Source organism: Euleptes europaea, chromosome 3, assembly GCF_029931775.1.
Source record: "Euleptes europaea isolate rEulEur1 chromosome 3, rEulEur1.hap1, whole genome shotgun sequence".
In the NCBI taxonomy this organism is placed as follows: domain Eukaryota; kingdom Metazoa; phylum Chordata; class Lepidosauria; order Squamata; family Sphaerodactylidae; genus Euleptes; species Euleptes europaea.
The window spans coordinates 1,609,212-1,679,912 of record NC_079314.1 but is presented as its reverse complement, the minus strand read 5'-3'; the positions used below and the strand labels follow the sequence as shown (position 1 = coordinate 1,679,912).

Below are 70,701 nucleotides of genomic sequence, written 5' to 3'. Positions count from 1 at the left end.
CCTCTTGCAGTGTGTGGCACAAGGCTGCTGACGCTTGTGCATTTGCACAAATAATGGTGCGGACAACCAAAATGCCGTTCTGTGTGTATCTGCAGAGCTGGATCCCCAGTGGGTGCTCACAACTGCCTTGTCACAGTCGAAAGTCCCTGACAACAACGTGGGCCGACTGGTCACATGGTTATGGAAGGGTTGTGTAAGGTGACCCTGGGCTGTTTCACTTGACCCCCTCAGCCACACAGTTTTTTCCTTCCCCTTGTCCTCTTTGGTGGACACTAAGATCTAACAAATAAAAACAAAAACAAAGGAAGGAAAAAAGATGGGAAATGAAGGCAGATATAGTTAGGGAATAACTGGGTAGGGAGTGTCTAGAGTTGAAACCACTTTAAAGCCTTCTGGGTCTCTGTGCCCTCGCACACCCTGCTCCCACCCTGGTGGAGTCATGGGCAGGCAAAATAGGTGTGAGGGCAGTCTGGAAGAGACTAGAAGAAGAGTTGGTTCATCTTCGTGGCTTCTGTGCAGTCCCAATGTGTGCCTGCACAGAATACCATTTGATGAACAACAGTTACACATAAGTGCAACTCTGTTTTTTTATTTGCCAATTTTCTCTACCTTTTTTAAGGAGAATCAATCCGGCTTCCAATCTCCTTCCCTTCCCCTCCCCACAACAGACACCCTGTGAGGTAGGTGGGGCTGAGAGAGTTCGGAGAGAGCTGTGACAAGCCCAAGGTCACCCAGCTGGCTTCATGTGTAGGAGTGGGGAATCGAACCTGGTTCTCCAGATTAGAGTCCGCCACTCTCAACCATGACGCCACACTGACTACTTGGTGGGCGTAGAGTTGAATTCCATGGTTGAAAAAGGGTTTTAAGAAGCAGAGTGTATAATAAAGAATATTGGACTGTGAATAGTCTCCTGCAAATATGGGATAGTTATAAGAAAAAACAATCATCGGATATTTCACCTTTTGGCATCGGTAGCAAGAGACCTAGGTTGTTTGCAAAAATTTAATTTTAATGCCTTGAATATACCCAGTCCCTCTCCCAGACTTCAGAACTTACAAAAATTCCTTGCTTTCATGGGATCTTGCCTCCACACCCCCCCCCCACTGCTTTCCTCAGCCGAACCGCTGGAAGAGGAATTTTGGGGAGTCAGCGGGGCAGGAGGAACACAGCAGGACGCGGGAGTGTTCTGGCCATTCCCATTGGGATGAGGAGGACTTGGAGTGGGGAGGGGGGAAGCGATTCGGGACTGGCCATGCAAAAGTATGAGGTTCTTCCTACAGTAGAGGGGTGTGGGGTGGTAATACCTGAAGTCAGGGTTTGTGACAGAAGGCAATGGCATGGGAACCTGGAGGATCTGCACCCAATCTGTAATTGGGGTTCGGAGCACCTGGTTCAAAGTTGTGATGACGGCTTGCGTCGGAGATGGCGGAAACAAAATTCAGAGCAGGGTGTCTGAAGGAGGATGGGCCTGTTTCAGAGCCCCAGCAGCACAATAGAAACCCCATATTGAGAAGCAGTCTGAATACCAGAGGCTGGGGGTGCACCACAGGGGAGAGCTTCTTCCTTTAGGCTTCTCTTGGGTGGCGGTCCCAGAGATATATGGTTGGACGCAATTGGGAACAAGATTCTGCAACCGAGTAAACTCGAGGCCTGATCCTCTGGAGCTCCTCATATGTCCAGAATTCCCTAAAACCCAAGGCCACAAGCTAGCGCATCTCACTTTGCTCTGTGACTGGTGCGCGCTCATGTCTGTTTTTGGCTACGGCCGTGCTGTGCATCACTTCCCACTGCAGGAAGTTGATACTCTCTGTAAATATTCACCGGTGCTCCTTTGTTTTAGAAGCCGGCTAAGTGGCGATGCCCCCTCTGGCCAGATGGGAAGGGTCGACCCCAGGGGAACGCAGGTGTCCTGGCGGGTGGGGGGGCTCTTCCCCAGCCCCCTGGTGGTTCAGGAGGAAGCCGAGGAAGACAGAGGGGAGGGCGGGCTGTGGCACCACTTCCTGTCTGGACTCTCGGCAGGTAGGGACGGGACGAGGAAGTTGTGCAGCTTGCTTGTCTTGGAACCTTCCTCTGAAGCTGGGAAGAGAGATGTTGTATGTTAATGAATGCACTGCTGTCGCCTTCCTGCCACGGGCCCGTCTTCCCCCTGCAGCCGTCATCTTGTTGCGAAACTGCCCTGCGTTTGTTTTTCCTGCCAGGTCTCCCCCAGCCTTGCTGGCTGTGCAGCCGACTCAGCCGGGCCTCTGTATCCGAGTCACTTAGCGGTCGCTTCTGCCATCCCTTGCGTGTCTCTTGCATGAAACGACTCTGTAAGACAGGTTAGGCCCACATGTACCCATTGGTTTTCATGGCTGAGGGGGAGATGTGGGTTTCCCACAGCTGCACCTGAGAAAACATCACTGCTGATACTTTTGAGAGCCAGCGTGGCATAGTGGTTAAGAGTGGCGGACTCTAATCTGGAGAATCGGGTTCGATACCCCACTCCCCCACATGAAGTCTGCTGGGTGACCTTGGGCCAGTCACAGTTCTCTCTGAACTCTCTCAGCCTCACCTACCTCACAAGGTGTCTGTTGTGGGGAGGGAAAGGGAAGGTGATGGTAAGCCACTTTGAGACTTCTTTCGATAGAGAAAATCTGGGTATAAAAACCAACTATTCCTCCTCCTCACACCTCCCCCATTGCAGCCTGCATAGTTCCATTTGTGCCACCGATGTGGCTGCAGTGAGCCATTTTTTCATTGGCCTCTCAAAAGTATACCTAATATGAACTTGGATACATAATTATGGTGCATTCTCCTACGAGCATGCACAGATAATTTCTTTTTAACACCTACGTGTTAAACACCTCACAAGCTCTGCACCTGTTGAATTTTTGTCTGTTTTGCAGCTGTGGCAAGGGAACAGGAGGAATATGCTCCTTGGGTAGAAGCTCCGTTCGCTAAATTAGCTGGATTAAATGTTGTGCCTTATTATTATTTATTACTTACTTGATTTATAGTCTGCCTTTTTCTTTGGGGCTCGACATAGTACAGGATATAAACAGGGCAATCAGAAAGCATAACGCAACCTATGAACAATGTAGTATGGCTAGAATGTCAGAATTAGGGAACAGTGGGTACGACAAATGATCTAAGGCAAGGTATACTATAAACAATACAGAAAGCGTATTATAAGGTGAAAACAATGGAGTAAAAGCAGGTGATGCCTTCAATAATCATTGTTATGGTCTGCTCCATTATTAATCAGCCTTGCAAATCTGACCATTCAAGTGACTAGTCCTCATCAGCATTTCCCAGGGTGCTTGTCCATAAATATTTCTGTTGGCCACTTGTGACCGAAAAATATGTGGTCGCCTGGAATCAGCTCCTACTCATCACAGGTGGCCAAGACTGGTTTAAACATGCCCTGAAAGGACCTTTTAATTGGATGTCAGGTGTATTGTTGTTGTTCCCCCACTAGAGGGCACATAGGTGCAAAAACAGGCCGCTGAAGAACAGGTTACCTTGTTTCCCAGTAGTGGGCTCCAAAGTGCTAATTACCCAATTTACTAGTAGTTTTCTGTGCATGGATTTCTGGGATTAGATTCCAGTACTCAGGTTTGATTAATGTGACTTAATTTAGGGGGGAGGGGCAGGTAAGACTGCTCAGTTTGTCCCTGAGAGGCGTTGCAGCTTTTTCTCTTTGGATCCGTATCCCCCCCCCAAAAAAAACACACACTGATCTCCACCCTGCCTGCCCTTATGCCAGGCCGTTGGCACAGTGCCCTCTATGAGTCAGGCCGTCTGCGGGGAGTGCCGTTTCCCTGCTGCTCACACCGTTCTGTGAAGCCTCTTTGTAGGTGACAGAAGCAGCATTCATGCCCCTCTGTACCTCCACCTAGTTTAGGAATTTCTGAGTAATTGGGGGGTGGGGGTGGGGAGAACCTTGGTAGCTTGAATACCTCTCTATGTGCAAATCCCCCACTAACCCTTCCCCCCCATCTCCGGAGTACAGAGACAGGGTTGCTTCGGAAAAGCTGACTTGGCATCTCACAAACTTGTGTTATATCTGAGTAACCTTTGAGTTCCATTAGAGTGGTATCAACCAATAGCCCCCCCCCGCCCCCCAGGCTTGCCCTTACTTTCTCCACTGGAGGCTAAATTTTAGTAAAAAAAAAAAAAACCCATGGCCTTGACTTTGTGCTCACTGAGGTAGTAAAATCTGAGTCTGGACTGGACCATGGCCAGTGGGGAGGGGGGGTTTGCCCTTGTGGCTGACTGTTCTGCCACACAAAATGTTCCCTTTATGTAGAAAAGCAGAGGTCAGAGGGGAGAGTTCCTCCCTCATTTTCTTTCTTTTTTAAAGGGGGCGGTCATTTCCTCGCACCCTGAGCTGGACGGCCCAGGCTGGGCTGCTCTCGGCAGCTGAGCAGGGTTGGCCTTGGTTAATACTTGGATGGGAGACCACCAAGGAAGTCCAGGGCTGCTACACAGAGGCAGGCAAAGGCACACCACCTCTGAAAGCATCTTGCCTCGAAAACCCTCTGGGGTTGCCATAAGTCTTGATGGCCCTTTCCACCTCCACTGTTTGATTGCATGAGCCCCATTTGGCAATCTGGAGTGGGGCAGCCCACATATAGCTTTGCTGCCTGATTAAGACGGAGTCTTCCGTTTGCAATAAATTTTTCTGCAGGGCCACTCTGAGAAGGGTGAGGGAGGGTAGGAGGCCCAGCCGGGCCACCCGCTCTGCCTCAGCCTGCGGGTCCCCTGACCCCCACCATCACCCCCTCTGCCCCCTCGCACACACAGGACTTTGACTCTACAGATGGGGACCCCAGAAGGTCTTCTGAACACCTACCTTACCTACCTTGCAGGGCTGTTGTGAGGATAAAATGGAGGAGAGAAGAATGATGTAAACCTGTTTGGGTCCCCACTGGGAGAAAGTGGGGGTTATAAATAAAGTAAACTCTCGTCAGAGATTCCTATGAAAAGATTAATTTTAAGGGAAAGACTGCTCTGAGAAGTTGTGGGGAGGGGGTCGGTAGTGGAGACTGCGGAGGATAATCAGTCGGTGAACTTTGGGTGTCGTCCGTAGGTATAAGTGAAGCCTGATCTCGTGAACCCCTGATCACTGGGACCCTCCCCAGGGGGCAGAATGGAGCTGGAGGAAGCCTACAGCGGAGTGAGTAATGGGGGGGGGGGCGGGGGGAGTGGGAAGGTTCAGGTTTTGAAAGAGGGTTGAAGGGAACATTTCCCAAATCAGAGCCCAGAAACTCATTTCTGTATCGCATGGGGAGCAATGCGTGTTATAAATAGGAGTCAGTGTTGGGCAAAGGGCAGGGAATCCATGGCTTCTATCTGAAAGTCCGTGCTTAGGTTAGTTCTTGGGGACGGCGGAGGCAAAAAGGAATCTGAACCCATCAGTAATTCAGCACTCAAAAGATGCGCAGAGAGATCTGGGGTTTGCAAAGCCAGGAATGTATCGTCACCTCTGAGGGGCCCCTTGTCTGTGCGTCACTGTTGTTCCATCCTTGCTAGAACCCAGCGCTGGGTGCCCAAAGCGGGTCAGTGATAGCGATCATCGGTGCTGAAGATGAGGACTTTGAGAACGACATTGAGCCGGTAAGGAGAAGATGGACAAAGGCAGCACCGGGCGGGGTGGGCAGTGTGGCGGAGGCGGGTGAAGATCGGTGGTTCTGGGGGAGAGATTGGCATGAGAGGAGAGGGCACGCCTATGGATGGTGGGTGGATGAAGGTGCTCATTTTCTGCTTTGACGTCTCTCCCCTGCTGCAGAATCCAGACGCGCAAAGCAGCTTGTTTCAGAGCCTGGAGATCCTGAAGAAGCATCCTGCCTATTTGATGGTGTTCCTGCAGCATGTGGTCCTCCAATTCGACTCCAGCCCTGCGGTGAGGCATGCGCAAGATGCGCATTTTGATTTTGGCCAGTACGGGTGTGCAGGTTGCCTCCCTGGCTGGCGCACTTGGCTGTGATACACGGGACTCATTGCGTTGATGTGTGAGGCAGGAGGCTGGACTGGGCAAGCCGCCGTTCTAATCCAGCAGGGCTTTTCTTATGAGTTGCAAGTGGAATAGGCACATTTGTGCATGCGCATCTGCTTGCACAACTTGGCATGCCGCTAGTTAACTTTGGTGGAAGAGCCTCTTGAAGCACTCCTATACCGTTTGCACTGAGAGCTGAAATGGCACAGGCAGGAGAATAGCGTGGTACGGCCCTTGCTGGGCTGTGGACAGGGGAATGGCATAATGTGCATATGCAAAACCAGCAGGTCAGGTTGAAAATTCTAGCCTTGGGGTTGGTGCAGATCCGCAACTTTGAGCCTCACCGCTTCAGAGCTGGCCATCCCATTGGGTGGCACACACGGTAAGAACATAAGAAGTGCCCTGCTGGATCCGACCAGTAGTCTGTCTAGTCCAACATCCTGTCTTACCCCGTGGCCAACCAGTTCCTCTGGAGGGCCAACAACAGGGCATAGAGGCTGAAGCCTTCCCTGACGTTGCCTCCTGGCACTGGGATTCAGAGGTTGACTGCCTCAGAACGTGGAGGTTCCCTTTAGTCACCATTGCTAGTAGCCATCGATAGACCTCTCCTCCGTGAATCTGTCTAATCCTCTTTTAAAACTGTCTGTGCCTGTGGCCATGACTACATCCTCTGGCAGCAAATTCCATCTTTTAATCACTCTGTATGTAAGGAAGTATTTCCTTTTCTCAGTCCTGACTCTACCACCCATCAGCTGCACTGGACGCCCTCGACTTCTAGTATTTTGGGATAAAGAGAAAAAGTTATCTTTGTCAATTCTGTCTGCCCTGTGCATAATTTTACAGACCTCTATCCTGTCCCCCCCTCTTAGCCATCTCTTTTCTAAACTGAAAAGGCCCAGACTCTTCAGCCTTTCCTCATAGGAAAGGTGCTCCAACCCCCTAATCATCTTGGTTGCCCTCTTCTGCACTTTTCCCAGATCCACATGCACAGACACATGTCAGGTGTACCTCGTCGTCTTCCATTTCTGGCCAAGTCGAAATGACCCAGAGAGGTTCTGCAGGGAACATGATGTCAGAGGCTTCTGCCCTTCCCATTAGCTGTCAAACGTTCACAGGTCCCAATTCTCATCTTTTTCTGTAGCTCTGTTACCTACACGTGGACTTCATCCGCCAACTGACACCCAAGGAAGGGAAGAAGCAGTTTGTGGAGTTCTGCCACACCTTCCTGGATAAAGCAGGGGTGAGTAATCTCTGAAGGATCCCCTCGGGAACCTTCTGCCATCTCTCCCCTGCTGTCCTGTTTTCTGCCAGGCGCCTTCCTGCCCTTTTCTCTTGGAAACCTCACCCAACCGGGCTGGCTGTTACCACCCTCAGGCTTTGTTCTGTTCAAGGCATCTTTGGACACTCGGTTTCAACATGCTTAAACTCCTTTGCATGGGTAGCAGTCTGGTTTAAATGAGCCCCGTGGGTGAAATCATTTGTTGCGGCCAACGTCAGGTATGACTTGAGCCAGAGAGGGCAGCGTTTGCATGTTACAATAAACATGTGGCGTTTGTGCATCTTTCCTGCTCAGCAAATCTGCTCAAGCAGGCTGGTCCTGATGTCTGACGTGTCCCGTGGACAGCTCAAGGCCGCCAGTCCATGTGTAACTTCCCTCCTCCCCTCTCTGTCCCATGGTGTCTTCTTCTGTTTGTTGAGGGGAATAAAAATCTTGTTTATTGATGGGGATAAAAATCTTGTCAGGTACACTGAGCTGAAAGGTCGGTCCAGTCAAGGATTCTCTGTTCAGCAGCAACCAGCAAAGTCTTTCTGACAGTTTGCAAGCAAGACTCTTGCCTCTGGTACTTGGGGGGTAGACTGCTTCTGAATAGGGAAGTTTCTTTGAGCTAGCATAACAGAACTTAGAGCTGGAAGAAACCTCAAGGGTCATCTAGGCCATCCCCCTGCACAGCGCAGGAAATTTACAACTACCTCCCCTCCCAGTGACCCCTGCTCTATGCCCAGAAGTTGGGGGAGGGGACCCTCCAGGATCTCTGGCCAATGTGGCCTGGAGGAAAGTTGCTTCCTGACCCCAACGTGGTGATCGGCACTACCCTAGGCATGTAAGAGAGGGCCACAAGAGCCGAGCGCTGGCTCATCCCTTCCTGCCTTCCCTCTCATGGTCTGCCTAAGTTCACAGCCTCAGCATTGCTGTCAGGTGGCCGTCTAGCCTCTGCTTAAAAACCTCCCAAGGAGGAGATGGCTATCTCTTTGTCCTGTGAGAGCTTCCTCAGTGCAGAACTTACACACTTGCTGTGAACAATCGTCTTTTGATTTTCTTTTTTCTTTTGCAGTTGCTGCGCGTCCCTGTCCCAACCCCTGTGCAGTATGAGCTGGGTAAGAGCTATAATAAATAATGCAATAATTGGAAGTGGGGGGCAAGGAGAACAGGAAGGTGGGACCATGAACAACCTTTGTGTTCTCTGCTCTAATGAATTTTGCAACTGGGAGAAGTTGTGCAAATTAATTATCGTTCGCATATCTTGCCTAATTTAGTTCCTGGGCTTTTCAGAGACACGCACACACTTTCTGAGAAAGCCCCTGGGAGACTGAAGTAACCGCAGGGCCATCTGGCGATCTGCAGTTCCGAACAAATGTGGGATCTGTTGCAGGTCTCATCCTGAGAAGCTCCACGTTCATTTTATTTTTTTCAAGGAAGTGTCTAAGCCAGGGGTGTCAAACATAAAGCCCACAGTCTGGATCCGGCCCCTTGAGAGCTCTTATCCGGCCCGTGAGCCAGCTGAGGCAGCCACCCCTACCCGCCCCCCCAGTCCCAAGCTGGGCTGGCGAGGCCTGGCCCAGCCCAACCAAGTGACAATTATGTCATATCCAGGACTCGTAACTAATGGTCGTAACACTTGGTCTAAGCCTTACGGCTGCACGTTGCTTGGTGACTACTCAGAGCCAACCAGGTGGTGGAGATTGTGTATTTAGAGGAGGTTGCTACATCATTGCTCGGGGGGGGGGCTGATTGGTCCTTCTCATCTCACGCAGAACTCATTCTGCAAACCAGGGAGTCGTAGGCAAATGTGGACGGTGTCCCGACCTTGCTAAGGGTTGCAGAATCCCGTTTTTCTTGGTGCAGAATTTTGATTGATCACCTGGGGCGAGCTGCAGGGGTCACACAGGACACAAAATGTTTAGGATTTGCAGCTGAGCAGGTCAGGGCAAACCCTTCTTAACCCTTTACTTTCTATGATCTTTATTCTGCTTTCCCGTCAAAAATGGTCTCCCAAAGCTGCTGAAATAAAAATTCAATATGCAAGTGCATAATGAATTAATAATAATAATATAAATAATTTTTATTTATATCCCCCTCTCCCCTGCGGCATTTCCAACTAGAGGAAGGCCCTCCCCAGCCAAGCTGTGAGAAGGCAGTGACCTCCTAGCTGGGGGGGGGGAGGGGGGTCACATTCCCAGGCAGCTAGGCTGGGGCAGGATTCAGTCCCCGGCAGAAGAAGTTGACCCTCTTGTCTGCAAGATACCCATTAACAGGACAATCCTGGACAGACTGACTCCAGTCTACATCCATTGAAATGAGTAGTCTTAGTCTCAAGTAACTCTGCACAGGATTGCGCCATTAAGCACCCCATGGGTGGTCAGAGAATTATTTTACCGTTTTCCCCCCTATTCTGAAAACAAGCTCCCGTTCTTTAAATGGAAAGTGTCACACATTATCCTGGGATATTTTTAACCCTTAAGGTGGGGCAAAAAGTGTTCTGAGGGGATGGGTGGTGGGCACGAGCTCCAGACAGCTTTCAAAGGGCACGAGACCAATTGGGGGCCCCATCCGTGGCTCTTGGCCACAGTGACTGAACGTTGCAGGCCAGGCCACCCTCCAGATACTGCTGCTAGCCCTGGGGAGGGGGAGCAGTCTAGGGCCCTGCTGAATGACCAAGGAAGCTGGACGCGATGGCCTGTTGGTCTGACCCAGCACGGCTCCCCACTGCCTACTTCAGCCTTTCCAGGGAGTAAGCCATGGGTCTCCAACGTGGTGCCTGTGGGCTCCAGGGAGGCCACCAACAACTTGCCTGCCGAGTGTTGATAGAAAGTGGGCGGGGCTAGGGGGGCTTTTCCCCTCAGGGCTTCTCATTGGCTGAGCAGATTGAAAGGGGTCCCTATAAAATACAGTTTCTGCCTGAATTATTATTATTATTATTATTATTATTATTATTATTATGGACTTGTATCCTGCCCTCTGTCCCAGCTGAAGCCAGGCTCGGGGCGGCTCCCATCCAGTAAAACACCACCGCACAACAAGAAAATACAACAAAAAGATTAAAACCTAGATTAAAACCAACAGTTACTGGTACAGTTGTGTACAAACGCAACCTCTGACATTTCATGGTTGGCTCCGCCTCCTGCGGCAGCCATTTTGTGATGGTGCCCGCCGCCGTTGGTCAGAGTTGCTAAGATGCCCACAGGCTCAAAAAGGTTGGGGACCCCTGGAGTAAGCGGAGCGATCCGTTTGCCACGCGCCACAACCAGGTGGCTGGGCGTTTTCATCCCGTCGCGGCCAGCCTGGGCTTGCCTCAGTGGGATGGCGCGAGTGCTCGGTGGCCCCTTCGGCGGCGGCAACAAAGGCCAGGAGGTCCCTTCCTTGACCTCTGCGGTCCCAGGGCAAGCGGCAGCTCTTCACAGCAGGGAGGGAAGGAAGTGGTTTCCCTGCAGATAGTTTCAGAGAGTAGCCATGTATTTCGGCAGTGAAACAGTTAGATGCGAACCCAGTAGCACCTTGGAGACTGGTCTAACTGGTCTCCCTGCAGTTGCTGATCCTTTCCCCAGGGCCTGGGGGCCGGGCTGGTCTTCTCCTGGTTTTCCTGGGAGGGAGACGGGGCGTCCTCCCTGTGGTCCTCTAGCCTGGATAACAGTCCCCTCACTGGGCACGCCCCTTGGGCACCAGCCGCCAAGCCTGCATCGCCCTCAGGGAGAAGCCTTTCTAGGGCCGGGCTCCGTTGGCATGCAGACTTGGCAGCGAGACCTATTGGTCACAGCAGGACTGCTGAGTAAACACACCTGGGGCGAAGGGCTGGGAATCGATTGGCCAGAGACCCTGTGGGACGGTGGGTATCTGTAAATCGAAGCCACTGCCGCTACAAGTGGCGACAGTCTGCAAGGCGGCGGGAGACTCTCTGTTCTTGTCCTGCTCCCTTTCTGGAGGAGTCTTCCCAGGCCCAAAGGGCAGCCGCTCCCTGCCCCAGTTCCCCGGTCTCTGCCAGTAGCTCCCCTCCTGGCTTTTGCTGGCAGCTGGCGGGGGGGGGGGGGGACGGGGACGCGCCCAGCTGGTGAAACTGTGTGAAAGGCAGGAAGTTTGCAGGGCTTGGGAGTTTAGGGAGGGAGGGAGAGCCTGTCCCCCTCCCTCCCCGGCTGCCCTGGCCAATAGATTAGCTCATCTGCAGCCACAGACCCAGCCTGGCCTCCACCCTGCTCTCGGAGGGCGAGGGGTGTGTGTGAGGGAAGCGGCGCCGCGTTCTGACGGAGCCATCTCGTGGCCAGGATGGGCGACGGCGACGGACTACCAGGCCGGCCCCTCCCGCAGAGCTCTTTGTGGGTTTCTTCTTCAGTGGTGGTGAAACAGGGTCACATCCTGTGGCTGTTTCCTGTAGCGAGAAAGAACATGTGTTTATAGATGTACTTTTGGGGTGGGTGGGGGAGAAGCAGATGTGAATCCACTGATCCAGAAGAGCGATGTACTTTTTAAAAAAATCGTGGGTTTGTTGCTGGCGTCACTCGAATTCTGTGGCTGGAGCAAATGAAGTAGTGTTTTGCTAATAGGTTGATTTTTTAGAAGTGGGGGCAGAGCTCTGAAATCCCCCCCCATCACTGAACCTCTTGCTCGGTCATCATCCCTCCCTTGAGCAGCACCGTTTGCATATTTTCCCTCTTTGCCTTTATTTATTTATCAACTTCATCGGTACCCTTCCTTTCTCCCCAGTGGGGTCTCAATGCTACACGCGTTTCCTCCTCACCTTTATTTATTTATTGACTTCCATGTGTGCCCCTCCTTTCCCCCCAGAGCGACTTACATTGCACTCCTCCATTTTATCCTCACAGCAACCCTGTGAGGTAGGTTAGGCTGAGAGAGTGCGACTGGGCCGTAAGGACTAACAACATCTAAGGCCTGTAATTGTCGGTGTGGGCCGTGATGGATGTGTTGGTTGCTGGAAGCCCCTCTTCTGGCAGTGTGGCTGGGGGTTCCCTCCACCCAGTGGCTTCACGTGAGCAGTTCGAGTGTTGTGTGTGACCTACTTGGAACTGCTGTGGGGCTTCGTGGCCAGCTCTGGGGTCCCAGCTGTTGTGTAGGAAGAAAGCCATGAATTAGTTCAGCACCATTCAGTTCAACACCTAAAAGGACATTGTGGAGCTGGAAAAAGGACAGAGGAGGGCAACCAAGATAATTATGGGTTGCAGCACCTTCCCTGTGAGGGAGGGCTCAAGAGACAGGGCCTTTTCAGGCTAGAACAAAGACAACTATGGGGAGAAAACATGGTGGGGCAAAGAGCTGACTAGTCACAGCCAACTCATTGTGGCCCCATGAGGTTTTCAAGGCAAGAGATGTTCAGAGGTGGTTTGTCATTGCCTGGCTCTTGGTAGCAACCGTGGACAGTGTGGTATAGTGGTTAAGAGCGGTGGACTCGAACCTGAAGAACCAGGTTTGATTCCCCACTTGTCCACATGAAGCCTGCTGGGTGATCTTGGGCGAGTCACAGTTCTCTCTGAACTCTCTCAGCCTCACCTACTTCACAAGGTGTCTGTTGTGGGGAGGGGAAGGGAAGACGATTGTAAGCCAGTTTGATTCTCCTTAAAAGGTAGAGAAAATCAGCATATCAAAACCAACTCTTCTTCTTCCTTGGTGGTCTCCCATCCAAATACTATCTAGGGCTGACTCTGCTTAGCTTCTGATTTCTGACGAGATCACGCTAGCCTGGGCCATCCAGGTATGCGCAGGAGACATCGTGGAGATGTATAAAATTACGCATGGGGAGAAGAAAGTGGATGGAGAGAGGTTTTTCTCCCTCTCTTATAATATCAGTACTTGGGGGTACCAGTTCTTGACAAACTGGTTCTGGACAGGCAGAAGGAGTGCCTCTGCATTCAACCAGTGGTTAAACTGTGGAATTCGCTGCCAGTGGGGGTCCTGATGCCCACATGCATAGAAGGGGTTTTCAAAGGGACTTAGGCAGATTCACGGAGGAGCGGTCTATCAATGGCTACGAGCCATGGTGGGTGAAGGGAGCCTTCATAGCCAGAGGCAGCAAACCTCTGAAGACCACGGTTGGGAGGCAGCAGCGGGGGAGGGCCTCAGCCACCATGCCCTGTAGCTGCACCTCCAGAGGGACTGGTTGGCCACTGGGTGGGACCAGGGCGCAAGTCCTAAACAGCCTACGGGAATGACCCAGCAGGGCCTCTTCTGATGCTCCTACACTCTACCCGGGACCTGTGTTCTCTGTCTGGCAGCATCCAAACTCTCAGTCAGAAGCTTCTACTTGAGGTCCCTGGAAGCCAAGGACTGAGGCGGGCCCTCGGGTCATAGGCCTTGTGAAGCAGCACGGCTGCTTGAAACCCAGGAGTAGCACAGACTATTTTCTCCTCCCTCCCTCTCAGCATGGTGTAGTGGTTAAGAGTGGTGGACTCGTGATCCGGGTTGGTTTTCCCACTGCTAGTCATGAAGCCTGCTGGGTGACCTTGGGCTAGTCACAGTTCTCTCTGAACTCTCTCAGCCTCACCTACCTCACAAGGTATCTGTTGTGGGGAGAGGAATGGAAAGAGATTGTAAGCCGGTTTGATTCTCCTTAAAAAAGAGAAAATTGGCATTTAAAACCAACTCTTCTTCTGTTTCTGTGAGAGGCAGCCCTGCATCACCCAACAGCGGCTACACCCCAGAGCTGCCTGCCCGATGCTGGCCAGGGCAGCCTGCTCTGTGCCAGAGGCGGCTGGCTTCTGTCTTGGCAAGGGACAGCGGCGCAGAGGCAGCTCCAAGCACTTTGCCTTGGTGGGGCTGTGTTTGCACAAACCCACTGAGAAAGGTCCTCTTGAAACAGCCTCCGAATCCCCCGACCCCTCTTAAGCCAGGGCTGCAGGCCGATGCTTTTGTTTATCATGCAGGCCGGCTGCCAGGACAGCTGGGGGAGGGGGGCGGCGGCTTTTGAGGCTTATTCTGAGTTTCCAGGAGTTTTTTCCCCCATTGTACCAATATAGCAGCAAGAATTCCCCTCTGGACTTCAGAGATGGGAACCATGAAAGGAAACACAGAAGGCCATGGGTTTGGGAGCATTCCGAGGGCACTCCTGTGGGCAGGCTGGGATAGGGCGTTGGCACGGGCGAGCTGGCAGCGGGAGAGAATCTTGAACATGCAGCTGTTTGAAGAGAGCTACCCTCCTGCCACGTGTTCGGAAATGAAGCCCCGGGTGCCAAATTTGCCAGAATTCTGCTGATCTTGGTTTTCACTTTTAAAAGACCTAGAACAATTTCTGGTTCTCATGGCTTTACCCCCTGCACACATCTGGGCCAGCCGGCACATCCCAAAAACTCATCCCTAACATATTTTATTTTATTTTACTTATACTACCTTGTGGGGACTTATCCATCTGTTTGCCCTGATGCAAACCTTGTGTTATAATTTATGGGGCATCATCAGACTTTTTGGGTTATTTAGGGACTTTTATTGGGCTGTTTTAATTGTGGTTTTAAATGTTTTAATTCATTTTAATATGTTGAAATATTTGTGAGCCACTCTGAGCCTGGCTGTTGAGTGGGGAGGGTGGGGTATAAATAAAATAAATAAAACAAATTTCCCATCAGTAACCAAAAAAGTGGCAGACTCCCCCCCCACACACACCCCAATTGTTTTGTGCCTTAATATGCACATTGAATGGTGGTGGGAAGTGCTGTCAAGTCACTACCGACTTATGGCAACCCCTTTTGGGGGGTTTTCATGGCAAGAGACTAACAGAGGTGGTTTGCCAGTGCCTTCCTCTGCACAGCAACCCTGGACTCCCTTGTTGGTCTCCCATCCAAATCCTAACCAGGTCCTGCTTAGCTTCTGAGGTCTGATGAGATCAGGCTAGCCTGGGCCATCCAGGGCAGGGATGAATGGAGGTGGTTTGCCATGGCCTGCCTTGGCAAACGTAGCTCTGCCATTGCTCCAGAAGTGGGGAAGGGGTGTGGCGGTTTGTTTTTGTTTGCCTTGGTGTTGCAACCCTGGACTTCCTTGGTGGTCTCTCATCTTGGTAATAACCAGGGCTGACCCTGCTTAGCTTCTGAGAGCTGCTGAGATCAGGCTAGCCTGGGTCTGTCCAGGTCAGGGCATATTGAATACAATGTGTAAACCTGCTCCTCCTGATGAGCTTGTTCAGAATAATGTGTAAGAGACTTAAGTTGGGTACTGGATTCAAATGTCTCCTTGATCACAAACTCACTGGGTGGCCTTAGGTTAGCTCGTCTCTCTGCCTTGGTCCTTTCATTTACAGTGTGAGGGAAGTGAAACTGGTCTGCCTTGCAGGCTTGATTACAAGAATGATTGGAAGGATGTATGAAGCTTGTTGAACTGAACGAAAGCACTGAATAAGCAAGACGTTTCTAGTTCTCATGACATTTTGCATGCTAAATTCTTGCCTACCGGTCCTTTTGTACCACATTTTACACCAAATGATTCTAAATTCTTCTTTTGAGAAGGTTTACACATAAATACACATGTTGCATACTGTGTAAAAATTCGATTGCCTTGTGCTAAATTTGCAACAGTGTCTTCTGGAAGAAAATTGTAAGGACGTTTTTTAAACATTCGGCACCCTAGTTCATGTTGTCTTCCTGTAGGAGAGAAACTTGGGGAGTTTGGGCAGCCAGTGCTGGCAACAGGAGCCAATCCTCTCGAGTGTCAAAGGGGGATTCTCCCGTGTTGCTGAATTTGCCTGGGGACGTCAAGTCGAGCTTTTCCCTGGAGAGTCTTGTCAAGTGTCCAGCTTTGCGAGGTGCCTCATCTGGATTCTCTTTTCTTCCACCTACAGAGCGAACCCGGCCGGACCTTCTTCCTGATGACACGCAGAAGAAATTCCTGCTGGACATCCAGGCATTCCAAGAGCCAGAGATCTCCCGGCAGCTGGAGGACTTCAGGTCTGTCCCTGTGGTCTTCAGGCATCAAGGACGCGGCAGAGGGAGATGGGGAGGACGAAGCTGGAACGAGGGTGGCAGTGGCCTGTGAGATTGGTTCAGGGAAACCATCTGCCAAGTAAGCCCTGTGCCTCCATCCAGGGGTGCTGCCCAGACTTGGAGCCAGAAATCTTGGGTGGCCTAAACAGGTGTGTCTCCCCCCCCCCCCCAAGAGAGTGTTGGGTGCGCTGTCATTCAGGGAGGTCTGTGCGATGTTCTCACTGCAGACTCCTGGGGATCTCCGGAACATGTCACAGGCTTGGGGCCGGGGGTGTCGATGGGGCAGGCAAGCTCCAGAACTCGTTGGCTGTGATGTAGAGAAACAGCCTCAATTTCCCGCAGGGAGAAACGGAAGATGGGGATGACCCCTGGGGAGCCGGAGCTCTCTGAGCTGGAAAGTTACCGGACCAAAGACAAAGGGATCCGCGAGGCCAAGGAGAAGCAGCTGGCAGAGATCCTGCTGGGCCGGCTTGAAGAGATGCAGTGAGTCCTCCAGCCTGATTACCCCCTCCCCAAGCTGATCGGTGGACCCATCTGTCCAAGTCCTCCCCTGCCCTTGAATGGTTCCTGCCAGTTTTCTACCCCTGGCCTTCGACACACCAGTCCTCCTCCAGTAGACCAGAGCAAGGGACCAAATCAAAATCCTGACCCAACTCCAGCTCAGTGCCCCCCCCCGCCCTCTTCTGCCCCCATTCTTGGATAATACCAGTGGGGGAAGAAGAAATGGGTGGAAGATCAGCAGATCAGTTGCCCCCTTCAACACGTATTTTTTCTTTGTGCTTGTTCCAGCATGTCCTTCTGGTTTTCTATCTGGTGTCTTTTTCATCCCCTTCCATGCTTCCCCCCCGCCCCAGTTACTGGTCCTGTCCGGTCTTCAGACCTGAAAAACACCCCCTCCCCGACCAGTGTCTGCATAGACAACCGGGTGGCCCTGCTCCCCTTCCCCCTCCCCTTTTTCCCAGGAGCTGAGCTTCTGGCTCCTGGCGTCTGTCCCAGTTTGGACTGGGACCCGAGCCAGGAATGGGCCGCTGGCTCTGCTCTCTGAGAAGTGGGGGCCGTGGCCTAGAATGGCTGGCTGTGGCCTCCCCCCTTTCCTCCCCGCCCTCTTTGCTGCCAAGTTTCTACCAGATAATGGAAAACAGCTGGTGAGGGGAGGAAGGGGGGGGCCTCGTCCTCCACCCGTCTCAGACTCTTGCCTTCTCTTGCATCATCCTGGTGGGGTGTTATAAACTCCCCGCTTACCCTCTTCTCCTCTTCATTTGCTGCATCCCCACGTGGACCAGCAGCCGCCGCCGCATCCCCGCTCGAGGCTTCTCTGAGCATCTTTTAGTTTAGAACATGCTCAGTTGCTTTGTGAGTGTCTCACCAAACGAGGATGGGGCTGAAGTTCTGGTAAGTAAAGAGGCAGGCTGGGTAGGAAGGAGATGGGCCCAAAATGCAACTGCTGCTGGGGTGGGGGTTGCTTATTTTCTTCAGTCGTTGGGAGGCAGTGTGCCGCATTGGACCAGGGAACCCAGGGTTCAAGTCCTGGCTCAGTTGTGAAGTCTGCGGGGTGACCTGCACTGGCAGTTGGGCCTCTCTTGCAGGGCTGTTGTGGAGATTCTGTTGGGGAGGAAATAACTTTGTTGGCAGCCCTGAGTGCCTCAGTATTTTATTTATTTGCTTCACTTATACCCTGTTTTTTCCCCATTGGGGACCCAAAGCAGCTTACAATATTCCTCCATTTTATCTTCGTAACAACCCTGTGAGGTAGGTCGGCTCATAGTGTGTGACTGGCCCAAGGTCACCTGGCAAGTTTCCATGGCAGAGATGGGGATTTGAACCTTGGTCTCCCAGAACTTAGTTTGTCACTAACCACTACACCGCACTGCTGATGTAAACTTAATCATTTAGAAATGTAAGATTCACAGGCGGTTCCTTCTCTCTCTCTCTCTCTCTCTCCTTTGAAATATCAGCCTCACCATTTCTGCCGACGAGGAGAAAAGGTACGTAATGGAGGGAAGGGTTGGAGAGCTCTGGGGTGGTTTGCAGGGTGGGATGGGGGGGTGTAAAACTGGGGGGGGGTTGCTTCTGAGCTGTGGCCTGTACAGAAGCGCTGCTGCTGCCGGATGTGGCGTTCAGCAAACTTAGCTCTGCCGTTGCTCCGGAAGTGGGGAAGGGGTGTGGCTGTTTGTTTTTTAACCCTTGCAGCCTGACAAACACACCGGTCCTTCTTGTATCTTTAAGAAATGGCAGCATTTTGAGTCACACCATGGGCCTGTCTAGCCCTGGGCTGTTTACCCCGACTGGCTAGACCTCTCCCGGATCTAAGCCAAAGTCCTTCCCAGCAGTCCTTTTTGAAACTGGAATGTCAGAAATCGAACCTGGGACCTGATTTGTGCAAAGCTATCGAACTGAGCTAAGGGGCTTCTTGCTGCTTCCTCTGGGATTGGTGTGCAACTTGGTGTTGGGGGGTGGGCTCCCTTCCTCCCTGGGGAAAATTTGTGGGTTGGGACAGGATATGACTTTGTCATTTCAGTGGCTTAGCCAGCTTTGGGTTAATGGAAATGCTGGAGGTGACAGATGTTCGTGTGGTTTGACCCTAGTGTGATCCTGTTTCCCCCCTCCCCCCTTCATGGTGGTTGGGGGTCAGCCTATAGGGAAACCAGTTCTTCCCCTTCCCCTTCTGGAACCTACTCTGTATAGGATTCTTTTTAATTATTTGGTTATGCCCCCCCACTCTTGACGTGTGGGGTGCGTGAAGGGCCGTCAAGTCACAGCCGATTTACAGCAGCCCCAGCAAGGGGCTTTCAAGGCAAGTGCGAAGCAGAGGTGGTTTGCCATTGCCTTCCTCTGCAGAGTCTGCCTTGGTGGTCTCCCTTCCAAGTACCGACCCAGCTTAGCTTCCGAGATCTGACGAGATTGGGTTATACCATGCCGCCTTCCCTCCGTCCCTTGACATGGCAACGTGAAATAACCACATTGATGCAAGGTCTTGCCCCACGTGAATGCTTTTGTGGGATGCCGACACTGTTATTATTATTATTAGTAGCAGTGTTAATTAAATTTCCACCCAGCTCTATCCTGGCCTGGGCTGGGCTCAGAATAGCCATTCTGAAAGAGCATGGGGGGGGGGGGAGTGAGAGAGAAAGAAATGACAAATGCCATGACTAAATTTGAGCTGATGCTGAGGAACGCATGAAGTGATAATGAGGAATGCCTCTGGCTGTGTGCAGAGTTCCTTGAGTACTGAGTAACTGCCTGTGTCTGCTTCAGGGCAAAGTTCCCGAAGGCCAGGGACACCTGAATCCTGACCAGTCTTTTGGAAATACCTCTGAGCCTGTACAGAGTGACGCTGTCCGACCACTGAGGAAGCCGAGCTTTTCCTCTCTAAAACATTGCCCGTTGAATGTGGTGCTGAAGGGCTGGAGCTGTTAGATAAAGACCAATAGTAACATTAAGAGGCCTCCCCCACCCCATTTACATCACCCTTTGCTAGGTCACTGTAGCCCGCCTTGAAACCCAGAGCGGACTGCCCTTCTGACAAGTCCCTTCCGGCTTTGACACCGTCTCCTGGCCGCCCTCCATTTCTCGTTTCTGTTCTGTCCCCCCCAGCTCTGCCATTTTCACTGCTATCGTGACATACATGAAGTACCTGGGGGTTAAGACCAAGGGAGCCGACAGCAAGAAATCCAGGCCCAACTTCTTCCGCAAGAAGGTGAGTGAAGGAGAAGAGGGCTGGGTTGTCCATGCCTGTGCTTTTTATTTTCGCTGGGTAATTTTCTGTTATTTTTTAAGGATTCAGGCCAGAAGGGCAGCACATGTTCATGGCCCTCTTCCACTAATGTGAGTGAGGGGTCCTTGAGAAATGGGGTGTAAAAACTGGCTTCCTGAAAGTCTTGGCTTTCCTTCTTTTTTTCTTTTTTTAACAAAAAAGGTTCAGCTTTGCAGATACAAGATCTAATAGTGTTTATGCACGTATGTAGCACATTGCGTACATGATTTTTGTTACAAGCCTTACAACTGGGGTTTCCAGCCTCCAGGTGGAACCTGGGGATCTCCCAGAATTACAGCTCATCTCCAGACTACAGAGATCAGTTCCCCTGGAGAAAATGGACGCTTTGGAGGGTGGACTGGGTGGCATTGTACCCCTGAGGTCCCTGCCCTCCCCAGGCTCCACCCCCAAAATTTCCAGGAATTTCCCAACCTGGAGTTGGCAACCCTGCTTACAAGACATGAAGCTGCCTTATACTGGATCAGACCTTTGGCCCATCAAGATCAGTACTGGCTACTCAGACTGGCAGAGGCTCTCCAGGGTCTCAGGCAGAGGAGACACAGGAGATTGAACCTGGGACCTTTTATATACCAAGAACATACTCTGCCCCTGAGCCAAAGCCCCTCTCCAAGCCTGCAAGATAGAAAGTGCCGTCAAGTCATGGCCAACTTATGGTGATCCCTTAGGGGGTTTTCAAGACAAGCGGCATTCAGAGGTGTGTTGCAGTTGCCTGCCTCTGCATAGCAAGCATGGATTTCCTTTGTGGTCTCCCATCCAAGTACTAACCAGGGCTGACCCGTATTAGTTTCTGATGTCTGATGAATTTGGGCTAGTTTGGCCCACGTAGGCCAGTATTATTAGACACCTTCCCCCCACCCCACCACGGTTGCAAACTGTAATGGGAACTAAGGCTGGGACATACATTGAATGACCTTCTGTGAAGCCCTGAAAATTCTCTCTTGGGAGATGCACATGGCTATTTGCCCCTCTCACATTAGGAATGTTTTGTGTGCATGGCCTAAAAATTCACCTCCACCTACCGGTCTCTGCTTCCTTCCCCATTTGTCCAGATTTCAGGGACCAAGAAGCCTGAGGAGACCTTCAAACCAAAAAAGAGTTTCAGCATTCTGGATCCAGCCCGGTGGAACTGGGGTGACCCCCATAGTGAGTATCCTGACTGACAGAAGGGAACCTGACTGCGGATTATGTCTTAGGGAAACTGCTTCTTGCCCTGTGCTCAGTGTTAGAGACCCTCCCTGGTCACAGAGCCTCTTTAAGCCAAGAAAATGTTCTGAATGGGTCTTGACTCTGCCAGTCAATAGAAGCTTGGCACAAAGCCACTCCGGTTTCACTGAATGGGAAAGGAGTGGGCTTTCAATTCTGCCTTAGGGAAGGACGTACCCCAGAGCTGATGGGGAGGAATCCTGGGGGAAGCCCACTTTGGCATAGGAGTCCCCTTGCAGATAAGTTCTCCAAACCTTATCGCACACTGGTCCAGCTTGTAGTGAGCAGGCTGATAGAGCGCAGCATCTGGCAAGTTTATTTAATTTATTTATTTATAATTCAATTTGTAAACCGCCCTCAATCCCCAGACAAAGCTGGCTCAGGGTGGCTAGCATCACCAATAGTATACAATATAATAAAAACATACATAAACTATAAAAAGTTTCAAAACTAATTCTCAATTTCTAACCCCTTAAGTAATTCATACAATTAGAACAATTAAAAAAGTAAAACAGGTAAAACAAGTAGAAGAAGCGGTGCCCATCGCAAAAGCATAGGGCCGCAGTGACGTGAAAGGCAGAAAAGGCCGCCAACTATAGATTGATAGCAGCATTGGCGGGCGGGGTGTAGGGAGGCCGTAACCTGTTGCTGTCCTCAACTATAGGCCTGGCGGAATATCTCCATTTTACAGGCCCTGCGGAAATCTTTTAAGATCCCATAGTGCCCCCTGGTCTCATGAGAGAGGGAGTTCCACCAGGCTGGGGCCAGGGCAGAAAAGGCCCTGGCCCTTGTTGAGGACAGCCGGACACTCTTTGGGCCAGGGGCCATTAGCAAGTTGTTACCCAGAAGGAACTTTCACTTAACACAGGCCTGCTTTTTTCCTGGGAGGGGATTGTTCGACATGTTCCTCAGTTCCTGTCCAGTTTTCGTTCTCCAGCTGTTTTTTTCTCTCTTCTCCTGCATTTTTTGTAGATTCTGATTACAGACAATCCAAACCTGAGGGTGAAGGTACCAGCACCCCTCCCCCACTCCAAAAAACCAACCTCCCCAATAACGCATGGTGCCCCAGTGTGGTATCACATGGTTCCACCTCTCCATCGGGGAGAGCCACATCGAACTAATGCATCCTGTTTTATAACCCGAGGCGCTAACTTTTTTGTGTTCGTGGTTTTACATAACATTGCCCTCTGTCCGGTAATAATCTACTAATATGTATCACACACAACCTGACATGAGTCCATCACACCCTTCGCATCGTCGGATAGATTTCTCAGCATGTCATTGCTATTCATTGTGCGTCTGTCTGTCTGTCCGTCCTAGGGGAACTATCTGTTGTGTTGAAGTTTGGCAGTGCCAGGAGGACTCCGGGGCTATAGCCTTTTCTCTGAGGGCTTATGCACAAATTATGCGCTTGCGTTTTTTTCCCATGGGGGTGAATTAATTCTGCTCTGGTCCTTTCCATCTCCATTTAGATGGTTCTGTGTTTCCTGCAGTTCCACCAAGCCTTGGAATTAGAAGGCAGAAGCCGAGCCGACTGAGGATGTTGGCTTTCGGTTTTGAAATAGCAATCTTTTAAAGACATCCAGCCAGTGACTTGTGGGTCAAAAAGGGGAGCATGAATCAAGCACGTCAGGGACTGTTGTTGCTAATTATCTGGAGTTGCGCATGCTTAGAGATGTGCAATCTCAGCTCTTTGCCTGGATTGCAGGATTAAACCCCTGGAGTGGCTGGGCCCAGCATAAGTACTAGGAACTTGGACTTTGTCTCTTCCAGAGCCAGCGTGGTGTGGTGGTGAAGAGTGGTGGACTCTAATCTGGAGAACCGGGTTTGATTCCCCACTCCTCCACATGCAGTCTGCTGGGTGACCTTGGGCCAGTCACAGTTCTCTCCGAACTCTCTCAGCCCCACCTACCTCACAAGGTGTCTGTTGTGGGGAGGGGAAGGGAAGGTGATTGCAAGTGGCTGTGAGACTCCTTAAAGGTAGAGAAAAGCCAGGGCAGTCTCTTCTGCCTACTATGTTTTGGCCTCCTCCTTTGGGACCCTGCTGCAAGCTGCATGAACTCTGGTTTGGAGAGTCCGCACTGCCGAGAGTTGCATATCTCTGTGCCTGAAGAGAACTGTGAGGCTAGAGCGCATGCCAATCCAGAAAGCTCTCTAGGCTTGGGTATTGAAAAAGGGGCATCTGCTAGTGCACCCTGGCATGAACGGGCAGGCCCAGTCTTATCCAGAGACTTGTTGTCTTGGCATGGGGCTTGGGCAGCTTGACAAATTGAGGGGATGTCCCACAGTCTCCTACTGAGGGCATTCTGGGGCAGAACTGTTGGTTCTGTTGGCACAGTTGGCGCCAACCGTGTTCAACTGCTGATCCTGTTAGACTGCTACACTTCGCGTTAGCTTCCCAGGTGTGGATAGAAGGCACAGGATGTGTCCAACATGCTGGCAGGAAGCTGGTTTGGGAAAACGCCTGGGAAACCCCATGGATGCCACCTTGTCTTACGTACAGGACAAGTCTTGTACTAACAACAGCAAAGAACATAAGAAAAGCCCTGCTGGATCAGACCAAGGCCTGTCAAGTCCAGCAGCCTGTTCACACAGTGGTCGACCAGGTGCCTCCAGGAAGCCCACAAACACAACTGCAGCAGCACCATCCTGCCTGTGTTCCAGGGCACCTAATATAACAGGCCTGCTCCTCAGATCCTGGAGAGAATAAGTATGCATCATGACTAGTATTCATGTTGACTAGTAGCCATGGATAGCCCTATTCTCCATGAGCACAAGAAACTTTAGGACAGGATGTCCCCTGACCTTTTTGGCCTGTGGGCACCTTTGGAATTCTGACACAGTGGGGGGGGGGGCACTGCCACAAAATGGCTGCTGCAGGAGGCGGAGCCAGCCACAAAATGGTTACTGCAACTTCTCTTCAGTCACACAGTGAGGGTCCCTTGTCCAGCAGTGGCAGCTGCTGTTAAAGCAATATCTTTAAAAATCTGTGCAGCAAATCAAATCTTCAATGGCCAATCAGAAGCCTTGCTGGGCAGAAGCCCCAGCTTGCCCCGCCCACTTTCTAAAAACACTTGGCGGGCGCCAGGAAAGGTGTCGACTGATCTTCTGATCATAATAAATGTTGAGGAAAGTTGTTGGCAGGCATCGTGACGCCCACGGATACCACACTGGGGATCCCTGCTTTAGGAGGTTCTTTCAGTCTCCCTCCTCTTTCACTTTACATGCTGTACCTCTAGCCCTCCTGGCCGTTAAGGTGGTCTCTGTGTATAGGAAACTAAGAAGACCTGGAGACAACCCTGCCCAGAGGCCAAGAGTCAGGATATCCTTGCTTGGCGTGCCATAATGGCCAGCAGAGGCAGGCAGAATACACCAGACCCTTTTCCTGGAACAAAATGTGGATTATCTGCTTGCGGAATTGTTTTATTTATTTTCGGCCTTAAAAAAAAGAAAAGAAACCCTTTGCTGCAGTTTATCTCCTGGTAGATTCTCAATTAGCTCTGCAGAATTAACTCTGGCCCCTGTTCAGAGAAAGGCTTTTAGCTGATCCTGATCTCTCCAGGATCAGAGGAGCATGCCTGTTATATTAGGTGCCCTGGAACACAGGCAGGATGGTGCTGCTGCAGTTGTCTTGCTTGTGGGCTTCCTGGAGGCACCTGGTTGGCCACTGTGTGAACAGGCTGCTGGACTTGATGGGCCTTGGTCTGATCCAGCAGGGCTTTTCTTACCTTCTTATATTATTATATAGGCATTAGCAAAACTGCTGCCCTGAGTCAAAAACAATAGGGTGAGGCTTAATCTGTGCATACCTTTTTGAGACGGGAGATAGCATTGTGATATTGGGTGGGGGAATGGCAGGACCGTGCATTGGAAAATAGCAGGGGGAGGGGTTGTGAACCTCTGCACTCTCTCTCTCCTAACTTTCATTCCCTTTTACAACTTGTACCCACAGCAGGTGATAAATCGTTTGTAGTGGACAGAAAAGGGTCCAAGGTGGCCGAGGGACTCTCAGGGCGTGGAAAGGCGACCTCATCTGTGTCGGACCCTCCGGGAGTGTCCATCAACGTCAACCCCCCTGCAGGAGAGGGCATCGATGGGGACCAGGGTGAGAGACCAGAGGTGCTGGGACGCTGAAACGGGAAGGAAGATGGTCGCCTTCCTCTCTATTGATGCTTCTATTGCTGTCTGTAGGATTGGACAGTCAGGCCCAAGTGGATTCAGGAGACTCCCCTGTAACCGAGCCTGTTGCTGGGGAACAGCCTGTGGCAGATGAAGGTGCCGAAAATGAAAGGTGAGTTGGGGGGGGGGGATGCTGAGTCCATTAGATGTGGGGGGAGTGGCAAGAAGGGTTCGGACAAATGAACCGTGCCCTTTCTGCTGTTTGAATGCGCATTAATGAGTGGACTGGTGATTTGCGATAGACACTGCAAAAACGGAGCCAATTGGTAGCTGGTAGTCCTGCAGTAAAAAGATCAGCCCGTGCAGTTTGCACCCCGGAGGAAGAATCTTTCGGCATTTTGGCACTTGGAATCAATCCAGCTTTTCTCCCCTATTTTAGAGTACTGTATTCTTTTCTCCTTTCACCTTTGGTGTGTGCATTTAAAAAATAGTTTAAAGAACCTTTCCTCGGCTTCCGTAGTTTTTATGATGATAGCGATCCCTTCTCGCGCACCCTGTCTCTTTCCTTCCAGTGCGCTAATCGAATCACCCTTCTATATTCTGTTCTTTTCCTTCTAGAAGGCGGAAAAGGTTGGTGGCCACCCCACCCCCTCACCCTTTGCATGAATTTCTTCCTCAGGGAGAGACACAAAAACCGAGTTAAGTATTCCTTTCTCTCTGCCACAGCTGGCTCGTGAAAAGGTGCCCCCATTGGCACCATTTCATGTTGGCACCTATTGAGCTTGGTTCCCCATCCCTCGGCACACACAGTGTAGTGAACTGGAGTTATTCACTGCCCCCTCGGGTTCTCTTGTTTATAGCTTAGCCTGGGGGGTCAGCCCTCCCTAGGAGACAGAGACCCTTTAGAGTAGGGGTGTCAAACATAAGGCCCATGGGCTGCATCCAGCCCCTTGAGAGTTCTTATGAGGTCTGGCCTGGCCCGACCAAGTGACATTTATGTCATATCCAGCCCTCGTAACAATTGAGTTCGACACCCCTGCTTTAGAGGTTGCTTCTCTTCTCTGGGAGATGGTTATTCTCTGGGGGTCTTTCACACCCCTTGCATGGCTGCATGACTGATTCGGCCTGATGACAAATGCCCCCTTGCCTGTTCTGGTGCATGGATCTCTCTCTTGGGTTATGGGATTCTCACATCTTTTTCTCTTTTCTTCCTTTTTTCCCTCACCACCGCTGCATGTTCTAACGTCTCTTCTCCCATTGGGTGTTTGCTTGGCTCTCTCTCTCATTTGTTGTGATTCCCCCCATGTGCCCGCATGCGCCTCTTTTCCTGTTGGTCTTTGGTGCCAACTGTGGTGGTGCTTTGCCCCGCCTCTGTGACTGGTCTGTGGCCCTTCCATGTTTATGTGGCTCATTTTGTTGCTCCGTTTGTCCGACTCAATCTTGGTCTGCGTCTCTCCCCTGTTTGTGGCCCGGCTCTGCCCGCTTTCCTCCCTTGTCAGGCTGACGGCAAAGCTGGGCCGCTCGGAGAGCCTGCGGGTTTATGAGCGGAAGCGGTCCCAGCGGGGCTCGGCCAAGGGCAAGCAGCCACGCTCACGGAGCGATGTGGACATCGAGGCCGCCGCTCGGGCCAATGAACTGGAGGAGACGCCGTCCCTAGATCAGGCTCGGCGCAAGCCAGGGAGCAGCAAGTAGGTGAAGGGGGGACCTAGGATGCCCCCCACAAAGAAAAGTCCCAAATGGGGCACTGGAAGAAGGGCAGGTCTTTTTTAACCCTTTGCAAACATCACAGGGATGCCAGCCTGGAGGCTGGGATGTTCACATCTACCTTCTCACACACCAGTAGTTTAGCACTACAGTTTTCTAGTCCCTTTTGTGGGAATTAAACTAGTGCCATTTCTCACATCTCTTCACTGGGGCTAAGCAAGGGCAGAGGCTACAACTGTTGGGAAAAGTCACTCTAGCCAACTAGAGAGCCCGTGTGGTGGAGTGGTTAAGAATGGCGGACTCTAATCTGGAGAACAGGGCTGGTTTCCCCACTCCTCCACATGAAGCCTGCTGGGTGACCTTGGGCTAGTCACAGCTCTCTTAGAGCTCTCTCAGCCCCACCTGCCTCACAAGGTGTCTGTTGTGGGGAGGGGAAGGGAAGGCGATTGTAAGCTGCTTGGTTACTCCTTAAAGGTAGAGAAAAAGCGGGGTATAAAAACCAACTCTTCTTCCTCTGTTTTTCTGCTTTTGGAGGATAGAAATGGTTCCATGAATAACCCACACTGTCTTTTTCAAGCTGCATGGGGCAAAAAGCAATAAGCTACTGCTGGTTCTCTTAGCATTTAGACCCCAACAGCAACCCCCTGGTCAAATGAACACAACAGCAGTAAGGATGCATCATCAGAACTGCATTGCCGGATCCAGTCGAATTCAGCAATCTGTTTGCCATGAAAGTTATTGCCGGCCTGTGTGTGTTCCTAACCCAGCATCTGTTGCCCAGAGGGTATACTGCCTGTCTCCATGGAGGCTCTGCTTTAATGATCACAGCAAATTCATAGAGGGAAGTTCTAAACTCTGACCGCATCTTGTTGTGAACCCTGTTAAGTTCCTTCAGTGGTAAAATCCCCAGGAGAATTACTCGTAAATAAAAATGGAAAAGCTATTGAATGGAATATTTCTGCTGAAAAGATTACAGCCGGTTACTTGGGTGATGGATGTTCAACCCTTTGCCCTCACTGTGTCAATTTTAGAATTTCCAGAGAGGCGCAAATTTGTAAGAGAGTTGGGGCAGGATCTGAGCTGGGCACAGAAGACGGGTCCTTTTTTCAGCTATATGCTGGACACCTTCGAATATCTGTTTCGTAGCCTGTTGTTAAAGGGAAACTGGGGGGGGGGGAGTTCTACAGCAGTCATTTTGCATCCTGTCCACAATTGATCCTGGTGGCTTCTCTCAAAGGACCCTGGGATACTGTGGTGTTGTGGGGGCTGCCGGCGCCAGGTCTCCGGAACGGGGCTGTGACCATTCACCTGGTTCTACATTGGCGCAGTCCGGGCCTAATTGTCCACGTGCGCATCTTTCTCTTTTTGACCCACACAGCTTGGAACCAGGGGGGGCCGGGGGAGGGGAGCCCCCACCGTCCTTTCTGCTTCCCCAGTCTGAGGAGAATGAGCCGCGCGTTTCGGAACTGGAGCTCGAGCCGCCGAACTGGCGGGACCTCATCGCCCCCGATGCCCTCCTCAGGCTGAAGAAAAGTGAAGTGAAGCGGCAAGAGGTGATCAATGGTACGTGAGGATCCTGGGCGGGGGGCGGGGGGGCGGGGGGAGCCCCCTCCCCAGAAATACATGGGGACCTGGGACAGCGTCACCGACAAAGGCGGGGAAGGGGACTTGTTGTCGCTGAGAAAGTGCGGCCTCAAGCATGGAACTCCTTCCTTCTCACCAACAACGGAGGGCTGCCTCCTCCGTGGCCGAAGGCATTTTTGCTGGGGATGCTCTCCAGGGAATGGATGCGCACACACCCCCTCCCCCTTTGCAGTTTTGGGCGTTTGGGGAGAGCTGGAGGGATGTTCACAAAACGCGCACACGCTCCCGTGGTTTCTCAACAGAGCCAGAGCATCTCTGGTGAGGGCTGCGATCCTCTCTAGATCTCGCTAGTTAGCTCACAGCAGTTGTCACTTGGGAATGGACCAGTTTACTTCTGTTGAGAGTGATTTATTTATTTAATTCATTTGTACCCTGCCTTTCTTCCCAAGTGGGGACCCAAAGTGGCGGACATCATACTCCTCTCCTCCATTTTAACCTCACAACAATCCTGTGGGGTAGGTGAGACTGAGAGAACATGTCTGGCCCAAGGTCACCCAGCAAGCTTCCATGGCACGAGCAGGGATTTGAACTTGGGTGCCCCAGATCCTAGCCTGGGCACTTTTAACCACCATGCTAAACATACATACATACACACACACACACACACACATCTCAAAGGGTTCATTGTTGCCCAGCACTCTGTCTGCACACACTGATGCCGCCGTGCCTCCATGAGAAAACAATCAAAACTCCCAAATTAGAACATCTCAGCTCTGTCAGCTGAGTAACATTTGCGGTTTGCATACATTTCCATTGCACGTCTCCCTTATTTGGGTTCCCTACTGAATGTATACAGATAACATGGAATGTTTTAGGAATAATGGGGGTGAGGGAAGCGTGGCACGGTTTCCAGTATTCACTATTCCACCACATAAATATATAGGCCGGGGTCCCGAACTTTTTAAAGCTTGTGGGCACCTTTGGGAATCTGACACAGTAGAAGAAGAAGAAGAAGGAGAGTTGGTTTTTCTATGCCGACTTTCTCTCCCACTTAAGGAAGAATCAAACCAGCTTACAATCACCTTCCCTTCCCCTCCCCACAACAGACACCCTGTGAGGTAGGTGGGGCTGAGAGAGTGTGACTAGACCAAGGTCACCCAGCTGGCTTCATGTGGAGGAGTGCGGAATCAAATCCAGTTCAGTATGAGGAGTGCAGCTACAAAATGGCGACCGCCTGAGTTGGAGCTAGCCACAAAATGGCTGCCACAGCTTACCTTCAGTCACACAGTGCTGTGATGGCAGTTGCTGCCAAAGCAATGTTTTTAAAAAGCAGCGAAGCCAATCTGAAACTGTGCCGGGAAAAGCCCCATCTGGCCTTGCCCATTTTCTAAAAGCCTTTGGAGGGCTCCAGGATCGGTCTTAGTGGGCACTGTGTTGGGGACCCTGATACTGGCAATATAGTATAATGGTGCTTTGACCTTCCTCCTCCTCTCCCCACAATTCCAGAGCTGTTCATCACTGAGCACGCCCACGTGCGAATGCTGCGGGTGCTGCTGGAAGTCTTCTACCAACCCCTGCTGACAGAAGGCTTCTTTGGGTCAGCCGACCTCAATAACATCTTCCCCAACTTAGAAGAGTTGGTCGATGAACACAGTAAGGGGGGGGGGGCTAATGGGGAAGTCCAAAAAAATGCACTTTATGTTTATTGGTCTTGAAGACCGGAACCTCTTGGCTCCGTATTGATAATGGCTGGTATCATTTAGATTTCACTCCAGTAGCTCCTTAAAGACCAACAAGATTTCCAGTAAGATTTGGGGGCTCAAAACTGCCTTCAATGGATACCTGACCGATAAGGATGTCATTACTCTTCTTAAGTATTTGAAGGACTGTCGTTTAGAGGAAGGTAGGGAGCTGTTTCAGTTGGTACTGGAGGACGGGACTTGTAATTACAGGTGAGGAGATATCGGTGGGATATTGGGAAAACATTTTTTAACAAGCAGGGCAGTTCAGTTGTGGAATTTGGTGCTGGGGGATGTAGGTTCTCCCTTCTTGGAGGTGTTTAAGCAGAGGTTGGACAATTATTTGTCAGGGATGCTTTAGCCCACTCTTCATTGTGCAGGGGTTGGTCTTTAGACCCCTTCCAACTTTTTAGTTCTATGACTCTCAAAAGCATATACCCTGGAAATCATGTTGGTCTATAAGGTGCTACATGGCTCAAATCTAGCTCTTCTACTGCAGACCAATGCAGCTACACAACGGATCATTTGGATACGGGATCATTTAGAATCCCCTATTAAAAATTCACTGGCACCCGCCTTTAACCACTTTATAACTACAGATGGGTTGCCGTCTTTCTTCTACTGAGCCCTTAAGCAGCAGACAACAGTTAAGACATTTGACCCATGAAGCTTGTCCTGTTGCTTTGTGCCTGGAAAAGCTTCAGCTGCCAGATTTCTTGGTCTCCAGCTGCTCTTAAAAGCACAAGACCAGGGCTGGTAAAATGGCGGCAGACAGAGCGCCATTCTGTATGAAATGGGTGTTGAGAGCGTCCTGCTGGGAAGGGGCATATACCCCACTGGTTGTGAGGCCAGGGAATCTCATGGCCCAGAGGCAAAAGAAAGAGCTGACTTGGGTGGGGTGAGGGATGGGGGGGTCTAGTAGCCTGTCTTGGGGCCTGAATGGGAAACAAACTAGAAGGAGTCTTTGTGGGGTTATCCAGCTGTGCTGGCTTATGTAAGCACAGCTGAAAGCACAGCCAGGGTGCCAAAGGGTGTTTCTCTGAGTCCACAGGGCACCCTTTCACTACTTACACATATTTTATTTCCCAGACAATGACAGATCATTTCATGGGAGTGCAAACTCTGGCTTTTTAGTGTCTCGTGGGTTGCCAGCTGCCCGGGAGAATAATGTCCTGTCCCTTTAGCAATGGTTTAATGTGTGAAAATGAGAAGTGGAATATTTTCAGGACGTAGAGTCCAGTAACATCTCTTTAAGCCTCAGTTAAAGGGACAGGGCATTTTTTCCTCCAGGCAGTTGGCAACCCTAAGTGTATCTGTGGCCCCCTGTCTTCCCTATCTTTGGGCTGTGTACACACTCAATATGGTGGGGCCACGGGGTGGTGATTGTCAGGCGAGTTTTTAGCTTTAACGGTGTCCGTCTCTCCTCAGAACTGTTTCTAGAAGGCATGAAGAAACTCAGGGAGGAAAACCCTCTGGTTTCGGAGATTGGGGACACCCTGCTAGCTCGGGTAAGAAGGGTGTGCAGTTTATTTTCGGGGGTGGCAAGGGGAAGGCTTTACAGCGGGGATAGGAGGCGGGAAATGGGAGAGACCTGCCAGCCCTGGGTGGGGGTAAAATAACTAGCCCAATTTACAGGGTAGATTATGGAGATAGGCCCATGCTGAGATCTAAGCATTTACAAAAGAAGTTAGACCAAGGACTGAGTACTAATTAATGGCTGTATCCTAATCTTAGATCTGTAGAAGAAAGCTCCCTGCTCAGTGTAGAGGCGAACACATTCTGTATCATCTCTTTGGCACGTGGCAGGGCTTCATTAACCCTGGGAATGGTTTTAAGGGCTGAGCTGTAGCATATTACAGCTCACGCTTATATCCCCTCTCTCCACAGAATCATTTGCACTACATGCATCTTAAGGAGGGGGATGTAGTCCACGAAAGCTTATTTGAGAAATTTTAAAAAATCATTGTGTTTGGAAAAACCACAACACTCCTGTTTATTTTTTCCTGAAACGAACAAATGCCTCTGGAATTATTAGCCTAGCACAGTTAATTCACACTGCATGCTTACCTGGGAGTAAACCCCATTTGATAGGTGCAACTCACTTCTGAGTAAACAGGAGTGTGCTGTTAGGAGAGTAGGCAGATAGATGCAGAAGGGGAGTTATGCAGGCTGGGTGCCATAATAGACAAGTCCCCGATCTCTGACAGCCTGCCTCACCTCAGAACTGAAGACCTGATAACTTCCCACTTGGTCTCTTGCAGCTGAATGGGTGAATTAACCCCCTTACCAGTCACACTTATTTTATTTACTTCATTTATACCCTGCCTTTCTCCCCAGTCGGGACCCAGAGTGGCTTACATCGTTCTTTCCTCTATATAATACTCACGGCAACCCTGTGAGGTAGCTTAGGCAGAGACTGTGTGACTGGCCCAAGGTCACCCGGCAAGCTTCCATGGCAGAGTGGGGATTTTGAACCCGAGTCTCCCACATCCTAGTCTGACACTAACCACTTCACCATGCTGCTTAAGGTGGGGTGAAAGCTCTGTATAGAGTATTTGATTTTAAGTGGCAACTGACATGTGTTCCAGTCCTCACCTGGTGTACGTTTGAACCACCTCTATTCCTCTCTTACCTTGAAAACCCTATGGGGTTGCCATAAGTTGCTGCAACTTGGCAGCACTTTCCACCACCACCACCAGCCAAGGAAGCTGGGCGTACTGGAGCAAAGATGGATGAGGACCTGATGGTCGTTTATGCATGGGTACTTCCACCCACGTTCGCCCCCGGTCTGTCTCAGTTGTTCCTTGGAGTTATGCATGAGTTTTCCCTCCATTAGAGATGTCCTTGTGGCCAGCCCTCACAAATCTCAGACCTTCCCATTCCTCTATTAACCCAATTCTTCCATCTCCCCTGAGATCAACCCAGGTAAAATCACCATGCATAAGGCAAAGCACAGGACACAGAAGCTTGGGGAGAGTGACGTTTCTCTCACAGAAAGCACTACAGCCAATTATAAAGCAGTGTGTTAAGGAACTGGGACTCAAATGCTTCCTGCTTCCTCGGAGTTCCTTCTGAGCAGAAGAAAGGATTTTAGAAACAAGGCTTGAGTTTCTTCCCCACTCCTGTTCCTTTTAGAGAGCTCCGTTTTTTAAAAACACGGCACTTGGGTTTCCCCCGAGGGTGGGGGGGCGGGACTTTTCTCTCACAGTAAGAACTACAGCCAATTACAAAGCAGTGTTTCAGGGGGCGGGGACTCAAACGCTTCTTGATTTGAGCTTGGAGACTGCTTGTGCATAGATTTGCAACAGGAAAGTGTGGGTCCAGCGAGCAACAAACCTCAGGTAAAACTCCCATGCGTAAATGACCCATGTCATTCTGGAGGTTGTGTGAAGGATCTTTCAGTGTGGCCTGCTTCCTCTCCCCCGCCCCCAGTTTGACAAGGACGAAGGGAAATGGATCCAGAAGATCTCTGCCCGCTTCTGCAGCCGCCAGTCTTTTGCGCTCGAGCAGCTGAAAGCCAAGCAGAAGAAAGAGCCCCGTTTCAACCAGTTCATCCAGGTATTTTCTGGGGTTCTGTTGTTTCACACCCGGGGTGGAATTAGGTCTTGGCTGCAGAATTCCACAACCACAAAATTCCATCTTTAATTTTTTTAGGCCCAAGTTCCTAGCCTCTTAGGCTACAGAGCTTAGCTTTAAAAGGCATGAGGGATTCCATTTTTGATGGGTGGGATTGTTTTTTGAGACTAACCCAGGGCAAAAGAAGCAGAATAAATTATTTAATACATGCACAAACGTTTGTGTATTTCCCTGAAGCTTTTTGGATTTAAAAATAAATAAATCACAAAATCACACAAGGTTGGAAGAGACCACAAGGGCCATCCAGTCCAACCCCCCGCCATGCAGGATCCCACAATCAAAGCGCTCCCGACAGATGGCCATCCAACCTCTGCTTAAAGACCTCCAAAGATGGGGACTCCCCCCCCCCCCGCAAGGCAGGGTATTCCACTGCAATACAGAATCCAGACCTTTTAAACTTTCCACTATAGGGGCAAGTCGTGTTATTGCTATGCTCTATTGCTGGTTGTAGAGAAAGAAAAACGTATTCTGGGGGAGGTATCTGGAGTGGAAGGAGACATAGAAGGGCTTCCTAAGCTGGGATTCCAGATGCATAGGTGCACTCTAAGCCCCTCCTCCTGCCTCCCGTGTGGGATTTCTACTTCTTCCACCTCAGCTACATGGGATTTCTACCTCTTCCCTGCAGGAGGCAGAAAGTCAGCCTCGGTGCCGGCGGCTGCAGCTGAAGGATATAATTCCCATCGAGATGCAGAGGCTGACCAAGTATCCGCTGCTGCTTCACAACATTGCCAAATGCACTGGTGAGCGGGCGGGGATTTGCGGAGGGTAGCCAGTGGAAAGCCAGGAGAGACATTGGGGGGGGGGGGCGAAGGAAGGGCAAAATAGAGCCGTATCTTAGGTGAAGTCTGGGACCTGTCTATTCATCATTGGGCAAAGCGCTGAAGAGGCAGTCCAAAGGCAAGGAGCCAATGGGAAGCCTTTTGGCAAACATGTTAGTGAAAAAGAGAATGATAGAGTCATAGAATCATAGCGCTGGAAGGGACCTCCAGGGTCATCTAGTCCAACCCCGTGCACAGTGCAGGAAATTCACAACTACCTCCCCCGCACACCCCCAGTGACTCCTACTCCATGCCCAGAAGATTGGCCAAGGATCCTGGAGGGCTTTTTGCAATCTGGCCTGGAGGAAAGTTGCTTCCTGACCCCCAAGTGGTGATTGGCATACCCTGGGCATGTAAGAAAGGGCCTTGAGAGCCAAACACTAATGCAACCCTTCCTGCCCTCCCTCTCATAATCTGCCTAAGATACAGCTAAGGGTCAGATTTGGCCCCTATGGTAGGATTGCTTTCAACAAGCCGGCAGTCCTCAAGAGTTTTTTACAAGTGGAGCCCTGGGAAAAAAGCATTGCTGACCCTGTGATGTCCCTTCTGGAGTTTCACCTGGAAATGACCTCACAGTATACCGTGGCCCTCTAGGAATTCCTTACAAAATGTGTGTTGTGTGCCTGTGTGGGTTGTCTGCATGTTTGCTGTGTGTATGGAGGGTAGGAGTCGCTGTAGTTCTCTTGCCTGGGTCTCACACAAAGACCGGAGCCAGACCTGAGCCAAACATTAGCCGGAGGACCTGTGTGTGTGTGTGTGTGTGTGGGGGGGTTTCTATTTAAGGAGGGGCTGACACTGCATCCCCACCTGTTTCGACCCCTTTTGCAGAGGAAGAAGAGGAGCGCAACAAGGTGCAGAAGGCAGCTAACCTCTGTCGACAAATCCTGAACGAGGTCAACCAGGCCGTGCATGAGATGGAGAATTTGCTGGTGAGAGCCCCTCCTTGCTGCCGGCTGCCTCCTAAGGTGGCTGTTCCTATTTTATAACAGAGCATTATCCCTCCGCCTCGGCATGTTTTGTATTCCAGTGTGTGATAAATAATTTCCAGGTTTCTTTATCACTTCCTTTCCTTGGCTGGCCTTCTCTGATCCCAACAGAGGATGTGATTGTGCTCCTAGTTGACATTTGACATGCTGCTCCCACAGTGTGGGTGCTTCTGTGGATTTCCAGGGCTCAGTCTTTACTAATCTGGCTGTTATAATTACATGAACTGGAGACTCATCTCTTCATTTTGTTTCTGTTCTGGTTGTTCCCTTGGATGCTAACGCATTCACTCTCCCTCCCTTTTGCTATCTTCACCGTCCTCAGAAACTCAAAGATTACCAGCGTCGCTTGGATCTCTCCAATCTGAAGCAGAGCACCGATCCGCTGCTCAGTGAATTTCGGGTGAGTTTTGTCCTAGTGTTTTTCTCCCCATCAAGCACTGGAGCAGTTGTTATGGACAGGAGATCACTCTGAACCTCTTCAGCAGGAGAGGCGCTTCTGACAGCGCATGCCAGACCTCACCAACCAAATTGCTGCCTGTTTTCCTGTCCAGCTCTTCGGCCTTTCTTGACAGAGAGAAATTCAACAGATGCCCCGTTTCCCAGCACTGTGTTTATCTGTACAGAGACATGCTGCAATGTTTGAGTTTCTGTCTGTTAGAAATGTGGCAGAAAAGGAAGCAAATACCAGATGTTCTAAGTAACTTGACTATTAAATGTTGATGCTCTCCATTTCTCTGACCAAGTCTGGGGAACAGGCTTGAACGAGGCAAAGATCTTTGATTTGAAACTAGAGATGGGGGACTTCTGTGGGTACCAATTTCTCCAGGACTTCCAATTTATTTCTGCCACCTATTTCTTAATGGTGTGAGCATGTGAATGAACAAAAAGGCAAGAATCTTAACTTTCTCTTTTCCAACAGAGCACTGACATCACCAAGAGAAAGCTTGTATATGAGGGACCGCTGACTTGGCGCGTGACCAGGGATAAATCAGTAGGTGAGTTGAACAGCCAGTGTGAGGTAGGGGTTTGGAGCGGTGGACTCTGGAGAACCATGTTTGATTCCCCACTCCTCCACATGAAGCCTGATGGGTGACCTTGGACTAGACATGGTTCTCTTTGAGCTCTCTCAGCCTCACCTGCCTCACAAGGTGTCTGTTGTGGGGAGGGGAAGGGAAGGAGATTGTAAGCTGGTCTGATTCTCCTTAAAAGGTTGTCAGGAGCAGGCCGTGAGGATGGTATGTGGTAGTGTTGTTGTGCTGCTTCCAGGTGCTGTTGTGCTATTCTGTCCAAGGCCAGTCTAAGCCCCGTGTTTAGTCTTCATAGATTCCCATACTGTGGGAATCGCCGAGTGCTCCTTCCTGCCTGTTGGAGGTGGGGGGGTTGCCTGGGTAACCGGTTATCTCCTTTTGCTCTCCCATATATGCTATGTGCCTTGCCTTTGACCCTTACTAGTGTCCTTTTGAATATGGCTTCTGAAACCTGTCGATTCTAACCAATAAAACTGCTTTCGATTCTAACCAATAAAACTGCTGTCTGCTGAAATCTGTTTATGGGTTTGCCGCAGGGCTAGAGCTTACAAAGGTAGAGAAAGTCAGCATATAAAAACCAACTCTTTTTCTTTTTCCTCTTCCTTCCTCTTCTCCTTCTTTCTCTTCTTCTTCTTCCTCCTCTTCTTCTTCTTTTCCTCAGAAGAATGGGGCCCGGACATCATTTGCCTTGCCCTGTGTTGGGGCTGGCCATATTTGTGAATCGTGGCTGGGGCTTCAGGGGATTTCTAGAGAAGGTTGAATGGGGTTTCTCCTCTTATCAGCTAGCAGGCTAGGGGTGAGCAAGCTAGGTGGGTAAGGGGCCCTCCTCCTCAACCTGAACTTTTCCTTCTCTCCCTCCTCCTCCCACTCCCTCTCCTCCCCGGCCCTTCCCAGACGTCCACGTTCTCCTTCTGGATGACATCTTGGTCCTTCTGCAGAAGCAAGAGGAGCGCCTGGTGCTGAAATGCCACAGCCGCACCATCACCCCGACCCCTGACGGGAAGCAGATGCTGAGCCCGATCATCAAGCTGAATTCAGCCATGACTCGCGAAGTGGCCACAGGTGGGTGCTGGATACAGGTGGGCGGGGCCTCTCGAACGCCTGTTCTGTGGGACAGCTTCGGTGGTGGTGATTCACGTGCACATAGCGCACACACGCAAAAACGTCCCTTCCAGGTTTATCCTGCTCTAGCACGTCCCGCAGAAAATGCTTTATGGTAACCGTAGAGGTTTTGGAAGAATATGCTAGAGTGTCCCCATCGCTTCCTGGTTTAACCTGGGAGTGATGGGGACGCTTTAGCACATTCCTCCAAAAACTCTATGGTTTACATAGAGTTTTTTTTAGAGATGTGCTGGAGCATCACTTCTGGGGTAAACCAGGAAGGAACACTATTTTGCTGTGCACTGCTGTGTGCGTGGGTGGGCAGATTGCCCCTCTTTCAGATAGCCGGTGGCAGGCTGGCCTTCTAATTGGCAGACAGTTGTCCACCTTTAACAGTCAACTGGCAACCCTATCTGTGGTGGAGCTTGCAATTTGCATGCAGAAGTTCCCTGCCAGCAGAATCAAGCCCTTGGGCAGCAGGGCTATGGAAACCAAGCCCTGTGAGGAAGACCTGGAGACCAGGCCCTAGGAGGAAAGGCTGAGGGAGTTGGGAATGTTTAGTCTGAAGAAGAGGAGGTTAAGGGGGGACATGATTGCTCTCTTTAAGTATTTGAAGGGCTGTCACTTAGAGGAGGGCAGGGAGCTGTTCCTGTTGCAGGAAAGGATAGGACTTGCAATAATGGGTTTAAATTGCAGGTGGAAAGGTACCAGCTGGATATTTGGAAAACATTTTTTACAGTAAGAGTTATTCAACAGTAGAATTGGCTGCCTAGGGAGGTGGTGAGCTCCCCCTCACTGGTAGTCTTTAAGCAGAGGCTGGACAAACAGTTGTCAGGGATGCCCTAGGCCAGGGGTGTCAAACATTAGGCCCGCAGGCCGAATCCAGCCTCCTGAGAGCTCTTATCCAGCCCACAAGCCATCTGAGGCAGGCCCCCCCCCTCAATCTGGGCTGGTGAGGCATGGCCTGGCCCAGCCAAGTGATATTTATGTCATATCTGGCCCTTGTAACAATTGAGTTTGATACCCCTGCTCTAGGCTGATCTTGCATTAAGCAGGGGGTTGGACTAGATGACCTGTATGGCCCCTTCCAACTCTATGATTTTGTGATTCTATGCCTGAGACCTCATCTCTGCTGCCAGTAAGAACACACGTTCATGTTCGGGCTGGATGAGTCAAAAGCCTGAGTTGGTTCCTGAATATCTGTGGTTGCAGAAAAAAGAAGCATTGAAGAAACAGGAGAAGCGGCAGCAGAGAGATCAAAGCCAGGCCTTGAATCTTGTCATCATTAAGAGAAGAAATCCCAGAGCCTGCCCTCTCAACATAAACCTAAAATTCTGTTACAGGCACTACCCCTGTAATGGGAGATTATTCCAATCACGAAATTTGGGTAGTGATTTTCACAGAATTTTGTCATGCAACTTTGGAGAGATATCCCTCGGTGCCGTTCTGCATTTGGGCAATCAAAATTCGGTGGCAAGCAAAGCTGAATCCTGTACCTGGCAGACATGCTTATGCAAATTGGGTGGCTTTACATAATTTATTATGTGTAATGAGCTTCTGAGGAGAATCCATGAGCTACGCAGGTCATTGGCACTCCACGAACCACAGGCAATCCTGTTCAGCCACCTCTGTTTGGCTTCTGAGATTTTAGCCCGTACATTTTATATGCTGTCCCTAAGGACTAGAAACGTGTTTCTTAAACTAAAGCACAGATTCTCAAAAAGCTGATTTCCAGCCCAATGTTAAAATTTGTGGTGGTGTTGGGGAAGGGTTCTGCTTCCATGCGACTAAGGCATAGAAAGCATATCTCTGATTATAGCACCTTTGGGGTGCGGGAGTTATCAGATGGGAATTATTCCTGTATTTTGAAGATGGGCTAGAACCTTTTTATGGAGGGAATGCTTGGTGGGTCACTTGAGCTGAATGGCAGCAAGGATCCTTCTTCTCCGGATCACCTTCTTTGTTCCCTCTTAGATCGCAAGGCCTTCTACGTGATCTTCAGCTGGGAGAATGGGGCACAGATCTACGAGCTGGTGGCCCAGACGGTGTCTGAAAGGCAGAAGTAAGACATTGGGGGCAGAGGGCTGGGCAGGGGCTGGGGGTGGAGGTTCTGTAGCCTTGAGCCAGGGTGGCAAAGGGAAAGCCAAGTGCTGGGGGGAAAAACACCAAATGGATTTGTGTCACTAGAACAGCTGATGACCACAGTGTCCCGATGCTGCTTTTGTGGGTGGGGCAAGGGAGAATTTCTGGATTTAGCGGCTTTTGACAAAGCAAAGGGAAAGAGGCCTTGTAGCTTAATTTGAGGAGTATTTGAAGTGGTGATAATAGAGCTTGCATCAGATAGCTTCGCCTTAGTCAGAGGAAGAGTTCCAGGTTCCAAACTTCCAGGCAGGCTTCATTGTGTTGATTAGGGTTGCCTGTTCTGGGTTGGGAAATACCTGGAGGTTTTTGGGGTGGACCCAGAGGAGGGCGAGGTTTGGAGAGGGGAGGGTCTTCAATGCCATAGAGGCCAAATGCTGAAGCAGCCATTTTCTCCAGCTGAACTGATCTCTATCGGCTGGAGATCAGTTACAATAGCGGGAGATCTCCAGCCACCACCTGGAGGCTGGCAACCCTAGTGTTGGTTCTTTCAGAATTGTCTTCCTTGACTTTGGGAGAAACCTGATCCCTGCCTGTGTTCTGCCCTAGCTGGTGCAGCATGATCAGCGACACGGCTGGGTCTCTGAAGCTGCCTGCCATCACCCGTCTGAAGCCACGCCATTCAGTGCCAAACCGAACTTCGCCACCCTAGTAAGTAGAGCAGGGGTCCCCAACATGGGGGTGCCTGTGGGCACCATGGTGGTTTCCAACACCTTTCCAGGCACCCACCAAGTGATTTTAGAAGGCGGGTGGGGCCGGGTGCGGATTTTGCCCTGCGAAGCTTCTGATCGGCCATTGGAGGTGTGATTGGCTGTGCAGATTTTTTTTAAAAAAACATTGCTTTGGCTGCAGCTGCCATCACAATGCAAGGATCTAAAGGTCAGCTGCGGCAGCCATTTGATGGCTGGCTCCTCCTCCTGTGGCAGACATTTTATAGCGCCTATTTGTGGCTGTGCCCGCCACGCTATGTTAGAATGCCAAAGGTGCCCGCATGCTCAGAAAGGTTGGGGACCCCTGAAGGAGAGTGTTCCTGAGAGAGAAGGGAGAATGACGGATCTCCTGGGAGGGTGTCATACAGGATTTCCCTTAACAGTTTCTTTTTCCTTTCCTCCCTTTTTGAGGAAGTCCCCAAAGTGCCTCGCATTTCCATTAGAAGCTTTATTATTTTTTTAAAAAAAGGTTGGAAATAGATTTTTTAAAAACTGGAATGAAGTAACCCAAACAGCCCCTCCAAAGCCATCAATCTTGGAGAATATTGAGTTCTTCGAAACGTGAGCAAGGGGAACGGGCAACTCTGAGCTGATTTGGGGCAGCCGTCATGGGAGGGCATCAGTAGCATCCCTGTGCCAAGGGCTTGGCCTCCAGTGCCGTCCTGTTTGGTATCAGAGGGGCCCGTTCTCTACTCATGGCCAAGCCCTAGAAGAATAAAAAGCCCAATCTAGGCTGCGTCTGAGTTCAGTGCCCTTAAGATCGCCACACAGACAAAGAAATAGGAGTCCCGCAAAATAGATACTAGGATCATAACCGTCGCATGTCATGGGAGCAGCGCTCTCTAGTCTGCTGGAAAGACTGCTCTGGTTAGACCTCACTTGGAGTACTGAGTTCAGTTTTGGGCACCACAGTTTAGGAAGAATGTAGACAAGCTGGAACGTGTCCAGAGGAGGGCAACGAAGATGGTGAGGGGTCTGGAGACCAAGTCCTATGAGGAAGGGTTGAAGGAGCTGGTTACGTTTAGCCTGAAGAGGAGAAGACTGAGAGGGGATATTATAGCCTTTTTGAAGGATTTGAAGGGCTGTTATATAGAAAATATAACGTAGTTCCTTTTTGGTTCTTGTAGGTTATCCAGGCTGTGTAACCGTGGTCTTGGAATTTTCTTTCCTGACGTTTCGCCAGCAACTGTGGCAGGCATCTTCAGAGTAGTAACACTGAAGGACAGTGTCTCTCAGTGTCAAGGTGTAGGAAGAGTAATATATAGTCAGAAAGGGGTTGGGTTTGAGCTGAGTATTGTCCTGCAAAAGTATTGTCCTGTAAGTATCAAGATAATGTGCTAATGAGGGTATGGTATGTTAATATGGAACCATTGTATCCTGAAGTGATCTGTTAATGTGTGTAATCCAAAACTAATCTGTATGGCTATTCCTGCCCTGAAAAACCTCCAGACAAAGACAACATTCAACAATAGCCATACAGATTAGTTTTGGATTACACACATTAACAGATCACTTCAGGATATAATGGTTCCATATTAACATACCATACCCTCATTAGCACATTATCTTGATACTTACAGGACAATACTTTTGCAGGACAATACTCAGCTCAAACCCAACCCCTTTCTGACTATATATTACTCTTCCTACACCCTTGACACTGAGAGACACTGTCCTTCAGTGTTACTACTCTGAAGATGCCTGCCACAGTTGCTGGCGAAACGTCAGGAAAGAAAATTCCAAGACCACGGTTACACAGCCCGGATAACCTACAAGAACCAATGAACTCTGACCGTGAAAGCCTTCGACAGTAGTTCCTTTTTGTTGCCCCAGAAGGTCAACAGAGTTTAGATACATGTGCTTGGTACCATTCTATTTCTTATTGGTTAAAGCTAAAGCTGTTCCCATCTGGTTTAATTCCCCTAATCTTTGCAGATAATTTTTCCTCGAGATAAATTGCAACGTTTAGGTTTATCAAGCACAACTCTACTAAATCTTGGCTATCAAGGAGCAAAAACTATAGCTAAACAGAGGCTTTGGGACACTGCCCTTCAAGCTGGCAGATCAAGGGCTCACTCGGCTCCAGTAGTGGAAAACCGTATTAATTTTTTGGCTCCCACAAATTATCTCTATGCCTTAGATTACCCTAAATATCGGAGAGCCTTTACTTTGGCCCGCTTTAATGCCCTCCCATCTGCTCTTCTTGAAGGGAGATATGCCCGTCTCCCTTATGAACTCCGCCTCTGTCCATGTCAATCTGGAATGGTGGAAACAGTTGAACATATTCTTTTACACTACTCATTTTATCAAGACATACGTAAAATGTTCATCAATCCAATTTTGTCTAGCTTCCCAGATAGAGATAGAGTTAACCACACTACTTTGTTATTAGATGATTCTGTTAAAGATATTACCTATCAGGTTGCAGGATTCTGTGCCAGGGCATGTGTATAAGGCAGAAGAAGCTGTCATAATGTCTTTTATATTAAACAGACCATTTTACCAAGAGTTGTTGTAACTAAATTTTTGTTTTACTTGATCTAATACTAGACATTTTTGATTATTTATGATATTTCTTTTTGTGTAAGCTGGTCTTTGACCGTAATAAAAAAATGATGATGAATCAACAGAGTTTTCGGCTAAACATTAGGAAGAACTTTCTGACAGAGCGGTTCCTCAGTGGAACAGGCTTCCTCGGGAGGTGGTGGGCTCTCCTTCTTTGAAAGTTTTTAAGCAAAGGCTAGATGGCCATCTGTCAGCAAGGCTGATTCTGTGAACTTAGGCAGATCATGAGAGGAAGGGCAGGATGAGTTGCGTTCAGTGCTCGGCTCTCGTGGCCCTTTCTTACATGCCCTAGGTAATGCCGATCGCCACTTTGGGGTCCAGAAACAATTTTCTTCCAGGCCTGATTGGCCAGGGATCCTGGAGGTTTTTTTGCCTTCCTCCGGGCATAGAGCAGGGCATCACCTGGGGAGGGGGGCAGGTTGTTGTGAATTTCCTTCATCGTGCAGGGGGTTGGACTAGATGACCCTTGGGGGTCCCTTCCAGCTCTGTGTTTCTGTGTTTCTCAATTCACAGCCCTCCAATTGGAGGCTAATAACTTTCTCCTAAATGAAAAGCCTTGGGATCCTTTTGGGGAGGGAGAAAAGGCTAGGTAAAAAATTATTTTAATGTACATTGATCAGTAAAAGATGGAGCAGGAATCTCATCTCCATGTGGAAAGAACTGTGGTGTTTGCAGAATGTTAGGGACCTCCTTGGATGTCTGGTAGAGACATGCATTTGAGAGATCTTTTTCCTCCCGGCAGCGACTCTGAGCCTCTGCTAGGCGGGACGGAGAACGGCAGTAAGGAGATCCTGGAATCTGAAGGTGAGGAGTGAGATGGGTGGGTTAAAATTGGGAGTAGAGTTCATGGTTCGGAGAAGGAGAATGGATAGACTTTCCCCCTTCATCTCAATACTAGAAATTGGGATGATTCAAGGAAATAGAGGGTTAGATAAAAATTCAGCAGGGAAAGTTGCCAAAATGGAGCTTCCATGTTTAGAGGCTCTGAATAGCAGTCATTACAAGGCTCAGGGGAGGCTTTGGCCTTTGGGTTGGCCATTGTAGGAAACAGGACGCCAGGCTAGAAAAATTCTTGATCTGACCCAGGAAGGGAGATGGGCAGAAGAGAAGAAACAAGAAAAGATGTGGGAGGGAATAACTCCCCCCAAATCACTCTTGGATTCAGGAGCGTGTGTGTGGGGGGGGGGCAGGAAAGGGTATCATGGTGTTTATGGAGCAAGGATTTAATTGGTCTTTTGCTCCTCCGCACCAGAACGAGAGAAGGACGGTCCACTGGAAGGAGCAGAGTTCGAGGAGCACGGCCCAATGGGCGAACAGAGGTCAAGCAAGGCCATGGAGGACTTGTTGGCCGACATTCTGCTCCTCTGTAAGCCACAGCCCGAAGGGCGCGGATCCCTGGCAGCTGCTGCGCAGGAGAGAGGTGTGTAAACCTGAATCTTACCCCCTCCTTTCTTCTGAACTTTTCCCTCTCTGCAACAGCGGTGTGCAACCTCAACCGAGCCCCCTTGAAGGGTGTGATCTCTGTGCTTCTTGTATCCCTGCAGTGCTGGCACTGAAGAGGCTACTGCAGGTGCCCAAGGAAGGTGAGGCCGGCTTCCCAGTGGAGGGCGCAGACCGTCCCCCGGAGAACGGGAACTCCTGCGAGGGGGCAGAGGATGACGAGTGGGCTGTGGGAGACGGGACCGAGGCGGAGAACGGCAGGCGGCATCGGAGCGAGAGTATGAGAACAGGTGCCTGCTGGGAAGTCCAGGATTTGAGTGGCATGCTGGGAAAACAACGAGGGATGTGGGAGGGAAATCTTGCTTGGAGAGATCAAGCCACGGACTGGTAGATCTGAAATGACGGGGTGTGGAGTCCGAGGGTGGTCAGGGGAAGGACAGTTTTTGAGCGGAGATCAACAGGGGTCGTTTTGCTGTTGTTGGGGTGAGAAAGAACCATATGCTGAAGACTCCTTTGTCTCTAGCAGGAGGGGCCCCTAATGGCCCTCGGGAGCCAGAGTGGAACTCGGAGCACTTGGACAGGGAAGGGCACAGCTGCCCCGTCGTTTTGTCCCATGAACAGTCGGACGGAGTGAAGCATCACTTGCGGCTCCTGGAAGATGCGGTTCAGGGGCTGAAGGTAGGAAAGCACGGAGCAAGGCCTCGGGTCCCACATTTCATGCTCAGAACATGCAGTGTGCACAAGCTGCTCTGCTAGCAATATTAATTCTGACTCCAGAGTCAAAGTTTTCACACCCATTGAGTTTTTCGAATGCCTGGGCTGGAGGGATGGAAGTGTTTGGTGGGCAGGCAGTGGTTGGGGGACTGCACGCTGATATTGGGGTTAAGTAGTTGGGAAGGTATAGGGAGTTATATAGGACAGAAAACCCCCACCCCTAAACCAGCATAGTTCACTTTGAATTCTAAAAACTTCCATTAAAACAAACCCTTTTCTCGGCACCGAGGAGGACTAGCAATTTGCCAAGTTGAGATTGACGAGAAGCCTTGTTGTGCCTCTGGAATGTCTACAGCTCTCACGGGAGCCACTTTCTACTGTACCCTTCCTCAGATGATAGAAGAAGGAGGTATTTTTGCACAGGAAGTGCACACTGGGACATTCCCAGAATGCCCTGCTCGACATTTTGGCGGACTTAACATGCCGGATTGAGAATAAACTCCTTGACGTCCTCACATGTGTATCTTGAATTTGTCATTGTCATCTAGAGCAGGGGTGTCAAACTCAATTGTTAAGAGGGCCAGATATGACATAAATGTCACTTGGTCGTGCCAGGCCATGCCTGGTCAGCCCAGATTGAGAGTGGGGTGGTGGTAATACTTTGACATCCTTGATCTAGAGGGATCAGACTTAAATGCAGGCATGCCAGAGACCGTTGGGTGATCTTGTATGTACTCATGTGTTCTCTCTCTCTTTCCCTCTTCCGGCCCCTGCTTGAGGAAAGTTCTGTATATGTTTGTCTCCCCCCAACTAGGATATTGAAGCAGACTATTGGCATCTACAGCAGCTGATGGGGAAACTCATGTCGGCTCAACATCCCAGCTTCACATGAGTCTGAGCCCAGCGTGGAAGGTAACGGGGGTCCTCTCTGGGGTCTCTCTTGAGTCCTGAGTATTGTGCCTCTATGGACTCTCCTGCTGGGCACCCTGTTTTGTGGAGTGGGGTTTGGAGTGAGTCATCCACAATTTAGGCAGCTGTCCCTGCTTTGGAGGGGGCGCCGGTTGTCTGGCCTGATTGACGTCTTTCTCTTGTGGTCTCGGTGGTTGTTCTCTTAACACCCATTTTCATCTTCCCAACAATCCTGCCCAAAGTAGGGTTAGGCTGCAAGACAGGTACTGGCCCCAAGGCTTCCCAGTGGCCTTCAGAGCTGGGTAGGGATTTGAATCCAATGCTTTGGGTATCAGAGCAGGAGTGATACTCCAGTTTTGGTTCAGAAAGGGGATGGACCTGGAACATTGTCATTGTGAGGTGAGAGAGCTCGCCTGGGCTGTCCTTAATCAAGTTAAGGTAGACTTCTGATTTTGGGTCAAGCCCAGGGGAGTTTCCAGCTATCAGATCTCACCTAAGGGACCCCCTCCCCAAGTTAGTCTGGTGGGAATGGCTATTTGGCTGGAGAGATCATGGGGCTCCATTAAGCTCTGGAGCAGGGATTGCTAACGGTCCTTTCAGGAGAGCCACTCCTGAGCAACGAAAAATATCCCAAGCTATATTCACCACCACCCCTCTAGCACGTTGCCAAGTTTTGTTCTGCCTTAGAAGGGTACCACAGATGAAGCTATCAGCTAAGCAGGACAGAGAGAAATCTTATGTAATGAAAGCCTTAAAAAGGAAAAGCCTACAGAAGATTTTTTTTCCTAATCTCTTCCTGGGTCTTCCAGCGCAGGGGTCCCCAACCTTTTTGAGCCTATGGGCACCTTTGGAATTCTGACATAGTGTGATGAGCGCAGCCACAAAATGGCTGCTGCAGGAGGAAGCACCCGCTACAAAATGGCTGCTGCAGCTTGCCTCAGTCACCTTGTGCTGTGGCGGCAGCTTCTACCACAGCAACATTTTAAAAAATCTGCACAGCCAATGAAATCTCCAATGCCCAATCAGGAGCCTTGCTGGGCAAAAGCTCCACCTGACCCCGCTTGCTTTCCAAAAACACATGGCAGGCACCAGGAAAGGTATTGGCGGGCACCGTGATGCCCACAGGCACCACATTGCGGGGGTCCCTATTCTAGTGGACGCACAAGTAGCCGGTGAGAGGCCCCTGGGTCCAGATCTGCCAGAGATGTCATTTCTGTGGCTCAGCAAATCAGAGGCTACGAGGACAGTTTCCTAGGGATTCTGGTAACCAGGATGTTGTCTACCAACTTAGGTCCTGGTGGGGGGTCCTGATGTGATTCCCCCCTCCCATTACTGTCAGAAAGACTTTGATGAAAAACAGAGGGGGTGTGTGTGGCAGGTATGAATCACAGAGCTGAGCCTGTTATAAACCAGGCCTAAATTTTAGAGTGGTTTAGGCTCAGCTCATAAAGAGCTGGCTTCTGAAGAAGGGGATTTCCAGTGCAGTCCTAATAGGGTTGCCAGGTCCCTCTTCTCAACCGGCAGGAGATTTTGGGGGCAGAGCCTGAGGTGGGTGGGGTTTGGGGAGGGGAGGGACTTCAATGCCATAGAGTTCAATTGCCAAAGCGGCCATTTTTCTCCAGGTGATCTGATCTCTATCGGCTGGAGATCAGTTGAATTAGCAGATCTGCTACTACCTGGCGGTTGGCAACCCTAAATCCTAAGCAGTGTTACATTGACCATGAATGCCTGACATCCTCCTATTCCAAGCTTTGCTGGCATTGCTGGTCGTTGCTGTCATGGTCATTACATCTTGGTTATTTTGGTTGTTTTCTCCTCTCTAGGCCCATCTCAAGCAAGGCGGAAGAGACTTCTGTGCCAACAACTTTTATCTTGCGGGGTGGTCCTTTCCCAGCATTGGCTGCTGAAGCGGGACTTTTGCTGCATTTTGTATAGAGGATTCATAGAGTAGGAAGAGATTCTGGGATGGACCAGGTTATAAAGGTCCTCCTTACGAGCTCAAGGAGCTCTACAGACATGGAAGGCCACGGCTGCCTTAAGGGCCGGGGAGCGGCTGTTTCATCAGGTTAAAAATGTGCTCGGGGGGGGGGGGTTGTGATCTTTTTCTTTAACAACAAGAGTAGGTTGAGTTGGTGCCAAAGAGGGGGTTGGTGCAAATAACAACTTTTGGGGGACCAAAGATGGGGGCAAAGAAACCTCATAGGGGTGGCTCTGTGAATGGCTAACCTGGGCTCGGACAAATGGCCACATCCCTTGGCAGCCTGCCCTGCCATGGTGGCTAAGCAGACCCCGCAGGGGAGATCCTCCAGGAGAGCACGTTGGCAGGATCTCAGCTGTTCCCTGCCAGGTATTGCTGCTCTGCACCTGGGAGTCTTTCATCTCTCGCTGCAATAGCCAGACTCCCACGCGTGCATCTTGTAAAAGGCCGTTGGTTGTGGGGACCTTGTCCGCTTGAATATTTTACTACCCTCAATTTGCTGTAACCCTTCTCCTGCCTCCCCCTGCCTCCCCCTTCCTTTCACGCTCTACCCTATCCTGGCTTCTCTATTCTGTGTGGGTGGGTGTGGTGTTGCTGCTGCTCACTTCCCTTCTCCGCCTCCCAACCTGCATACTCGCCCTTGCTGAGAGCAACCCTCTTAAGCCACTGCCAGGCGTCCTGGCGCCAGTCCAATCTCCAAAAGGAAAAAATCTTTTGTTCTGATCCCCTGACCTTTGCCACCACCACCCCTCCAGCCAAGCCCTTGCCTTTTTTCACACCACAGCTGGGTTGCTCCAGGAACGTCACATCTGTCTTCTGGGCAGGGGGAAAAAAGAGGGTAAGGGAGAGGTTGCCTGAAGAGGAGAGGGGGCGACAGATCTCAGCAGACAATTGTTTAAAAATGGGTCCTGCCTTTTTGGGTAGATTAAAGATGGTGCTGGGACTGGAGTAGTCAATGGCTGTTGCCCCAGAGCAGCGGTTTTCAGGGTTCTGGGGAGCCCAGGGGTTCCTCAGAGGTGTCCGTGACGGAGATTGAGCTTACAGCTCCTGCTCTGTTTGTCCCCCATTCACTGCCAGGTGGGTTGTGCTTAAGGCTGCCCTGAGGTCCAACGGGGCCGGCCAAACTGCCTGTGCACCCGAAAACAGGCCCCAGAATCCTTTGCCCACCCGCAGGGATTCCACCGCGGAAGCTCCAGCCTTGCTTCATCTAGAAAGTTTGCAAACGTACTGCTCTTTTCAGGGAAAGTCCACCCGAGTCTCCCTGCCTCACCTTTCCATTCACTGCCAACCTTGGGAAACCCAGGGCTGCTTGGGATTGGAGCCCTGCACTGGGTCATCTTAAGAGTTAACCCCCCTGACCTGCTTGCCTTTCATGCCATAGTTTCAACCAGGTGCGTTTCCCCGCCCCCCTCAGCCTGGTATCGCTAGGAACTGTTTTCTGACTACAGACTTTGCCATGAACTGCCACAGATGTAGCGTCTCAAGAGCTAAGAGAAACTACCAGGTTTTTTTTTCTGGGGATCGGCAAGGGCTTTTACATCTGGCCGTGAATGCAATCTATGCTTGAAAATGCTTCACTTTCCCCGAGCCTTCTTCTGGCTCACTGTTCCACAAAATGGGCAGCAGGTGGCACTGTATGCGCAAAGAAGCGGAGCTCCTGAAGCACAGTGCTGATTGGCACATGGGTATTATTTGGAGGATGGAGGCGGAGGGGATTTTTTGTGTGTGTGTGTGATTGCGTGGGGCAGTAAGCTTTCACTAGACCCGCTAGAGGGGCTTTGGGGTGGGCGCTGAGCACCCAGCATCTGGGTTTTGTGATCTGTTTTTGACTCTGCAAGTTACTATAGCGTTTTGCCCCTCTGTTCACAGACACACGCTCATGCCTGGGATTTGGCCAGTTTGTCCCACCTGTGGGATTGTGTCTGGTGCCTGCTAGGCAAGGAATAGATGTGGCAGAGGGAACTTTGAGCAAGTGTGTCTCAGAGGGGGAGAGGTGAGCAAGCAACTCCAGACCCCCCCCCAATGTCTTGCCATGAACGAATTATTGGTGTACGTCTTCCTCTTCTTCCACAGTGCCTTTATATGCGTTAGTAATGTGTTTGTATTTTTAAGAAAACTCATAATTTGCTGGGATATTTTATATATAAACAAATATAAGGGAGTAGTTTAGGACTCCCCCTGCCGGACCGTCACACACGAAACCTAAGGTTTTCTTTTTTTCTAGAAAGAGTGATATTATATATGTGTGTGTGTGCTTTTATATATATTTAGGTATTTTGTTTTATCTGTTGCTGTACAAAGAACAAAACCAAGCATGAAGAGAAAAAGAGTGAGATTTTGTCCTTCTTGGCTTTCCAGTATTATGGAGGGTATATTAGCCCCTGCTAAATCCGTTCTAATCAGACAAGTGAAAGTCACACTGTTTAAAAAAAAATCAGGGCTAAGTAATCCAGAACAACAACAACAAAACCCCAACTGCTACCAACCCTTCCCCAATCTGGTCACTGTTTCTGCTTTCACTTAGAGTAGGTCCTTTTCTTGCTTAGAGTAGGTCCTTTTCTTGCTCGCAAAGGAGCAGCCTGAAGATCATGAAATGAGGTTTAATCCCCCTTCCCCGTCATGCTCATTCTGTCATTCCACGCATACGGGAGTGTGCCCGTTGTATTTCTGTCTCCTGGCTTTTACTGTCTTTCACGGGACTAAAAACCACAACCAAGGGTGAGTTGAGAATGGATCAGATATGGTTTCCTCTTTCCAGATCTGTAGGGTGGGGCTTAGTGTACATTTGGGATTGCTGCGTATAATGTGGCAGCCTCCGAATTTCACGTCAGGCAAGGTTGGGGGGGGGGAGTTAAAGTCATTTTCTAGCAGTTATAAACATGAAGAAAGAGGACCACTGAAATATCAGAAATCTTAGTGGGACACCTACTGAAAACCTCAGCACTTTTTAAAATACCTTTTCCAATCACCCAGATTTTGACCCCCAATTCCAAACTGCTTAAAAAGCCTGCGATTCTGGGAACGGAAGAATATGCAAACTGAGCAAGTTTGTTTGCTAAAATTCCATGGGTTGTTCTGATTGTAAAATATAGATTTCTTGGACACTAAATGTGATTTGCATTGATGCCTGAACTGAACGTTGTGTAAAGACCAGGAACTCCTGTTCTCACTGAAGTGACTTTGCTGAGTACCTGCTGTGTTACCTCTGACTAACATGGGGGGGGGTGTTCCTTGCCAGAAGCAGGTGATTTCTGCCACCTTCAGAAAATCCAAGTACTATATACTCCCCCACCACCAAGAGTGGTGAAAAATCTAATTCACAACATGGGGCAAAACTAGTAAAAGACTGTTTCTTTAATGTTTTCTTTTTTTGTTTTGTTTGGATAGTCAGCTCAATCCACATTACGTTGCTGGTCTGTGGCTATATTAGTACATCTCACTCATCCTGGAGCACCCTCCCAATCGCTCACTTGACTGGAAAGTCTCCTGTGCTTTTTGAACTCACTTTGAAAAAAGTAACACCCGTTGCAGCGCACACTATGTTTAATCTCTTGCCCACCCACTTTTCTTGTATTGTCTGAACAGAAGGAAGTACCCAACGGGTGGCTAATCTGTAGTGAAAGGTTTTGAGACGGAACTCCCAGGCGAGAAGTCATTGCACCATCCCAGGCCACAGCGTGGCAATTGCTTTTTGGATTTACTCTGAAATAATGTCTTCCTTCAAACCTGTAGTATTTTTCTTTATATATTTGAAGGTATCAAAGAAAGAAAAAACACTGTTCAAGGTGGAAAGTTTTCTGCAATGGAAATAGTAGAGAGAAGATAATTCCTCTTTTCCCCAGAGATGGGGATGAAGTAGAATTTGGGTATGAATAAGGAGGAGTCAGAAGGCAGGATTGGTTGCGGAGAAAAGAGGACCAGAATCCCTTCCTAGGCCTTGGTGTGAAGGAAGGGATCACACCTCTTGTTTTCTTCCTCCTTCCATGCTCTTGTCTAAGGAGAAACTAAGGCTTTGTGTATGTTGTGGGGTGGAACTAAAGGTACGTGTATTAGGAGAGAGAGAGAGACCAAACCAAAGATATTCTTGTAAAGATGCCAAATTAAAGTATATATATATTCATCACAACTGCTTGTGCCATTTCTCTTACACTTATCAATCTCTGTTTTTCTTCCTTTTTACACATTTGTATCCTGTCCAGAGTAGTAAAGAGTGTGTAGGCAGCCTCCAATATGGATAAAATCTGGACCCAAACATATTTAGTTTCTTGCATGGGATGAACATGGATACCATCAGGACTTTTAACTGAAATCAGAGACAGTGCAGGTGTGACGGAACAAGGGACCTGGGCCGTAAAATGGATTTTTGACTCTGCCATGTTGACCCTTGGTAGGAATGAGGACAAAATTATTTCCTTCTATTCAAAGTTGTAGCCGTCTTTGGGCCATGCCCTTACCACTCCCACCTGTCAAAAAAACGGGCGTAACTAGACAGCAGTGGCAGTTACGAGAAACAAGATAATAGAATATTCTCAGAATCTTGTTCAACTACAGCTCCCAGCATGCTTTGAGTAAAGCCATGAGAATTCAAGTGACAAACATGCCGCTGATGAGTTGGTAGTACAGACACCTTAAAATGGTGTGTGTGTGGGGGTCTTTGTTCAGCAAAGAAAAGGTGGTTGAGCTGTTGAGACTGTAGATCAGGGGTGTCAAACATAAGGCCCCCAGGCCGGATCCGGCCACTTGAGAGCTGATCCGGCCAGCTGAGGTAGCAACACCCCCCTTCCTTCCCACCGTCCCAATCTGGGATGGCGAGGCATCGCCCAGTCTGACCAAGTGACATGTCATATCCAGCCCTCGTAACCATTGAGTATGACACCCCTGCTCTAGGCTGACGAAGATCTAATCACTGGCACCTCTCTGGAAATTACACGCTTCCTTATTTCTCTTGCCAGCATTCTTAGAACACAGTTTCAGGAGGGTAGCCGTGTTAATCTGTAGTAACTAGAGCAAAATTCACATCCAGCAAAATTTTCCAGGGTATGACCTTTTGCAAGCCAAAGAGCTCGATGAGAGTCCAGTAGCACCTGAGACACCAACAATATTTTCAGGGTGTACGCTTTCGAGAGACAGAACTTTGACTTGAAAACTTATACCCCAAGATGCTACTGAACTCGAATGTAGCTCTTCTACTGCAGATCATTCACAAAAGCCTTTTTGTTGTTGTTTCTGCCGTCCAGTCGCAGATCTCTTATGGCCACCCCATGGGGTTTTCAAGGCAAGAGATGAAAAGATGCCATTGCCCTGCCTCTGGGTAGCAACCCTGGACTTCCTTGGTGGTCTCTCATCCAAGTACTAACCAGGACTTACCCTGCTTGGCTTCCGAGGTAACCTGGGCTATCCAGGTCAGGGCAACGGAAGTGGATTCCCTAGGAAATGGTGGTCTCTTAAAGTTATACTGGCCTCAATTTTTTTTAAAAATTAGTGGGCTTTGTGGTGGCTACCCAAAGACCGCTGCTTCAGCTGATGTTGAAGCCTTGTGCCGGACTCCTCTGAAAATAGAGTCAGTTAGCTAAGGCAGTTGCAAAAACGTTGCTTCCATGTCTGTTCTTTCTGTGTGTATCAAGAAAAAAGTTTGATCTGTCTCAATGAGATTTAACTAACCTGGGTAATCTTTTGTCTTCTGTCATATTGTCAGAATTGGAACGATTGTCCCCATATCTAGAAAATGAAAAGGGTCCTTGGTATTTTTAAGACTGCCGATTCCAGCCAATTCAGGCTGCCTTCTGCTGTCCCCTTAATTTTTCTTAGTCTTCCCAGAGGTGAGGCGCAAAAGCCGAATAGATAGTTTATTGCTTTAGAAGCCGGCTTGGCCGCAGCCTGCCAGTTTTAAATTTTTTCCATCTTTTCTGTCGTTGTTCTTTACACTCCATAAATTAATACAGTATTTACAAAAAAAGGCATTGGGGGAGGGGTTTAAACATTTTCTTCATATCAACCACACAAATACATTTTTTTTGTTTTCTTCAAAACACGAAGACACAAGCACAGGGATAGGACAAAAACTTTGTTTTGGACTGGGTGGAAGGGGTTTTTTTTTTTTTAACATAAGAGGGTCACACCAGAGCATGACAAGACAATATTGCACTTTTAAAGGGGGTGGGGCTGGGGGAGTAAAAGGGTTAACTTGATTCCTCCTTTTCCAGGATAGAATTGCTTTGAAGAGGGGACGACCTGTAGGACTGGATTTTGGGGGATGGCGCATTGTAGTTTTGAAATCTGAAGACCTTATTAAAAGAAAAACAGGGCTGCTAGGCTGAATTCTGTGCCTGGGGGTGTCTTTGGGGGTTCAGCACAGGTTGTGGCCGTTCACAGGTCCCAGATGAGTGTACCTGTATGTCCTTGCTGTGTTCACACTTGAAACAGGTAGTGGCCGGCTCCAGGTTGGGAAATACCTGGAGATTTGGTGGGTGGAGCATGAGGAGGGCTGGGTTTGGGGAGGGAAGGGGCTTCAATGGGGTATAACGCCATAGAGTCCAATTGCCAAAGTGGCCATTTTCTCCAGGTGAACTAATTTCTGTCTCCTGGAGATCCAGTTGTAATAGTGGGAGATCTCCAGCCACCACCTGGAGGTTGGCAGTCCTAGGAACGGCTGTACTTTAATGCCCAATGAATCCTCTGTTAATGCTAACTAGGCTGGGAGGAGCTTTCTCTTGGTGGTTCCCAGCTTGTGGCAACTCCAGGTGGTCTTAACCACATGGTAAGCCAGCTGCCAGCCTGGTTAATGGGGGGTGGGAGGAGAGGCCAACAGAACTGAAGACAGCGCTGACCCAATGAAGCACCGTCCGCTGGCTGATTCTCTCACATAAAGCTGACACCGAATTGTGCTGAACAAGGTACGATTTTTTGAGGAAGGGCCCTTGGGTTCTCCCCCACTACTCATACACCAAGCAGCCTTGTGTCAGCAGGGATGAGAAATTGTGATTGGCTCCCCAACCAAGAGGACTAGAAACTTGAGTGTAAAAAGCTGCAAAAAAAAAAAAAAAAGATTCCCTAAGGCGTGGGATTTAATGTTCAGGGAAGGGCAATTTTTCTCAGGGGTGCTTGAGTGGTTCAGTTTGGGAGCTATTATGGCAGGCAGAGCTGAGAGAGATGGGGGAAGGGTTTGAGTTGAAAGGGGGGAGATGTGGGCCCCTATGCCTGCCTGTGGAAAAGTTTGTGCACCAATCAAAGTTCATCTTTCTTTGGATATAGGAAGAGAAATGGGGTGGGGGGAGATACACAGAGTGCTTTTACATACACACTTTAAATCCACTTTCAATGCACTTTAGTGATTGTTGGGCTTTTCCACATTTTCATTTTCCTAGCTTTCAAGTTCCTGTTTCTTCAGGGTCCCCCCCCCCCCAGTTCTACACATATTTTACTCCCTCTAGTGGTCAATTCAGCATCACACAGATTTACATCCAGCATAAACACCTGCAGTTTAAATTTGCAGGGAGCTATGTCGAGCATAAACCTCGAATCGACCACTAGAGGGAGCAAAATGTGCAGAACTGAAACCGCCAGTCCCCAAAGAAACAGGAACTTATAAGTGAGGGAAATGAGAATGTGGAAAAGCCGTTTGTAAGTGGTTTTGGCTGCTTCACACAGTAAATCCAGTTGCTAAGTGCACTGAAAGTGCATTATTCAGTGTGTGAAAGCACCTTATGGTGATGAGGGGGGTATTCCAGCCCTATGGGAAGGAGGGGGGAGCTGGGGGAGGGGTACCATTGGGGCATTAGACTCAGCATATCAAATGAATAAAATTTTCCTATAAAAATAGAGACATCAAATGCAGGAGGCAGGGGTGGCTGGGGGTGGTGTTTGATTTTGTTTTAATCTGGCTACTGAGGGAAGAGGACTGGCAGAGCGGCTCCGAGAGGTTGGGGGGGGGATTTCAGCTGCTTAGCAGCCCCTTCCCCTCCTTGGCAGGAGCCAGGCTGGCTGCCTCCGTTGGGCTTTGCATGGCTCCTGCCGTCCGGTCAGTCTCCAGCCGCTTGTAGGTCTGCACTGGATTCTCTAGCGTGTCCAAACCATCGGGGCTGAAGTCGCAGCCTTCGTTCTCGGAACTGCACTCGCTCAGATCGGTGATCTCCAGCTCTGAGTCGGAGGTGGGGTCCTCTTTGGGCCCACGCCCCCCCGAGGGGCTCTGCGACCTGCCCCCCAGGATCTCCTTCTCTCGAGCGCTTGCCCCGTGGGTGTCCACACGCAAGGGCAGGGTCGTGCCGTGGGAAGGCAGGGACAGGCGGGGGAGGGTGCCCGTGCCCACTGCCGTAGCCCGCTCGGCACTATCCCCAGGCAGGAGAGAGAGGGGGGTGGGAAGTTGGGCCAGTGTCCCGGACAGGGGGTTGGGGTAGAAGTGGGGGGGATAGAGAGAAGCTGGAAGCTTGGAGCTGTTTAGGGAGAAGGTGCTGGAAAGGTAAGGGTTGAAATTCCAGGGGTAATCAGGGAAAGCGGCATTCCTGCCATAGGGAGGCAGCAGACCGGGGGGTTTCGTGTAGCCGGAGATACCTGTAAAAAGAAGAAAAAGAGGATACATTTGTATGTATTTACTTGTTTATATCCTGCTTTCCTCTGTGGTTGGAACTCCAAGTAGCTTTTGAACACTGTTCTTCCTTCCTCTGCTTCCCCACAACAGCAACCCTGTGAGGGAGGCCATGCTGAGAGTTTGTGACAGGCCCAAGTTGCCCAGCGAGCTTCTGTGGTAGAAGTAGGGATTCAAAGCCAGGTCTCCCAGGGTCCTAGTCCACCCCTCTATCCACTATACCACACGTGTGAGAACCCAACAGTCAATGAATGGCCTGCACATTGGCACTCGCTCGTTTGAGGTACCCAAATGTTTGCCATGGAGTTGATTTCTACCCCATGGGCTCAGAGGTTTTCTAGAGGCATTTCTGTCCCCAAGGTGATCCCAATCAAAATAGCACAATTGATCATGGGGCAAATGAAAGGGCTGGCCTGGGCTACTGGCAGCCCCGGTCCTTTCAGGGACACAGCTGCAGTGCATAAGGGGAGCAGAGAAACACTGGTGTTTTAATTGTAACAGGAAGCAACAAACCAACCAACCCAGGCCCTGGCTTTGAGCAGGGCCTCCCCGTAATCATTGGAGGGGAAGGAAGAAGAGCCCGTTCTCACCAGATCCCAGGAAAGGGAAGGCTGCATCCAGGCGCAGTTTTTCCGTCTCTGATTGGCGTTCGAAGAGCGGGGCGCGGGCAGCAGGGTCTCCCAGGCGAGGGCTGGAGAAGAGGGTTTGTAGGGTCTGGGGGTGGGTGGAGAAAGAAGGAGCTGAAAGAGGTGTGCAGACCGACTAGAAGACTGATCGTCAGGCAGCCTGTGCAAAAGTGTGGGGGGGGCTGAAGTCCATTTACCAAGGGTGCCACTGCGCCTCCCTGCTGCCAGCTGCAGGAATGCATGAAGGTTGCAAAAGGCACTCTGCGCAAGCTTGGTTGGTAGGGTTGCCAGCCTCTGGGTGGAGATCTCCTGCTATTACAACTGATCTCCAGGCAACAGAGATCAGTTCACCTGGAGGAGATGGCTGCTTTGACAATTGGACTCGATGGCATTGTACCCCGCTGAAATCCCTCCCCAAACCCCGCCCTCCTTCCAAGACTCCACCCCCCAAATCTCCAGGTATTTCCCAACCTGGAGCTGGCAACTCAATTGGTGGTATGTTGATCTTTCCAAAGCATCTCAAGAACACCACAGTGCAGAGGGCTTCATGGTAGAGCCTGAAACATTTCTCCTTGTGTGAAGCAAAGACACTGCAACCCAGCCCGTCGCTGACATCACCATACCCTGAGGCGGGGCAGCTGTCAGGGCCCTGGTCTTCTGGCAGGGCCCATGGCCACTGATCACATCTTCCCCCTGATGCCCGCTCACCCTTTCCCCACCTGCTTGCCTGTAAACACTCGGCCATCCATGCACCCAGCTGTATGCTCTGCCCAGCATAGTCAGGGAATGGGCACTTGGGTGGTGCGGGCATCTGTGGGCGCAGGTGGTGAGAGGAGATGTGAAAGGATACACTGGCACAGGGTCAGAGGGTGGGAAGGGAGTATGGGGGGCTGGTGGTAGGCAGAGGAGAGGAGGAGGGCCCCCGGGCACTGTCTGCCTAGACTCCTCCCAAAATCTGTAACTGCCTCTGTCTGGTACCTACCTCGGGGGTTAGTGGAGCACAGTCTGGTCCATGGCTGCTCCCGTTGAAGGGGTTCTGGGCCAGCAGAAATGGAGAGTTGGCAGCCATGTCCAGGAGAGGGTAGTTGACCAAAACCACTTTGCTGAAGTTGAACTTGTAGGTGAAGCGTTTACCTTTGGTCTTGTGCAGGATCCGCTTGTTGTAGTAGTACCTGGCCAAAAGCAAAGGAAGGGGTGGGAAGTGAGTGCAAGTCAGGGAGGACTCTAGGGAAGCCCTAGTCCAGACAGAGCGGGCCACAAAAACACCAGGTTGGCATATGAAGCTTCTCTATTCCGATTCAGACCCTTGGCCTGCTTAGCTCCAGATCACGTCTCTCTCGATGTTCTCAACTAAACAGTGGCTCCCTGAGATGCAAGGGGTCCTCGGCGCTTGCTGACTCTGCCCCTCCCTTTCACAGCAAGGTGGTCATTTGGTTAGGCAAACATATATGCTACCTCTATAGAGAATGCACTAGAGGTGGTTTACTAAGTAAAACATGGTTCTAAAAAGGTGGTTTTTGGCTGTCAAACAGCCAATTTGTGGTGGCCCGGCAGGGTTTTCAAAGCAAGAGACTTTCAAAAGTGGTTTGCTATTGTCTGCCTCTGTGTAGCAACCCCGGGCTTCCTTGTTGGTCTCCCATCCGAGTATTTACTAGGGCCAGCCCTGCTGAGATCTGATGAGATCAGGCTAGCCTGGGCCATCCAGGTCAGGGCCAGTAAAATTGTGCAACATCATAAAATCGTTAACAAGGTATAAAAACCCCGCCAGAATATAAAGAACAGCACAAGTATTTAGCAGCCTAAAACCATTCTCATAAAACAGTCCCCAGGCTAGAAGCAGAGTGTTAAATTTATTTTTTATTTTTTAAAATAGCAACCCTTTAATTACAAATAAACATCAGAAGCTGGCTGCTCCGACCATTGGGCCCATCCAACTCAGGCTCTTGAAAAACTGTTCATCTTGGGTTTTGTGCAGCCCCAAGCTGTGCGTAGGCCCAATGTGGGGCTCCACGAAGACCTCAATGAACCACAGTTACAGGTAAGTGCAACTTAGTTTTTCTCACCAAGGACAGCTAGAGCAGGTGGTTGCAGAGGTGCCACCTGGTAAAGACAACCTTTGGAAATGATATGCCCAGATCAAAACAAATTCTACACCAAGGAAAAGCCTGATTCTGAACCCAATTAAACGGTACAAAGGAAGGCAACTTGCCTATATATTTTTTTTCATATTTAGCCTGTTTCTGTTAGCCACAGGGAAAGCAAGAGAAGGTCTGAATAGTCCTAAAACTCCACCTCCAGATTATTGGAGGTTCCTCCTCCCTAAGCTTCTGAGATTTTGCCGGGCGTGGCCTCTCTTTTCTTTCTGAGTCTATCCCTGCCATCACAAGGGTTAGAAGCTTGTCCCCCCCCCTCCTCCAAGATTCTTATGAAACTGAGTTCTTCCCATACCAAGTTCCACATGGTTCGGTTTAATAACAGAGGCATGGGGTGTGGTGTGGTGTGCTCCATGTGGGAGAACAAAGAAAGAGCTACTGTCTGTTGCAATTACTCAAACCCAAGGAAAATTGTAACAAGTTTGGGTGAATCTTCGAGAAGCAATGGAAAACCTCTAGACCGTGTGCCTAAATCTGGCAAGAAGGAGAGCAACGGTTGGATTGTACGCCGGGCAGAGTGTACCAAATGCTCTAAAAGAATTAAAATGCTGCATTCAGGCAATTCAAATTCTGCAGCAAGTGCAAAGTATGAGACAGTATAGTGTAGTGGTTAGGATATCAGACAAGGGTCTGGGAGACCCCGGTTTGAATCCTTGCCATGCTATGAATGCTTGCTGGGTAGGGTTTCCAACCTCCAGGTGGTGGCTGGAGAACTCCTGCTACTACAATTGATCTCCAGGCAACAGAGATCAGTTCACCTGGAGAAAATGGCCGCTTTGGCAGGTGGACTTTATGGCATTATACACCATTGAAGTCCCTCCTCTTCCCAAACCACTGCTTCCTCAGGCTCCACCCCCAAAACCTGGCGCTGGCAACCCTATTGCTGGGTGACTTTGGGCCAGTCACCCACCCTCAGCCCAACCTACCTCACAGGAGAAAATGGAGGAGAGGAGAATGATGTAAGTTCATTGAGTCCCCACTAGGGAGAAAGGCGGGGTATAAATGAAGTCAATAAACAATAAAATAAAATCCAGTTAATGACAACCATGGCTGTCTAAATGCAGTGTGAAAAGTACAGGATGTAGTTAATGGGCGCAGAAGTCAACTGCCCTGTAGCCCCACTGTATCCATCGTACCACACCAGCAACCTGAGATGCAGAAGGGACAAAATGTTTGTCTTTGTTCAGCACGTAGTGCTGCAATTGTAGAAAGTAGTGTTGCCAACCTCCAGGTGGTGGTTGGAGATCTCCTGGGATTACAACTAATCTCCAGGAGACAGAGATCCAGTCACCTGGAGAAAATGGCTGCTTTGGAGGGCAGGCTCTAGGGCACTATACCCCATTGAAGTCCCTCCTCTCCCCAACCACCACCCTCCTCAGGCTTCACCCCAAAATCTCCAGGTATTTCCCAACCAAGATCTGGCAACCCTACTAGAAAGGAAGGCCTCAAGAGGGCCTGAAGGGCTGACCCAGAACCTTCTAAATGCACTTTGCAGCTACTCAGAGGCATTTCTATGTAGCTGTCTTACAGATAAAGAAGAAACATGTTGCGATGAACATATAGGGAATTCAGGCTCTGGAGGAGGAGGAGGAGGAGGAAAAGAAGAAAAAGAAGAGTTGGTTTTTATATGCTGACTGGTTTACAATCTCCTTCCCTTCCTCTCCCCACAACAGACACCTTGTGAGGTAGGTGGGGCTGAGAGAGTTCAGAGAGAACTGTGACTAACCCAAGATCACCCAGCTGGCTTCATGTGTAGGTGTGGGGAAACCAACCCAGTACACCAGATTAGAGTCCCCCACTCATGTGGAGGAGTGGGGGAATCAAACATGGTTCTCCAGATTAGAGTCCACTGCTCTTAACCACTACACGACACTCTGAAACGTATTCTGTGCCCCAACACTGCAAAGTGCCTGGCAAGTCACATTCCTCATGTCCTGCAAAGCTTTTAATTTTGAATTTCTAACCTGTCCCATCCCAAAAACTTGGTGCAGGGACACAACAGCAACAAATAGAAAGAGTAGTTAAAACACCTGTTAAAATAACTAAAGTACTATTCTGCGTTGAAATAATCCAATGTTGCAGATGAAGGCTCATGCATACGTATATTTTTATATTTAGATCCATTTTGGTAGAAAGGCAAGATATAAATATTTTCTAATTAATAAGTACTACATAAATCGCTGCTTTCTTGTATAGAATGGCTACATTGTTATCTGCAGATGAGGAAGAAAAATGAACGCAACTCATTTCCGAGTTTCCCTCTGCTTCATCTGGAGGAGCAGGGTTTTGATTGGGTTGGGGGGTGTTGGCTAAATAAAAACTCCAGGTAGTAATGGGAAAAGCAGAACCCCCAAATTTTGTTATATCTGAGAGAGGCAAATACTTCCCCCAAACACGTCTGTCCCTCAATGGATTTTTCATCAAACTTCACCTGGGGGTTCATTCACGCAGATGTTGACTCTGCAAAGAGGATGCTGGTCTTTCTAAAACAAATAAAAAATACCCCAGAGCTACATCCTCCTCCTCAACTGCAAACACCCGTCCAAAAATGTAACATTTATTTATTTATACTCCACCTTTCTGCCCAATCAGGACACAAAGCAGCGTACCTCGTTCTCCTATTTTACCCCTTTTTTCTGTAGGTGGGGGAAAACCACTCATGCTGCTGATATTTATAATATTCTGGGGACGTGCATAGGTGGGGCTTAGGGAAAAGATCTGGGATGAAGGAAAGAGGGCTGGCAGGAATAAGGTAGGGAAAGCAATCTGGTTAGTGGAAGAAAGGTCTATCAGCAGCTGTTAGCCGAACGGGTTTATTGATTTAGTCACTATGTGACTGGGAAGGGCAGCTGTGAAGGAGCTAGGAAAGATTCTTAAGTGTAAGGATGTGTTATTGGTGACTAAAATCAAGCTAATTCAGATCATAGTATTCCCCATGCATATGTATGGGTGTGAAAGTTGGAAAGGAAGAAAGTTCATTCTTTTGAAATGTGACATTAGAGTTTCACAGATACCGTGGACCCCCAAAAGACAAATCAGTGGGTTCTAGATCCAAGCTAACCTGAAAACTCCCTAGACAATAAAATAACTCAACTGAGGCTATAGTACTTTGGTTATATCATGAGAAGACGAGTCACTGGAAAAGACAATAATGCTAGAAAAATTTGAAGGCAGCAGGAAAAGAGGAAGATCCAACAGAGGATGGATTGACTCAATCCAGGAAGCCACGGTCCTCAGTTTGCAAGACCTGAGCAAGACTGTTAACAATAGAATGTTTTGGAGGTCATTATTTATTTATCTATTTATTAGTTTTATATCCTGCCCTCACTCCCCAGCCTAATTCATAGGGTCGCCCCAAGTCTCATACCACAACATTAGAAAGGTAAAAACCCACCTCCGGCAAATCAACTGATAGAACTCTATCAGTATTTGAACACATGGCATATAGATGGCAATTGCATATGGAGCCAACATGGTGTAGTGGTTAAGAGCAGTTAGGGTTGCCAACCTCCAGGTAATAGCTGGAGATCTCCTGCTATTACAACTGATCTCTAACTGACAGAGATCAGTTCACCTGGAGAAAATGGCCACTTTGGCAATTGGACTCTATGGCATTGAAGTCCCTCCCCTCCCCAAACTCCACTCTCCTCAGGGTCCACCAAAGAAACCTCCCGCTGGTGGCAAAGGGGGACCTGGCAACCCTAAGAGCGGTGGACTCTAATCTAGAGAACCAGGTTTGATTCCCCCACTCCTCCACATGAGCGGCGGACTCTAATCTGGTGAACTGGGTTGGTTTCCCCCACTCCTCCACACGAAGCCAGCTGGGTGATCTTGGGCTAGTCACAGCTCTCTCTGAACTCAGGCCCACCTACCTCACAAGGTGTCTGTTGTGGGGAGGCGAAGGCGATTGTAAACCAGTTTGATTCTCTTTAAAAGGGAGAGAAAGCCAGCAGATAAAAACCAGCTGCTTCTTCTTTGATATTTGGAAACTGTTTATAGAAACTGATGTGTAGATCCACCAGCACTGTTGTTATATTTTTGTCTCTATGTTTATACACACACACACACACACACACACAATATATATATACATATATACAAATATAAAATATATATACATATATAATATATATATACATATATAAAATTTTAAAGTTTTTTTCTTTGTTATTTTTGTGTGCGAAGGAAATTTAAAAAGAAAAAAATTGTCTCAACATGAGCTTTCATGAGTCTCAGTCAACTCTGACAGGTAGAGAGGAGAAGGAAAATCCTACTGGGAAACCTTATGGGGCAGGTTAGAGGCGCAGAGGAGTTCAGGCTTGGTGTGAATGACCCCAGGAGGAGTCTTTCAAGTGTAGATTTCAATGAAAGGAGGAAAGGGTAGACACGAGAAAGGTTTCCCAGTACAATTTAGTGGTTAGAATGTCGGACTAGGATCTGGGAGACCCAGGTTCAAATCCTCACACTGCCAAGGAAGCTTGCTGGGTGACCTTGGAACGGTCTCACATTCTCAGCCTAACCTACCTCACAGGGTTGTTGTGGGGATAAAACAAAGGAGAGGAGAATGGTGACCCACTTTGGGTCCCCCTTGTGGGGAAAGGTAGGATATAAATTAAGTGAACAAATAAATAAATCACATCCCTCTAACGAATTGGGCTTGTTACTCGCAAAGGTTCATATTGAAATAAATGTTGATAGCCTTTAAGGTGCTGCCAGACTTTTGTTTTATTCAAATACAACTTGACAGCGGAAGTAAGAAAGAAAAGAGGTCATGGAGAGCAGCAGACAATGAATTTCAAACTACGTTAAATTTTCCTCCGGCCCGGTACAACCCAAGCTCCCTCCAGTGAACACAGGAAGCTGCCTTCTGCTGAATCAGATTTTTGATCCATCAAGATCAAGTATTGTCTACTCAGCTGGCAGTGGTTGTCCAGGGTCTCAGGCTGAGATCTTTTAAGTCACCTCCTACCTGTGCGTGAGTGTGTAAAGTGCCATCAAGTCGCAGCTGACTTATGGCGACCCCTTTTTTGGGGTTTTCATGGCAAGAGACTAACAGAGGTGGTTTGCCAGTGCCTTCCTCTGCACAGCAACCCTGGCATTCCTTGGTGGTCTCCCATCCAAATACTAACCAGGGCTGACCCTGCTTAGCTTCTGAGATCTGACAAGATCAGGCTAGCTTGGGATCAAACATGGGACTTTCTGCATGCAAGGTAGATGCTCTACCACCAAGCCACTGTCCTTTCCATATTATGCCCTATTGAGGTGTGAGAGCCAACCTCACCTTAGAGGGCAGCATGCACCCCCTATAAACGCCACTCACTTTCTTCCTGGCACTGCACCCCCCCACACACACCAAATTTCTTTCCCCCTATGCCAGTATTCTCCATTTTCTCCCCCCGCCTGCCCGCCCCCCGCCAAGCTGTTGCCTTGGGGAGAGTCACGGGGCTATTAGAGAGTCTACAGAATTTATTTACTGGGCAGAGCAGAGCCGAATTCCCCGGCCAAGTTAATAGGAAGCATCAATAGCGCTTAGCTCCTCATAAATATTAATTAGGGAGGCGGAATCTCAAGTGGCCAGAGGGGAGCAGTTAATTAATAAGCAATAACAAATATCCCTGTCAATCAATTACCGAGGAAGGTGGTTGGAGGCCGAGGGGAGGGTGGCAGAACTCTTGTGTGGTTAGAAAGGAGGAGGCGAAGAACAGGGAGCAGCGGGGTTATCCTACCACTCTTCACAGTCCCCAAATATTAACCTTACAATTCCAAGATAAAGTTGAGCAATTATGCTCGCAAGACTAAATGTACGACCGCCTGCAATTTCCAGAAGCAGTATGTTAGGTGTACTGTTTTCATATTGCGTTTGTGGTTTAGGGATCGTAGAATCTGTGGAGCATGTTCTATTTGACTGTCTGTGGTATAGGGAGTCTAGGGAGAAATGGATCGAACCACTTTTGTGCCAACAAAATGAGCTTCAGCTGTGTGTGTGTGAGTGAGTGCCGGCAAGTAGCTTCCGACTTATGGTGACCCCCTGAATTAATGACCTCCAAAACGTTTTATCCTTAACAGCCTTGCTCAGGTCTTGCAAACTGAGGGCCCCCCTGGCTTCCTGGATTGAGTCAATCCATCCTCTGTTGGATCTTCCTCTTTCCCTGCTGTCTTCAACCTTTCTTAGAATTATTGTCTTTCGTCTTCTCATAATGTGACCAAAGTACAATAGCCTCAGTTTAGTCATTTTGACTTCTAAGGAGAGTTCAAGTTAGTTTGGATCTAGAACCCACTGATTTGTCTTTTTGGCGGTCCACAATATCTGTAAAACTCTCCTCCAACACCACACTTAAAATGAATCAACTTCCTTAATAATTTAGTTACTGAACTTTTAATGGATTCTAGGCCAGGAAATACTCTTTTTAAAAGCTAAATTTCTTGCCCAGGCCATTAGAGTATGGGCAGGATGTGACAAGACATCTCTAATATAGTATAGCCTCCCCTCCCTGGCTTGATTCTTCCTTTCTTCCTAGCTGGGATTGAGTGATAGTATTCAAGCCTGTAGGTCAAAGAAGGAAAGAAGGAAAGAGAAAGAAAGAAAGAAAGAGAAAGAAAGAAAGAAAGAAAGAAAGAAAGAAAGAAAGAAAGAAAGAAAGAAAGAAAGAAAGAAAGAATTTGAATTCCCTCCCCAGCAAGAGTTCTCTGAATTCAAGTTAGGAGAGGGCTTGTGGCAGGAATGGGAGAGGAAAAGCTACTAGGGGATGGGGAGATCTGAGTCAGGGGGAAATGTCCTAGTCATTTATTCTGTCCCACTATTAATTCTCCCAGCCTTATACACATGAACACATGAAGCTGCCTTACAGTGATTCAGACCATCAGTCCATCAAGGTCAGTATTGTCTACTCAGACCAGCAGTGGCTCTCCAGGGTCTCAGGCAGAGGTCTTTCACATCACCTACTTGCCTAGTCTCTTTAACTGGAGATGCCAGGGATTGAACCCGGGACCTTCTGCATGCCAAGCAGATGCTCTACCACTGAGCCACAGCCCCTCCCCAGTACAGTCTCTGTGTGTCATTTCAGAACTAAAATCCATCTTTTTCCCCCTTTCTGGGTCAGGGCAGGGCTAAGCATGGTTGGCCATAGTCAGTACTTGGATTGGAGACCACCAACGAAGACTGGGGCTGCTGTGCAGAGGGAGGCAATGGAAAACCACCCCTGCTCATCTTTTGCCTTGAAACCTACATGAAGTAGAATTTCATGGAACTCTATGCGTCAGCTATGACTTGACAGTACAATTTACCTTGTGGGATAGGTTTCAGGAAGCAGACACATGCTACATCTTAGTAGTGGGCCCAGAAACAATCCTTGGGGCCTGTTTGGGGGAGGCCCTCCTTCTAGTTAAAATATCTCCCCCCAATCCAGTGGCGGACCTACATTTTTGGGCCCCTGAAGCTTGAACTGTTATGGGGCCTCCTTTGCAACCAGCAACAATAGGGCATCGTCCAGCAAGGTCCAAAGGGCCTGGCTGCCCTTTCGAGGACCTTGAAGCCGAAATGGTGGAGAACAGGGGTGTGGGGTGGAGTCCTTGAAAATGGGCCATACAGTGACGAAATAAAACTACAGAACTATTAAGCCGTGCACCAACGAAGGATTTGAGGATCCAGTTGCCAAAATGTAGGCTGTGAATAGATCCTGGTGAGCTCAGTGAGCCCTTACAGCTGGGGGTTCAAGCGCTGCAAGCCCCTGAGAAAATTTTGAAATTTGACCAATTACAGGGATATTTTCAGGCCATATGAAATGGGTATTAGAGCCTATTCTAAAGTCAATATTAAGTACTTCAACCCATTGGCTTATGATTCTATCACTAAAAAAACTCCATCGATTTTGTTGAGAAATTCACTCATTAAAAAAAGTCGCTTCAGGGGGCCCCTCTGGGATTAGGGGCCCTGAAGCTTCAGCTTCATTAGTTTCACAGTAGGTCCGCCTCTGCCCCAACCCAATAATCGCCTTATATGTACAGAACTCAGAGGCCCATAACCGATCCCTTGGTGCAGAGGGAAAGAAGTTGCTCCAAAATTTACTTTTCTTTCCTCCAAGTTTAGTCTTATCTTCTAACACAAGAAGACTACAAGCAACAGGACTCTCGTGAAATCAGTGAGCAGATAGAACCTGAGGCAGTGCTCACTTGAAGTCAGTGAATACATAGATCTTTTAGATCTGGATCTTTAAAATGTGCTTATAAACATTTTTGAATGTTGCTACAGCAAAATGGAGAGCTGGTGTTCCAAATTTGCTGAAGATGAAAATATTGAAGCTGGCCTTGTCTTCTAGTGATGAACTAGACCAACTGTATAATACATTCTAAGTTATCTTCAACTTGTATTTCATTGAAACTGTTTCATTCCATCAGAGTCTTCTTCACTGTGAACATCATTAGAGCCCTGCTGGATCAGACCAGTGGTCCGCCTAATCCGGCATCCTGTCTCACACAGTGGCCAACCAGTTCCTCTAGAAGTCCAACAGCCGGGCATAGAGGCCAAGAGGCCTTCCCCTGATGTTGCCTCCTGGCACTCGGATTCAGAGCTTTACAGTGGTAAGAAGTACAGGAAATTCTGCATTGCTTCTGTTTGTATACAGAGAGGGATTTTAGCGCAGGGCAGAGGTAGAGCACACTACTGTGCATTCAAACCTAAAATTCAAGGTTCTGTTCAAGATGCTTAAATAGCCAGTTTTGGGAAACACTTTCCTCTACCTAAGCCTCTAGAGCAGTGGTTCTCAACCTTTTTCGAGTCGCGACCCCCTTTTACAATTGCCAAGTAACTTGCGACCCTCGTCACATTTGCATAAATTTGCATAAATTTGCACAAATGACATTTTCAATAGGATAAAGAAAACACATTTTTTTTTGGCAGTCCAGGGTATCCATATATATAATTACTTTAAATTTTAAAGTTTAAAACAAACAAGCAAACGGTACTACCACCTGTTGCGCAGCGGCTGTGGCTGTGTGACGCGGCAACCTTTCCTGGCACGGAGGAAAGAGTGCCTCTGAGCATGCACTGCGTTACTTGTCCTCCCCTCTCTCCCCAAAAACTCTTCCAAGCAGGCCAGGGCTCTCGCGAGGAAACCCCCTCTCTTGTGACTGGGACACTGCTTGTGCACAGAACTGCAGTTATCCCTCAAAGTGGAGCTCCGTTTAATCACCTCACGAGAGCAAAGGGCCAGGAAAGAGCCGAGGGCCGCTTATCCCGCTCGGACTTCTCGTGCCTTTTCCTCCCCTCCGCCAGTCACCGCTCCTTCTGCCCCTCACCGAACCTGCGTGCTCGAGGGGGAAATCCTGAACTGCGCATGCACCTCGACTCTCTCCCCCTTGGCCTTGCCAGAGCGGAACTGATGACTCAGGACAGAAAAGCGAAGCCACACTACAGACATGAGCACTTGGATTCCAGGCTGAAGCTCCCGCCCCACCCGAGAGCGGCTAAAAGTAAAAACAACGTGTCTGTAGCGGCCTCAAGGGGGACCACCCTCTTCTCCTCCCAGGGCTGGCCCGCCCGCCTCTCAGCTGGGAAGCGGGGCTACAGCTGGTATGTGACGGCACGCCGCCGCGTCTCTGCAACCCGGCTCCTTCTGGCTGTCAGCCAGTTCCTCACCTCTCTGCTTGGGGTCTTCCCTGCCCTCGTGGACGGATCAGGGTTACAGGGTGTCTGGGTTAGTCCTGGACAGCCCGGGATGGGGGCTGTCCCAGGACAGTGGCGGCAACCCCCCAGAAAACACTTCGCGACCCCCTTGGGGGTCCCGACCCCCAGGTTGAGAACCACTGCTCTAGAGTGGCTGCCAATTGAAGTAGACCATATTGAGCCAGTTAGACTGGGTATAAGGCAGCTTCATACATACTTAAAAATAATCAGTTGCCCAGATAATTCATCAATGGAACTATCGTTAATAGCCTTAGACATGGGGTTTAAAGGAAAACCAATTAAGTTCCTGAATTATTATTATTATGAAATAATGATGTTCAGCAGACAATAACTGGGCTTGAACGTAGTTCCAAAAATAGTCTGGAGAACTAAATTTTTTTGGAACCTACGTTCAAGCCCAGTTATTGTCTGCTGAACATCATTATTTCATAATATAATAATTCAGGAACTTAATTGGTTTTCCTTTAAACCCATGTCTAAGGCTATTAACGATTAGTTCCCATTGATGAATTATCTGGGCAACTGATTATTTTTAAGTATGTATGAAGCTGCCTCTATACCCAGTCTAACTGGCTCAATATGGTCTACTTCAATTGGCAGCACTCTAGAGCAGTGGTTCCTCAACCTGGGGGTCGGGACCCCCAAGGGGGTCGCGAAGTGTTTTCTGGGGGGTTGCCGCCACTGTCTGGGACAGCCCCCATCCCGGGCTGTCCAGGACTAACCCAGACACCCTGTAACCCTGATCCCGTCACGAGGGCAGGGAAGACCCCAAGCAGAGAGGTGAGGAACTGGCTGACAGCCAGAAGGAGCCGGGTTGCAGAGACGCGGCGGCGTGCCGTCACATACCAGCTGTAGCCACCACTGGATACTCCGTTTCTCTTCTGGGAGGCAGTGTGTTTTCTCCTGTGCATCGGAGAGGGAAGGTTTCTAGCCATGAACTGTGTTTCTAGGTGAAGGAAATGGGTTTTGGCAGGCATCAGACTGTAGGGTTGCCAGCTCTGGGTTGGGAAATTGCTGGAGATTTGGGGGCAGAACCTAGGGAGGGTGGAGTTTAGGGCAGGAGCTTAGCAGTTGGAGATGGTGCCATTTTCTCTGGGGGATCCAGTCTCTGTCGTCTGGAGATCAGCTGTAATTCTGAGAGATCTCCAGGCCCTACCTGGAGGCTGACAACCCTACAAAGCAAGACTCCGTAGCTCCCTGCACCAAAGCAGGGGAAGGCAAAGGGGGCCGGGCACAATGCCCAGGTCAAGCCCATACCAATAGGGTTGCCAACTTCCAGGTGGTTGGTGGAGATGCCCCCAGAATTACAACTGGTCTCTGGATGACAGAGATCAGTTCCCCTGGAG

The 70,701-nt window shown here is 49.5% G+C and overlaps 1 protein-coding gene across 1 annotated transcript; it reads left to right on the top strand.

Moving 5' to 3' along the window:
• The first annotated feature begins 16,028 nt into the window (after positions 1-16,028).
• Positions 16,029-48,186, top strand: ARHGEF1 (Rho guanine nucleotide exchange factor 1). The gene is given in 27 exon segments (XM_056847514.1): positions 16,029-16,129; positions 16,508-16,648; positions 18,121-18,150; positions 19,760-19,862; positions 20,990-21,083; positions 22,116-22,151; positions 25,096-25,248; positions 25,335-25,434; positions 25,881-25,892; positions 26,762-26,950; positions 28,345-28,529; positions 30,057-30,203; positions 31,718-31,797; positions 33,722-33,847; positions 34,551-34,665; positions 35,572-35,672; positions 36,052-36,129; positions 36,649-36,724; positions 37,652-37,819; positions 39,833-39,920; positions 40,547-40,648; positions 43,994-44,076; positions 44,525-44,692; positions 44,817-44,984; positions 45,236-45,390; positions 46,241-46,338; positions 48,159-48,186. Coding segments are annotated over 25 exon segments (2,763 nt in total). The 5' UTR covers positions 16,029-16,129; positions 16,508-16,520; the 3' UTR covers positions 46,319-46,338; positions 48,159-48,186.
• Positions 48,187-70,701: the final 22,515 nt, after the last annotated feature.